The sequence below is a fragment of the Pygocentrus nattereri genome, chromosome 15, assembly GCF_015220715.1.
Source record: "Pygocentrus nattereri isolate fPygNat1 chromosome 15, fPygNat1.pri, whole genome shotgun sequence".
In the NCBI taxonomy this organism is placed as follows: Eukaryota; Metazoa; Chordata; class Actinopteri; order Characiformes; family Serrasalmidae; genus Pygocentrus; species Pygocentrus nattereri.
The window spans coordinates 6,197,905-6,258,852 of NC_051225.1; the positions used below are offsets into that span (position 1 = coordinate 6,197,905).

Below are 60,948 nucleotides of genomic sequence, written 5' to 3' on the forward strand. Positions count from 1 at the left end.
TGTGCAGGATCAAAAATGCAGGATTCTGATGTTCATGAGTAGCCCAGGCAGTGGTCACACCGTTTGACTGAGATTCGTTTATTCACAGCTTTGAAAATCTTTCTCTGAATTTAGTAAAACAGCACGTTTCTTTCTTTCTTTCTTTCTTTCTTTCTTTCTTTCTTTCTTTCTTTCTTCCTTTCTTTCTCTGAATTTAGTAAAACAGCACGTTTCTTTCTTTCTTTCTTTCTTTCTTTCTTTCTTCCTTTCTTTCTCTGAATTTAGTAAAACAGCACGTTTCTTTCTTTCTTTCTTTCTTTCTTTCTTTCTTTCTTCCTTTCTTTCTCTGAATTTAGTAAAACAGCACGTTTCTTTCTTTCTTTCTTTCTTTCTTTCTTCCTTTCTTTCTCTGAATTTAGTAAAACAGCACATGTTTCTTCTTTCTTTCTTTCTTTCTTTCTTTCTTTCTTCCTTTCTCTGAATTTAGTAAAACAGCACGTTTCTTTCTTTCTTTCTTTCTTTCTTTCTTTCTTTCTTTCTTTCTTTCTTCCTTTCTCTGAATTTAGTAAAACAGCACATTTCTTTTTTCTTTCTTTCTTTTTCTTTCTTTCTTTCTTTCTTTCTTTCTCTGAATTTAGTAAAACAGCACGTTTCTTTCTTTCTTTCTTTCTTTCTTTCTTTCTTCCTTTCTCTGAATTTAGTAAAACAGCACATTTCTTTTTTCTTTCTTTCTTTCTTTCTTTCTTTCTTTCTTTCTTTCTTTCTTTCTTTCTTTCTTCCTTTCTTTCTCTCTTCCTTTCTTTCTCTGACGGTAGTAAAACATCACTGCATGTTTCCTTTCTTTCTTTCTTTCTTTCTTTCTCTGAATTTAGTAAAACATCACTGCATGTTTTTTTCTTTCTTTCTTTCTTTCTTTCTTTCTTTCTTTCTTTCTCTGACGGTAGTAAAACATCACTGCATGTTTCTTTTATCTTTCATTCTTTCTTTCTTTCTCTGATGGTAGTAAAACAGCACTGCATGTTTCTTTTTTCTTTCTTTCTTTCTTTCATTCTTTCTTTCTTTCTCTGATGGTAGTAAAACAGCACTGCATGTTTCTTTTTTCTTTCTTTCTTTCTTTCATTCTTTCTTTCTCTGATGGTAGTAAAACAGCACTGCATGTTTCTTTTATCTTTCATTCTTTCTTTCTTTCTCTGATGGTAGTAAAACAGCACTGCATGTTTCTTTTTTCTTTCTTTCTTTCTTTCTTTCTTTCTTTCTTTCTCTGATGGTAGTAAGACAGCACTGCATGTTATTGAAGTTCTACACACTAAAGCTTTTTTTTTATCAAACCAAGTAACAGGCTCTTCACTGAGTTGGACTAAATCAGGCGAGTCTGTCCTCTAAAGCTCTCGCCCTCCTTCAGCATCAGTAGGCTGTTGTAGCTCTAAACTCAGAAGAGTATAAAATGAAATGTTGTGAGGCCAAGAGGAACGATTCCATACAGATAATCCCATTAGAGGATTTGGAGCAGCAACGATCAAAAACCCCCACTTCAAAGAAAAAGAACTGGCGGGTCTGTATGATCAGCTTCAGGCTCTGTTAGCTCAGACTGAGTGTCCGTTTGGGTCGGTACTGTACGCTGGATTTGTGTGATCAGGTCGTTTTCTGATGGGTACTGCAGTCATTCTGTTTTAGTTCCAGTCCAAAGAACAAAAAAGCATTTAGCACTTTATACAGATGGAAAATGACCCTTTTTGTGTGACATAACTGTGATGGTTATTGTCCAGTACATGTTACGAAGCTGCTAAAACATATTTCATTGTTTTTTGTTTTTTTTTTGTTTTTTTTTAATATGTTTGAGACTGAAGACATTAAATGTTACGTATATATCTGTGTGTATATATGTAAAAATATATAAATAATAAAGAAATCCAATCTTGAACTATGTATAGCAATAAGTACTGTGAAGTCATCTGACCATTATTATAGACGGCAAACATAAATTCCATAAAACATTACACAGTATTATCAAGTACTGCTGTACAAATGCAGAAGCATTAAATATACACTGCTCAAAAAAATAAAGGGAACACTTAAACAACACAATATAACTCCAAGTAAATCAAACTTCTGTGAAATCAAACTGTCCACTTAGGAAGCAACACTGACTGACAATCAATTTCACAGCTGTTGTATAAATGGAACAGACAACAGGTGGAAATTACTGGCAATTAGCAAGACACACTCAGTAAAGGAGTGGTTCTGCAGGTGGGGACCACAGACCACTTCTCAGTACCTTTCTGCTTTCTGGCTGATGTTCTGGTCACTTTTGAATGTTGGTGGTGCTTTCACACTCGTGGTAGCATGAGACGGACTCTACAACCCACACAAGTGGCTCAGGTAGTGCAGCTCATCCAGGATGGCACATCAATGCGAGCTGTGGCAAGAAGGTTTGCTGTGTCTGTCAGCGTAGTGTCCAGAGCCTGGAGGCGCTACCAGGAGACAGGCCAGCACACCAGGAGACGTGGAGGAGGCCATAGGAGGGCAACAACCCAGCAGCAGGACCGCTACCTCCGCCTTTGTGCAAGGAGGAACAGGAGGAGCACTGCCAGAGCCCTGCAAAATGACCTCCAGCAGGCCACAAATGTGCATGTGTCTGCACAAACGATTAGAAACCGACTCCATGAGGATGGTATGAGGGCCCAACGTCCACAGATGGGGGATGTGCTCACAGCCCAACACCATGCAGGATTGGCAAATTCGCCACTGGCGCCCTGAGCTCTTCACAGATGAAAGCAGGTTTACACTGAGCACATGTGACAGACGTGTCAGAGTCTGGAGATGCAGTGGAGAGCGATCTGCTGCCTGCAACATCCTTCAGGTTTGGCAGTGGGTCAGTAATGGTGTGGGGTGGCATTTCTTTGGAGGGCCGCACAGAACTCCATGTGCTCGCCAGAGGTAGCCTGACTGCCATTAGGTACCGAGATGAGATCCTCAGACCCCTTGTAAGACCATATTTGGTCTGGGTTGGCCCTGGGTTCCTCCTAATGCAGGACAATGCTAGACCTCATGTGGCTGGAGTGTGTCAGCAGTTCCTGCAAGATGAAGGCATTGAAGCTATGGACTGGCCCGTCTGTTCCCCAGACCTGAATCCGATTGAGCACATCTGGGACATCATGTCTCGCTCCATCCACCAACGTCACGTTGCACCACAGACTGTCCAGGAGTTGGCGGATGCTTTAGCCCAGGTCTGGGAGGAGATCCCTCAGAAGACCATCTGCCACCTCATCAGGAGCACGCCCAGGCGTTGTAGGGAGGTCATACAGGCACGTGGAGGCCACACACAATACTGAGCCTCATTTTGACTTGTTTTAAGGACATTACATCAAAGTTGGATCAGCCTGTCGTGTGTTTTTCCACTTTAATTTTGTGTGTGACTCCAAATCCAGGCCTCCACTGGTTAATAAGTTTGATTTCCATTGATGATTTTTGTGTGATTTTGTTGTCAGCACTTTAAACTTTGTACAGAACAAAGTCTTCAATGAGAATATTTCATTCATTCAGATCTAGGATGTGTTATTTGAGTGTTCCCTTTATTTCTTTGAGCAGTGTATGTAAAATCAGTGTCAACATGAAACGAAAAATGAACAGATCCAATAAGAATCTTATGGAATATGTATTTTAGTTGGACTTGAATCATATTTGTAACTCTTTTCTTTTACAGTTGAAACATGTGCCTGTGCCAGTAAAATGCTGCCCAAACCAACAGCTCAAACTTGTCCAAACCTGCAGCCTCAGGAGGTTATTTACCTGTGAAGTTGACCTATTAAGTAATAGCTGTATGTCATGATGACCCTCACAAGGGCACTATCTCGAGATACTGAGAGCAAACTAGAGAGAATCTAGTAAGTTAATGAGAATCTGCAGTTAATGCAGTTTCATAAGGTTACATTAGGGGACTTTGAGAGTTTATCTCCGGTGTTTTCATAATGCGATGATGCAATTTCCTGACCCCTTTCCTTTTTTTTAGTTTTTTAGTTTTCATATTTCATCACTCTAATTCTGCATTTACAGTCAACATGGAAGCTCATCCAGTCATACACAAAAGTTTGGGCACACCTGGTCAAATAACTGGTTTTGTTGACTAAACAAATGAACGTGTCCTCACACACGCTTACACACACTTCTGCACATTTTAATACACAATTACTGTTTACTTGCTAAATTGAACATGTTTTACTGGAGGACAAACAAAAATGTGGGTGTGCAGAAGTTATGGCACATTAAACTCAGCAAGTAAATAAGAAGTGTGCACTATAAATGATATATTTTTTCCATATTTTTCCTTGTAGAAAACATTGTCACAAAATGAACAAAACTTCAGTGGATGTTCAAACTTTTGCACACAACTGTATACAGCGATGCACTGAATTTATTTCATTCATATGTGTGAATCTTTTCCACATCAGTAAAACATACTGCAAAACGTTGTTTAGATACTACATCAAGACAAGTTTCACTTTACTTATTTTTGGCTATAATTCTGAGGTTATATATTTTATTCATGGTAATTCGAGTAAAGTTAGTTTTTTAGTTATTACTTTTCAGTGCACTTACTGTGGCCCTAAGTAATGGGATATTTTGAACCTTTAACCACTGGTGAACTTTAATGGAGTAATTGTTTTACTCTTCAAAAGTGCATGAAAATATAGCTGCAGGTTGGCTGTGCTGCTAGTATTTGCTGCCAACTTCTGGGAACCATTGAGAGGCTCCATGATCCAGCATAGCTGGGGGAAAATGGTCCATTGGAGTGAATGAAGCTGACGCTACTCTCTCTCTCTACACGGCTCTGTTTTGGTCACGTCTTCTAACACACCACCCTTGGTCAGTCGTACACATGTCCTTCATGCAAATATAAATGGGAAATCCTGTAAATAATCTGTTAAATAGAAGAATAATAGCCATGTAAACACCTGTATCCGATTACATTCCCTATCGGATGTGCATGACCCCATGTGCCTGAGCATCTTTAAAAATGTCCAAACGCAAATGTAAATTCCTACGGAGCCCCGCTGGTGACATCCTGTATAAATAAAAATAATGCGTGGCCATGCCTTATTAACGCGTGGGAACGAGATCCTAATGCATGGCCACGACTTAGTAAGGCATGAGAATGAGATCACAGCTTATTAAGTTGTGGCTACGATAGGTGGGAAGCTTTTGATGGAGAATGTGTTGTAGTTGGTTCTATATAAAGCATTTTTGAAAAGAGTTCTAGATAGCACCGAAAAGCATTCTTCTATTTTAACAAGCTTTTATTGTTAAAATAGTGGAACCCTTTTTGGTGCTATAAAGAACCCTTTTCAAAAAGGTTCTATGTAAAACCATCTATAGCACATTCTTGAAGAACCATCTCACCATGCAAAGAACCCTTTAATCATGCAAAGTATCAATGTTAAGTGTGTGACTGTTTATGTATTAAAGTTCATAACATGGTAACATAGGTGCATGTTTATGGACACATCTTTAACCGACCCCCTGGATACACATTCCCACGGTGCCAATTGCTTGAACCCCCACACCAACACCTCGCCACCCCCCACCATAGCCGGGGCCACCCCAACCTTCCACCCACTGTATCTGTCTGCACCGCACTGCCATCCCACCCCCAGGGTCTTCTTTTTTGACAGCCAAAATGTGTTAATAGTTAAACTCAGAGCTCCAGCACTAAACTAAATGAGCAAAATATGGACTCCAAACATGTTTTGGCTGATCAACTACATCTGGGTAAAAAGTGGAATTACATTTTTGAGTGTAGTACAAATGTCCAACTGCTTCTTGGAGCCACTTTTGAGATAAGAAGTTAAACAGCAACAAGTAATTTTGAAACGTTATGTAAAATAAAGATCTTTTTGTTTGTTTATTTGTTTATTTTGTAAAGGAATTTCCCAACTGACACCAACATGTTGCAAGTTCTGTAGGAAGAACATCCAGGAACAACTGAAACTTAACTGGCAGCTCAGTTTTTTCCCTTAGCGGTCACTTCCATGCTGCTGGTCATCATTCTTATGAGAATAAGACTGGCCATGGCGTCTCAGTAGGAATGTCAAATGTAATCTGTACTGCAGCAATGAGTTGTTGGGGAAACAGTAAAAAGCTGGAAGAAAAACAAGCCTCAAATTAGCTGTGGAGTTCAAACAGCTTACTGAGGACAAATGATGTGAAGCACACTGATGGGGGACTTCACGTGAACTCAGATGATGTTTAGACAGGTGTGTGTAAAACTCCGAGCTGTTAGTCCACTCAAGCCGAGGATTCTGTGCAGACCTGCAAAACGCTGATTTTGTACATCTTTGAGTGAAGACTCGACCATGACATTTGGCGAGGGACAGTGGTATTTGACCTGTCCTGCTCTGAGCTAACCCGCCGATGTCTCGTCACTCTCCAGGGTGTGTCCAAACAGACAGACGGTGCCGGCCATCACTGCTGAGATGGTGAGAATGGCCAGCAGAATCACCCACCAGTGAGCCTGCCGAAGACAGAAAATACAACACAGATGTATGACGACCGAATAAGAATCACTTTTAATTAAAGGCGTATAAATGCATTAATAATATTCAACAACGTATGTACTTATTTTTAGCCAAGATACAATTCTCTGGCTTTTTTCCAAGATTAAAATCATGTATTGTCTCCTTGTCTGTGTTCCACTACTGTGTACACAGTTCATTCAATGAAGGTTGTGTAATTTGTATATTTTTAAAATTTAGATCACATCAAAATAATCAAATCATTATGAAAATGTACCTCTACATTGTAAATAAAGGCATATGCAAAAGTTTGAACACCCCAGTCAATAATGTGTTGGTTTTCCAAGTGAAAATAAGTTAGCACCCTCTACAGAGAACACAGATTTTTCAACAATTTCAGACAATTTCACAGACATTTTGTTAATATTTGGAATATCTGGAGTTCGGTTGTTGCTTTGGGTTGTGCTATATTTTCACTGTTGTTATCAACACCATAGTTCCACCAGTGCACCAGTGGGTTTCTTCACCTGTAGCTGTGTACAGTTCAGTATTGACAGCCAAATGGTAATCTTCAGCTTTACAAATATGCATTATTGTCGATATATAAAAGCACACTGTGTTTATAATCCCAGTTGCTGTGATGTTCATGCTTTAAAATTACAGTATTTTATAGTAATACAACTAAATCTGCTGGCATTTTACTGTAAATACAGGCTGCTTCAAAGAGATTAATCTGATTTTAGAATGATTTATTTCACTTATAAATTGCAGTAAATTGTAAATGGTTTAAATGAGCATACAGTTCTACAAGTGCTCAATGTGAACCTCCTCCAGCTGTACGGACAACATAAACACCATAGTCAAATTCATCCCATACTCGATGGAGCATGTCGGGTCTCGATGCACTCACGGCTCTTTCCGTGCGATTTCGGAGATCATGCTGTGTTGTGTAACCAACGCCGAACACTCTGAGCTGTTGCAGCTTCACTGCTGACAAAAATCACGCTGCACAGTTATGATGAATTCGCTCTTATTGAAGTGGAGAATGCAAAACGCTTTCTGCTCAGGGGTCTCATCTCCTCTCAGACTGAAGGGAGCCACCCTCCAGTGACACTCAGAAACTATTTTCCCTCTTTTTCAATTGGATTGTGATTGGTTCCTGGGCGCCTCACGGTTGTAAAAATATGGCACTTTGAGATCGGACGAAACTTTTTTGAGTCACCCTGTATTACTGTCACTATTTTTGCAGTGTTAAGAAACTGTTTGAATTGATTTGTTGGCAGGTCACAAGTTTAGCCCACAAGTTTGACTTTACTTTAAAATGTTTGGAAAACCAACTTTTTCCGTTTTCAATCAGCAAATTCATTTTGAGCATAGTCTGCAAATTGACTTTAACTTCAGGTTAGGATCAAACAGTAAGTAATATCTGCCCATTCACTTATGTTACACTTCTCGTCTGCAAACTTAAATTCTTTCTGTGCAATTTTAGATGTGACAAAGTTCTCGCAATCCCCACTACCACCCCATCTCCTCCCTGTTCCTCAGTCTCATGTTAGTCCTACCACTGTTCCAAGGGGGGTCACGCCTTCTAGCCCCAGATATAAGCCGCTTAGGAGTTCCCCTGCCTGAAACTTTGTAGTAAATTATACTATTACCACAATGTTCTGGCAAGTGTAACCAAACCAAATAGGGACGACTACCTTCTGACATAAATGGGGTGTGAAGGAAGTTTGTATTTTGTAACAGTGCCCAGAATTACGCATTATTGACTACTGAAATTTATACAGTCACATCTGAACTGAAATCCATTCAGTCCTGTTGCAGCTGTTTTCAAACCCCACCTCGGTCAAAACTACAGAGCAAGAGGCAGCACATACTTTCATATCTGGTTGCATTCCTCTTGACTGGGCAATTAAACCTGGAACAACACTGAAGGCCGTACTTTCAAAAAACACACAAACAAACCATCATCCAGTCTGCCAAGTCATCAAATTCATCCAAATGCAGGAAGGAGTTTTTCAGCCTGGCGATTGGGCCATCTGCGTCCAGCAGGCGACACGTTTGGAAGTGGTCGCAGTAGCCCTGGTTTTTAGAGCAGGGGCTTCCTGGAACCAAGGCCACCTGCTTTCCTTTAAATTGCGTCAAAAGAACGGAAGAGGTTGTGCTTGCACAGGTTTTGGGGTTACCTGATCACAAAAAACATAATTATCAGTGACAAGATACATAAACAATATTATTAACTTTTTTATTGGCATGTCAAAACCATGTAGCTACATTTTTTCAGGTTTTTGTGAAGAAAGTTCTTATGACGATACATATTACCCCATACCAAACAAACATGTTCTCAATATAATGCTACTAAATAGCCATAGTTACATTTATACCCTGTATGGAGGGCTGTGCAACAGATAGAGACCACCTTTTACATTATTTATTCATTTCCAGTCAAAACGGCCACTAAATTATTTATTTTTCAGTGTCAGAAAGAAGCAAAAAAACACATGTTGAACAAAAACAACCAAAACAACCAAATATATTTGTCAGTGACTGCATTATAGCCTCCAGTCTTTGCATTTCCAACACATTCACGTTGTGATATTGCAGTCTGGACTCTACAGTGGCCAGTCCATTTTTTGAGAACAACAGCAGTATCAACATCTTGACAGATCCAGAGCCTTTCAGACTCATAGTGCTGAACTGTCTTCTCACAACTGAAGGACGGCTGTAGATTTTCTCAGATCTGAAGCAGCTTGATTTTCTTCTTCCTCTCAAAGATGAAAGCTTTAAGCACTGGGGACTGTTTAGTTGGTCTACTTTAACTGGAAATTGAATAAATGTAGGGTGGTCTCTGGGTCCTGCATACTGTATGTGTCTAGTTTAAAACTAACCATGTGAGCAGTCTGTAAAACCAAATGTGGTTCAGTTCTTTTATAGAGCATTGGTTTCAATACCAGTGGTGATACAATAAACAGCTGTTTACAAGACTTGTTTTGCTTGGATCTGTTGTGGTGCGGTTACCCTTCTGCTGGCAGCACATGTGGCATTTTTCCTTCTTGTTCTCTCCTGGACAGTCGCATTGCTCCAGGTCATGTATCACACAGAGTGACCGGGCACATTCCTGCTCCAGAGGAAAAAAAACAAGTTCAACTTGCAGAATTCTTAGTATTTCACTCTCAAACTGACCGAATGAGTCTGCAATCACCACGACCAGCTTAACTACAGCTCTGCCGTGAGTGCTCTAAATGGTTCCATGCTTTAGCTTTAATCCCCATCCTTATTTCTCAGACTGTATGACCCCCTGAAGAGCCATAGTTTGACATTCACATTCTCTTAGAGGACCATTTGTCTCGTGCAGACATTATTTATTGTTGCTCTTGGCACTACATTTTATTAAAACCAGGACATTTCAGAATATGTTTCACACTCTAGAAAACGTTCACAAGTGTTTAGAGATGGTATAGAGATGCTTCTGGACAGACCCCATTGAGACAAACACGTGTGCCTTGTCTGCAGATTGTCATGTTTGGCTTTGCGGTGGGCCTAGGACAGGAAGCAGAGGACCCCGTGCATGCACTCATCATCCGGCATTCTGAGTCTTTCTCACAGGTCAGCCCAGCGTTCTTAAAGACGCAACCAGAGGTGCAGCACAGACCCTGACTAGGACTGAGATATAAAACCAAGAGTTAGAATAAGTCAGCATGTTCTAACACTGACCAAATGTGGCTGAAGAGGTGGACAGTTACAAAGAGAACGTATGGCTACTTTATTTGAAACATACAGAGCTACATCCTGTATAAATAAAAATGATGCATGGCCACGCCGTATTAACACGTGGGAACAAGATCCTAATGTGTGGCCATGATTTAGTAAGGCATGGGAACAGGATAATTAAGTAGTGGCCACAACTTAGTAAGATGTAAAAACAAGATTGCTTGTATTAACACGTGGGAATGAGATCCTAATATGTGACTATGACCTAATTAGCTCATTTCCCACGACTTACCTACAGAGCCCTACTACATCTCATATAAATAAAAATAATGCATGGCCATGCCGTACTAACACGTGGAAACAAGATCTAATGTGTGGCCATGACTTAGTAATGAGTAGGTACGAGATAATTAAGCAGTGGCCACGACTTAGTAAGGCACAAAAAAGAGATCATTTAGCTGTGACCACAGCTTAATAAGGCAGGATTTCGTTCACATGCCTTACTAAGTCAGGGCCGCTCATTCCCACACCTTACATAAAGAGCTCCGCTACACCCCACATAAATAAAAATAATGCATGGCCAGGCCTTATTATCATGTGGAAATGACATCCTAATGTGTGGTCAACATAATTAAAGGTGTGGGAACAACATAATTAAGTACTGGCTACAACTTAGCAAATGTGTGGGAATTAAATAATTAAGCCTTGACCACAGCTTAATAAGACATGATCTTTTTTTCACATCTTACTAAGTTGTGGCCACAACTTAATTATGCCATTAAATTATCCCATGCCTTACCTAGAGAGTCCCGCTACATCCCATATAAATTAAAATAATCCGTGGACATGCTGTAGTAAGGCATGGGAATAAGAACCTCATGTGTGGCCACGACTTAGTAAGGTGTGGGAACGAGATAATTAAGTATGGCCATAACTTAGTAAGATGTGAAAACAAGGTTGTTTTCCGTAGAAACCCCTAGCCTGTAGTTCCACCTTTCAGGTGTCCATTTAAAAAAAACTATAGCTCATTGGTTTATGCATAATATACATTAATTGGCCTCGGACCTTTGTCAAGGGTCAGTTTCTGACAGAGCTGCTGTTTGCTGGATATTTTTGGGTGGTAGTTAACCTGGCTGTGTCACTGAAGCATGTAAAATAACAACTAACAACTATGTCAGCATCATTGCTGTGCTGAGAATGGACCAGCCAAAGTAAATCAACAGCAGTCCTGTGGTCAGAAACTGACCAGTGATGGACTACAGTTTGTAATTGTACTCCTACCCTCGCTGGCCACTTTACTAGGTCTACACATCTTATAGGTGCACTTTGTATATTTACAGTTAGAGACTGTAGTCCATCATTTCCTCTGAATAATCTACCCTGTTCATCACAACCCCTACAGGACCACCACAGAGGTGACGGATAACAGCACAGCAGTGGCGCTGACACGGTTGTGGGTGTTGTGGTAGTATGAGTGGATTAGATGCAGCAGTGCTGCTAGAGATACATCCCAAATAATGGCTCTGTGGTGGTCCTGTGGGGGGGGGGGGGCTGAACATTGATGAACAGGGTAAATTATGCAGAGACGCAGAAGGACTAGAGTCTGTAATTGTAGAACCACAAAGTGCACCGGATAAAACGGAAAATGAGTGTAGATAAAAGGTGGGTATACCTAATGAAGCGGAAGTAGGAATTGCTAATGAAAGCAGTGATAAATAAAAGCTAAATGTGGTAAAGATAATACGGAAACCGGGGCTAACCTGCACTGCACGCTGGGCTTCAGCCGACACTGAGAGCCTGCTGGCCCCCTTGAACTGTAACAGCATGGATCGCTTTCATTATGGCCCACATCACATTCCTCTCCTTTCTCCAAAATCTGGTTTCCACAGATGGGCTGATCACTGACTGTTGAGACACAACACACACAGCATGTTCATGTGGCCTATTCTGGACTATACTTAGTCAAACAATTGTTTGTGAAGATTAAAAAGAAAGAAACTCCTAGAGTCTGATAAACAAAGTGAGACATGTACAGGTAAAACAGGAAAAGGCAGAGGTTGGTAACAAGTACCGTTCACTCATAAGATACATCAACTTAACCCCTTTTCACAGCTGTTTTGGAGGCCCTGTGTCCTTTAATATGAATGTGGATGATGAAGAAAACCAGAAGCAAACTGAATTTTGAGATTGTTTGATCTAAAAGCTGCATGGCTGCGTTTGTGGAGAGCTCTGAATAGTTTTTACAGCAGTTGGTTCTCACTCCTTCCCTTTTACCCCTCATTGCTCACTGGCAGCTCAACATAGCGACACATTTCAGACACTGAGAGCCAACAGTTCATCTGATAACAGAGTTATGGGGAGAAACATTTCAATTGGTTATATTAATTAAAAAGTATCCAAATTAATCAGACACTGAGAGCCAACAGTTCATCTGATAACAGAGTTATGGGGAGAAACATTTCAATTGGTTATATTAATTAAAAGGTGTCCAAATTAATTTCCATTCGGCCAGTAGATAAGCTACCAGGTAACCCGCAGAAAAAGGCTTTGTAAAGTTTTGATGGATTTGCACTTGTCCTGGTACTTTCAAATGATTTGACCTATACTCAGCATACATCAATCAGCTGTAACATCAAGACAACCTCCTTGTTTCTGCACTCATTGTCCATTTTATAAGCTCTACTTTGTAGTTCTACAGTTACAGACTGTAGTCCATCTGTTTCTCTGCATACGTGGTTTGCCCTGTTCTTCAATGATCACCACAGAGCAGGTACTATTTGGGTGGTGGGTCATTCCCAGCACTGCAGAGACACTGATCCACTGGTACGAGTGGATCAGACGCAGCAGATGCTGCTGGAGTTTTTAAACACCTCACTGTCACTGCTGGACTGAGAAAAATATCCAACCTGCAGCGTCCTGTGAGCGCTGATGAAGGATTAGACCAACACAAACCGTGCAGCAGCAGACGAGCTGTCGTCTCAGACTTTACATCTACAAGGTAGGAATGTCTAATAAAGTGGACAGTGAGTGGACACAGTGTTTAAAAACTCCAGCAGTGTCTGATCCACTCGTACCAGCGCAACACACACTAACACACAACCACCATGTTAGTGTCACTGCAGTGCTGAGAATGATTCACCACCCAAATAACACCTGTTCTGTGGTGGTCCAATGTGGGTCCTGACCATTGACGAACAGGACAAAAGGAGGCTAACAAAGTATGCAGAGAAACAGATGGACTACAGTCCGTAATTGTAGAACTACAAAGTGCACCTATCTGGTAAGTGGAGCAGTGGTTTTAATGTAATGGCTGATCAGTATATCTGTGAGAAAAGTCATTACTTTTTTCTTAGTTCCAGTGTAGTCCTTCACATCTAACTGCCAAGTCCTTTTTGTGTTTAATTTAATTGGGTTCCATTGGAGCAGCTTCTGGGCTGCTTTGCTGTTGTTGACTTTGGAGTTTATATTCATTTTAGGCTAAAAAGATACCAAGAAGAAGAATAATGGAGCCTCAGAGTGCTCAGAGTACTAAGAAGTACATAATAAGTATAAATAAGACGACTTAGACCCGATACACTTCTACTCAGCTGATTTTGTTAGGCACCCCTCAATGAGCTGAACCAATAACAAGGCTTAAAAGTAGTTATGGGATACTCTTTAAATGCAATTTATATATTGTTTATTTATTACTTTCCGAGATGAATGCATCATTAATTCATTGATATACATCAGAAAAGTTTCAACATCAAGCCATAACAACCATGTTTATTAACTGGAAGTGTCTCTTACCTTTATATAGGTCAGCATGTAGCATTTTATTTAGGCCATAATTTCCTTGCATGACAGTTTTGATGGTGATATGAAGTCTATTAGACATGGAGGAGTCAGGTTCGCTGGATGTTCTCTTTTGGATGGCCAAGGCAGGTTTTGAACACATCCAGTCTCTTTCCACTAATTCAGTACATTTTTACTCAAATCATGACAGAAGTGTCCCAAAACTGCCCTTGAGCACTTACCATATGTTAGATTACAGCTATCAGTGAAGTGTCTGTCACTACAGCTTGACCCGTCTTACCAACAAAGCATTTGTCCTTCTTGATCTTCAGCAAGCGGCTAATGTGGCGGAGGCTGCAAGGCGAGAACCGATCACTGTTCTCCTGGACCTTGTCTGCAGCATGTGGGAACATCAGGAATCTTCCTTTCCCTTCAGTGATTTCCAGGCCTCCACAGTCCGAGCCCTCATCGTGCTGACACGTCAAACAAAACACATAACAGAAAGCAGAGATGGACAGTGTCAACTTTCAGGGGTTCATGCTGTATTACCGCTCAGATTTCTATACGTCGTATGCTGGTGTAAAGGCATGAGGCTTCTGATCACAGGCCTAATAGCTCCATACATGAAAAAGGCAGCTGTGCAGCTGTTGTGGGTAACAGAATGTAATGTGCCTTCTGGGTTTTTTAACCTTTAGAAATGAGGGAAAGACTGTTTGTTATTGGCCATAAAAAAGACTGAAACGGACTGTTATTGAGCATAAAAGAAAGCACTACCTCCAGGGTTTACTGAATGTTTATGGCAGTTTAAATGAACTAAAAGCTTTGGCGCAGAGCGGCAGATTGAAAAGGTCCATTCCAACCAGTCAGAATCGATGCGTGTCGTGTCTCTGATGTTGGCTGAGTCCGGCAAGCAGGCAGATACCTTTCAAGTCAGGCATGCCCTGCAGCATGTGATGTCTGTTTTTTCTTCAATTAGCCCAATTATGTCTGCAGTTTGTTCATGCCTGCTAGACAAAAACATCTCAAAGAGCTGACCAATTGCATTACTCACCATCACCATCACAAGTCCCAGATACACTGAGACTCTTCATAGGCACAGTTATATGCTCTACAGGGAAACCACTTAAAGACTAACTACATCCCACAACTTTCAGCTAACTCAATCCCTGGCTCAACTTTGAAAAATGCTCAAAAGTGGGAGGGGTGCATTGAGAGGGGCACTGCGGTGATGTACAGGTATGGAGGTGGGGCTGGGAGCTGAGCTGGTGGGCTGAGCTGCTGTGTTTTTGTAGCTAACATTACGGACTAGAAATACATGGAGAATGATATAATAAAACAGCAATTTTGCGATTGAGACGTCTTACAAGGTTCACGATTGGTGTTGGTGTTTCTAATCAGCCAGTGTGTTTTGAGCGTCACTAGTATGAGCCACTGACTCAAGCGGCCAAAGAGTTAAAGTAGTACCAGAATATGATTAATAGCGAGCAGAAGAGCTATCAGAAAGGTAGAACATTCTCTAAAACCGTTATAGCGAATTATCTGTTCAGCAGGTCTATATTCGATATAACCCGAGTCCTGATTTCTTAGATGTACTGAATTCCGAATGAATAAAGTGACTGTTACCTAGTCAGTGTCCCTAAATCCTTACACGTTGCAAGCTGCTCATGGCACTTATCGGCAGCTATATGGAGACTTGCAAGAATCCTCACTTAATCAGTCTTTCAGGTTGCCTAATCTTACGTTGAGCATTATGAATACATGTGCTAATCATAACAACTTTGTGAGGTGGTGCTGGAGATATTTAGTTTGGCATATGAGTGTGTCTCCTCACTCTAGGCTCCTATGCGTTCACATTTTTCAGCACAGCACAGGCAGGGTGTCATTTTTCTAATGTTGAATTCAGCAGATAAACAGTAACAGTGCATTAAAGTGTGCTGTCAGTAGAGAAACTTTTGCAAAAGACTGACATATGACAACTGACATAAACCTGGCATAACTGGACATAAAATATCAAAAATGTGGAGGACAGGGGCAGTCAAGGACCAGGAGCAAAGAGTAAGGAATCCTGAAGTTCTGTTAACTTCACAAAACTGGCTTTTGTAGGTGTCATGTAGCTTTAGAGAAAGCATAATTTATCTATGTAATATATATATTAATTATGTTAGAATTATCCATCCATCCATCCATCCATCCATCCATCCATCATCATCCGCTTATCCGAGTCCAGGTCTCGGGGGCAGCAGCCTAAGCAAAGAGGCCCAGACCTCCCTCTCTCCCGCCACCTCCTCCAGCTCTTCCGGAGGGATACCGAGGCGTTCCCAAGACACTTGAGAGATATAATCCCTCCAACGTGTCCTGGGTCCTTTCCGGGGTCTCCTCCCCATCTGACATGTCTGGAACACCTCCTTAGGGAGGCATCCAGAGGCCATCAAGGGAGAGTCCGGCGACCCTGCGGAGAAAGCTCATTTCAGCCACTTGTATCCGCGATATAATTATATGTTATAATTATAATTTACCTATCATGTTTTTTTTCTTGTAGGTGCTGCAGAAAATCATTTCATTCTGCTTTGTGTGACTCATCACATGGACTGTATACAGAGCCCTCAGTATCAGGCACAGGGAACTGGGCTATGGACCAACATGTCATTAATCACAGGTGAACTGAATCCTCTGATCCGCTCCACTACCTCCAAACTAAGGCTGAAAACAATGAGTTATGCTGCCCAACTAGTGCCAAAAGTAACGTAATTTATATTCAGACAGAGACAGCGGGACTAGAACAGATCTGCCAAAGAACGCTAAGGAAGAATCTGCAGCTGAGGAAGCATAAGCAGCATGGCTGCCTCCGGCACAGATACAGTAGAAGGTGGTGGAGGGAAAAGATCACACCTGTTCATTAATTCAGATCTGCCCGAGAGTGTAACTGTAAATAAAGACATCTATTGTGTCACTGGCAAAAGGCAACTGACACCAGCTTAGGTTAAAACACTCAACACACAAGGGATGCTTTTCAGTGGTCTTTGAATAAGAGAGTGGTTCTATATGGAACCACTTAAAGCTTATACAAGCTTAAAAGTTGAGAACAAAAGTCAAATTAAACAGAAACTGGGCAAACGTAAGAAAACATGAAAACCTGACATGGAACACGACTTGGGTGGAGACTGGAGCTAGGAAAAGGCAAAGAAGACAAAACACAGAATGAGGCGGAGCTATGATGTACTATATTCTAATTATGTTACAGCCTACATAAAACTATGATAGTCAACCACTTATTATCATAAAAAGAATGAATCGAGTACAATATCCTTCAAAAATGAGTATTGAATTTATTGGTATGGAAAACATTAATAATACCCATTCCTGGAGTAACCTATCCAGTATATTTTGGTGTTTAGATGTTTTAGTGATTAGGGTTTGGCTCTAGAGCTTTAATTAGACCTAAATTTCTGTTTCAAACACCAACACAACTCAAGAACTTTGTCTGATTCAGACCTGGCCCAATTCAAACCACATAAACGAGTTTTCAGAGCTACTCAAGCCACCAAAATTTTGTCCGAACTTGACCCAAGCACTAATCAAGTCCAGAATTGACCCAAGCTCAACAAAATACTGTCCGAAACTGACTGTTCTCACCAAAAGTGATTTTATGTTTAATCATAGTGCCAGTTAAATGGCAGTGTAGCAACAGTAATAGCCATCATTAGATCACACACACATGCACATTATCTAAGCCACGTATCCTCCTGGGTCATGAGCTTACTGGAGTTTATCCCAGAGATCACTGAATGGAAAACTGGAAACACCCTGGACAGGTCACCAGTCCATTACAGGGCAGATATGCAGACATATACATTCACACACACAGTCACACCTAGGGGTGATTTCGCGTATCCAGTTGGCCTGACTGCATGTCTTTGGACTGTGGGAGAAAACCGGAGCACCCAGAGAAAACCCACGCAGGACAGGGGAGAACATACAAACTCCACGCAGGAAGGACCTCAGTCGCCCGGCTGGGCAATTGAATCCAGGCCCTTCTTGCTGTGCGGTGACAATCATGGGCAAATAAAGTAAAACATAAATAAACAGAAATAGAAATAAAATTATTTTATAATATCATCCCAAACAGCAAGTCTGGATAAACCTTCAATAATAAACTATGTGGTGCTGACAGAATGTCAGCCTTCACTTCTTTAATCCTAAATCATCTTTCTGTACATGTAAAAAATATGACATATAACATATGTAACATATAACATAACATATCGTTGCTGTCGGAAGAAAACCTTGTATGTCCATTTTTGGCATTTTTCAGTTTTTGACATAATTTGAAAGTCTCTGTTTCTCTTTACATTGTTTGTAAATTTTATGATGAATGGCCTAAAAGAAATGACCCAAAATGACATGGGAAAAATTCTGGTTCCATTGACTTACACTGAAAGTGAAGTATGTTTTTTCCTTCTCCTGTAAAGTTACTATTTAGGAGATACAAGGTTTTCTTCCGACAGTAGCGATATACAACATACAGAAAAGACATTCTTGGCCAAACACAATAATGAAAAGACTCTTTTGACGGCACCCATGTGTATTTCTAGACCGATTTGCGTTTTTCCATGCATTCGTGTTTTTTGAGTGTGGACCTTGGTGCTAAATTCTGACAACAGCATGAGTGAGTGAACCCAGCACGCCAGGAGAGAATGAAATGAGGAGGAACACTGATGTGAGGGAAATGCAGAGGAAATCTGTGAGAAGCTGATTTTGAGAACCTGGACGTGAGATTTGAGCCCAACCTGAGCCCAACATTTTGAGAAAGGGTGTCTAAACCCAGCATAAGCAGTCGGGTCCTGACAGGTTCCGACAAATATTTAAAGCTCCTTTAGGAACCGCTGTGTACAGCGAGGAACTCTGATCATCTCACTAAAGTCAAAAAGCAAGGTCTAACATTAATTAGCTCAATTAGCTAAGTTAATTAATATCACATTGAATTATGTTTAATAAATTGATAAAGCCAAAAATCATGATCATGATTAATATATATATATATATATATATATATATATATATATATATTATAATATATAAAATATATAAAAATATATAAAATACATAATATAAATAACCGTGCAACCCCACAGTTGGGACCCAGAATCACTCTGTTGTTGGGTTATACAACACTATGCTTTCCTCTGGTGTTGGGCCATATTCATTATTCATTTTCATAAAAAATAACCATTTAGGAACCTTTTTTAATGGTGTAACATTCGTTTGCTGTGTTTATGATAGGTCTTCTCAAGAAGAGCTAACGTAAAAGAAGAGCTAACGTGAAGAAAAACTATTAATAATAGATGTTGCTAAATGGTTCTTGGCTTGGACATACGGTTCCATGGAAAGCCTTTAATTGCTACCACACAAGCAAGGTACCTTTAATTGCTACCACACAAGTAACTACTGCGTAAGGAACCCTGAAGTTCTGTTTATCTTCTGCTTTGATGGTGAGAAGACTCAAGACTCACAGGAGCCCCCAGGCTGTGGCCAAGTTCATGAGCAAAGGTCAGATGGACGAATTTGGGCGGGAGGTAGAAGCCATAGTTCTTCAGAGTGATCAGACCAGTGTTGAGGCTGGACATACGGCCGTCTTTCAGAAGCAGGTTTTTGGAGCAGATTCCTCCCCAGTCATCTGAACAGAGGAGAGAGGGTGAAGGAGAAGAAAGTGACATTAACGGAGTCTATTTAAAATACTAAATAAAATTAGACTCAAAATATATACATACATAAATAAATATGCAACCACATGCAAAGTATTTCAGCCTACATAGAAAAGGCAATTATACTGTGAACTTAATGAGAATAAAGTGCCCCCAGTGCTGACAGTCCATGACTGAGGTGTCCTTGAGCAAGACACCTAACCCCCAATTGCTCCCCGGGCGCCGTGGATAGGGCTGCCCACCGCTCCGGGCAAGTGTGTGCTCACTGCCCCTTATTGTTTGTGTATTCATTAGTGTGTATGTGGTGTTTCACTTCATGGATGGGTTAATTGTGGAGGTGGAATTTCCCCGTTTGTGGGATTAAAAAAGCATCACTTACTAAAAAAAAAAGCATCACTTACTTAAAAATGAAAATCAGAATTAACTTTGTACCTTGTTAGCTCATGTGCCTGGTCATATTAATTAACATTAATCATATCATATCAGTTAAAAGACAAAATTCTCGTTTTCATATTATCTTAATCTAAAAAGTGATTTTTGATTATGACACTGCACCAGTGGCTGGGATATTAGGTTTCACATAATAATATCACGTTTCACCTCCCTCTCCCACCCCAACCATCTTCAAAAGACAACACTCAGCTTGGCTCCTAAGTGGAGTAACTAAGTGTTGGCTTTCTCATCAGGAGATTGCAGGTTCAATCTTCAGAGATGCTACAGCTAATTATTGCCAGGAGACCAGAAGTTCTTTCGCTGGATGCGTCGGATGGTCTTCCCTCTCCCCACATCACTCATCTTGAGGGTAACTAACTTGGATGTCCGTGAGCTAACGTAACAAATTAGCCACTAGTGTTCTCCTCCAAGCGTGTTGAGCTGTTCAATGATGTTGCATAAACTGCAGTTTGAAAGGGTGCAGGTGCTTCACAGGTCTTGGAGGACGCACGTGCTGGCCTTCATCCTAGGGTTGCATTTAGCTGGGTATTTAGTGATGCTAACAGGCTACAATAATACACAGGCTTTGAGTTTAAATCTCTACTGAAGGTCAAGATCCAAACTGTAATGTTCAAAATAAAGCATTTGTAACTCGAATGTCTGTTGTGAGCCTCAAATGCCTGCCTTTCATGTAGGGGAGCTGTTGTTGAATGCAAATTAACCACCATTAGCTTGATGCTAACATGACATTGAAATCCCCAGCTGAAACTGAAACTTAGCTGAAGCATTATCATACTGTTGGAAAAAATGGGTAAAGAAGGGTAAAGCTTACTAAACAAATCCCAAGCTTTCTCCACTAAACATTACAGTGTATTGACCTGTTTGGTGGGCACATTCTTGTGATTAAGCGAGTTTGCAGTGGACATTAGCATACAAAATTAATGCCCGTAAAAGGTCTTCTGATACGGACACAGAATTATATTTAATTAAAATACAATAAAAGAGCACAATATGTCTCCTCCCTGCTAAAAACAGCACAGACCATCATGACAGGTGACCAGCAAAACCAGCATATCACTGTTGTCAGAAGAAAGCCTTGTATGTCCAAAATGGTAACTCTACAGCAGAAGGAAAAAACCTACTTTACTTTTAAATTAAGTCAATGGAACCAAACTTTTTTCCAAATCAGTTTAGGTAATTTCTTTTAACCCACTCATCATGAATTTACACTCAATGTAAAGGTTCTTCCGACAACAGTCATATTTTGTGCTTTGGATGTTGGATTGCTGGTCAGCAGCAATGGAAGTTGATATGCTGGGGTGACCAACTAAACCACAACCAGATCAGCACTAGACCTGCAGAACTCAACATAGGCCAACATAAAATGCGTTCTGGTGGTGGTTGGTTAGTGTAGTGGGCAACACCTCTGCCTTGTAGACTGGGTAACAGGTACCCCACCTGGGTAATCACCCTACGCTATACCAATAAGAGTCCTTGGGCAAGACTCCTAACACCACCTTTGCCTACCTGTGTAAAATGATCAAACTGTAAGTCATTTGAGCGTCAGCCAAATGCTCTAAATGTAAATGGTCTGTGCTGGATTTTCAGCAGGACTGTTTCTGCTCTATTAACAACACTAGGACTGACAAATGTTTGTCAGGCGGAAAAGTGGGCAAAATCCTAAATAAATCCAGTTTTCAAAAAGAAAAGCCCAGCTAGCTCACATCCTGGTGGCACCCATCCACTTGTACCGTCTCTTTACTGCATCCTATTAATTTCAGTGGAGAGTTCTGCTGCATTGGATGCTGCAAAAAATTCAGCAGCTCCTCTTAATGTGAATGAGTGCAGCAGCTGCATTGTGTTTAGCCAACCAAACAAAAGCAGACTGATCTTCAGCACAAACGGCAAATTCAATAATAATAGAAGAGCAAATTGATCTTTTTCTGATTCCATTATAATGAATCCATGATAGGCACTATAGGCACTAGGATCTCTAGGGCTACCTGTTTAGGCAGCTAGTTTGCCAGTAAAACTGACTGTTAGCTTTCTTACTGGGCAACTGATGTTTTCTTAAAATTATGAACGCATAAAAAGCATAAGTCTGTACTTTAGATTGACTTTAAGCCTTTCTACAATAGCAAACAGTGTATTGGAATGTTTAGTAAACCAGATCTATTTAATAAAGTTTCTTCATTTCGATAACAACAAAGAAACTCCCACCAATGGCAATGAACGTTCTACACTCTCTGAAAAACGGTACTAAACTGTCTCTGGGGCAGTGCTCCTGTTGTCACTGGGTTGGTTTCCTCAAGGGTACGTCCCAGTTCCTTTAGTCAGGCAACATAACTGAACCATAATCCACTGAAATGATGTTTTCTAAGTAAACTGTACTGACTCCACAGACCCCACCTCGAGCACGGGCTTCTATTCTACTGTTCTGTTTCAAAACATTCGGTTATGAAAAGGTACAAATACCAACTTTTCACCTGGAAAAAAAAATTAAGGTTAACAACTGGGCCTTAAAACCACTGCTGCACCTTTGAGGGAACATTACATTTACATTTTTTGTACCTTGATGAACGACAAACGTATCTGCACAGAACCTTTATTTCTAACAGTGTACAATACTTGGAATTTGTCATAGTGTGGAAAGAAAATGCATTATAATTTCATATTCATGTTGACTTGTTGAGTAAATAACTTCACCAGTCACCTTCAATTATGTTTAATGAATTGACGAAGCCAAAAATCACAGTCATGACTAAAATGTGGCTCACTCTGCAGGCCTGAAGCACTCGCTGTTGGCTCACACAGCACTGCACTCTCCTCTGGAGGAGTCTGGCCTCTTTCTCTCAGACGTTCCTGGGGCGCTGATCTGCTGACAGGCCTGGAGGACTCAGGGCTCTCTGCCATAATTCTGAGGGAGAAACAGCTCCAGAGGAACTGCTTTCTTCTCTCTTAAGAGCTCCACTACATTTCAGCGTTTCAGCCGTATATAAAGCCAGCCAGCGACACACTACTGATCGCAAACAGATGGGCTTCTTCACATAGTACCATGTGCTGATGTCATCCCTCCCCAGAGTCTGTTTCTTTGGATTGTGTGGGGGTCTCTCATGTAACTGCTTCCAGAGCTCTCTATGACTTGTCTGTTATAGATGGAGACACAGTTGTTGAGGAGGACTGAGAGTCTGGCTCAGAGTTACGACCAGACTCGGGGGTGTCAGGAAGAACAACAGGTCAGGGATGCCCCAAGCATGATAGAAGCAGTTTTGGTTATGTTTACACAAAAGAGTATAGACTATATGTATTAGATTAAAATTCTGCTTGAAACCCTGAAACCCCATATGCAAGCCAAGCACTGTTTAGGAGACTTTTTAAGGGTTTAACATTCATTTGTGGAGAAAGAAGAAAAACCGATATAAGGAACAAGCAAAAACACAACATGGAACAAATGAAACATCCTTAATAACTACTGTCCCTAAATGGTGCTTGGCTGGGAGATATGGTTCCACGGAAAGCATTTAATTGGTACAGAACCTTTACATTACGTGGAGGTTCTTCACACTCACACATCTCGTTTACAACAATGGTTCCTGAAAAGAAGCATTTAAAACGTTTAGAAGGTTCTTCTATGGCATGGTCCCAAAAAGAATAGATGTGTCTGTTAAAGTATTAGAAACTGTTAACTTATAAACTCTGATCAACCTTAGAAACTCTAACTAAATGTTGGCAGGTGCAGCTGTAAGGAGCCCTGCTGGTGACATCCTGTATAAATAAAAATAATGCTTGCTTATTAACGTGTGGGAACAAGATCCTAATGCGTGGCCATGACTTAATAAGGCATGGGAATGAGATGATTAATGCGTGGCCACGCATTATTTTTATTTATACAGGATGTCACCAGCGGGGCTCCATACAGCTGAGACATAGAGTCAAATGCTAAAGTTTGGGCACCCCTGGTCAAATAATGCTTCACTGAGATGGAAAAAGATTAACACATCCTCTACAGAGAACACACTTCTGCACATCTCCATCTCCACTGTGTATTTATTGAAGTTAACATATTAGAAAAGAAAAGAAAAAAAACCCCACAAAATGTGGCCTGTGCAAAAGTTACAGCACATTTTATATTCTATGCTTAATGTTTTCCAATGTATGAAACTAAATAAATTGAAATTGTGCTAAAAAATGCCATATTAAATTTACTGTAGAGGATGTGTTGACTTACTTTCACTTAGAAAAACAACAAAACGTGTCATTTGGCCAGAGAGTGTACAAACTTTTGCATACAACTCCGTAGCAGTAGAGTCAGTGCTCTTGCAGTATTGCAGCAGGTCCATTACGCAGAGTATTTTGCTTCAGTGCAGAGGTGCATATTAGCCATGGACATGGACACCCTGATTTAGGGAGACTGCAAGATCAGAAAAGCTCTTGAGGTCATTCTATCTGTTTTACTGTATTTGACGACTAAATGACTTATCTATTCTGTAGGAGGCTCTTTCGGAACAAAACCTCATACCTCCAAAATGGTAACTTTACAGGAGAAGGAAAAAACATACACTACTTTCAATGTAAGCCAATGGAACCAGACTTTTGTCCAAATTATTTTTGCCCATTCCTCTTGGTCTGTCCTTCATGAAATTTAAACACATTGTAAAGGACAACATGTATTTTCAAATTATGTCAAAAACTGAAAATCAACCAAAATGGAGATACAAGGTTTTGTTCCAACAACAGCATATATATATATATATATGTATGTGTGTGTGTGTGTGTGTGTGTGTGTGTATGAATTATATACTCTAACGTGGAGCGATGTTGAGGCGGACGCATGTGTGGAAACAAGCGAGATTTATTATGGGCAAATCCAAAATCTGGGTCAAGACAGTCCAGGATCACAGAGCCAACACAAACAGATCGGGGTGCAGACATGATAAACAACACAGAACCTCAAAGTAGAACCAAACACGAGAATACAATACATACATCCAACAAGCAGCACATCTAACATCAAAGACCAACAAACACAAGGGGCAAACACAGGGCTTAAATACAAAAGGATAACGAGAGACAGGCGGAAAACAGGTGGAACGAATCAGGGGCGGAGTCAGAAAACAAGGGGGCCGGACTGTGAATAGATCAAAGCACATGACAGGACTAAAAGGAAAACAAAATCACATGAGGAGACTGGGAGGGGCCAGTATACATATACACAGATAAATCACCTTATCAGCAACTTTATTACAAATTAACAACTCTATAATGCTGTCTGAGAGGATGGGATGGGTGGTCATCAGGTTCTCCCAGATGATCGGATGATGCACAACTCCCAATAGTGAGAGAGCAAACAGTGGACTGGCTGGGGGATCCTGAGAACCCCTTACCACCAAAAAGTATAAAATTCATTTTATTAAGTAAACGTCTTCTTGGAACTACATTGGCCCATTTTTTTTGTTTATAAAAGTATACCAGATCTTCTTGAGAGTGTCATGTACAGCAGACATCATTAGAATTCACTACTTCAGATTCAAAATATGCAGCATCTAAATAATGGCTGAGCATATTATCCCACTGATGAGATCAAAATATTTGAAAAACTGTTTAAAAACTCTTGACAAAAGAGTTACATGTGTACATTTGGAAAAACTGTCAGAATGCACACCAAATCCTTTCTGCATGATTTATACATCAATAAACATTTCCTTATAGTCACTTATGATCTGGCTGATGACTTTAATAATGAGGTTATTTATATTAAAAAGCAAGGCAATACTTTTTAAAAGAGGCCATAAAGTAAAAGGTGCTGGATGCAAAATGTCTGATTTATTGGTCCCGACACTTCTAAGCTAAGCTAAGAGGGAATCCTGAGCTGGATGGAAGTTTGACTTTAGGACTACGTGTGTATGCCAATGTTAACTGATTAAAAAAATGCTGTTTTTTCATTGTAATATAGTGCATTTTATAATTCAGCATCTCCTGGGGTCTCAAACATTTTGCTAGATACACTGAAATATATTAATGTTTATTTGTAAAGTTTAACATGTTGGGAAAACAAAACATGCCAAAAGTTTTGTTTTGAGTTTTTTTCCCCCAATATGTTAACTTCAGCAAATAAACACTAACTGTGCATTAAAATGTGCATCCGTGTGTTCTCTGTAGAAGATGTGTTGACATATTTTCAGATAATCAAAAAAAATGTCATTTGACCAGGGTGCCAAAACATTTGCATGCAACTGTACATGTGGTTGGTTAGTGTAGTGGTTAACACCTCTGCCTTCTACGCTGTAGACTGGGGTTCAATCCCCAACCTGGGTAAACACCCTACACTATACCAATAAGAGTCCTTGGGCAAGACTCCTAACACCACCTTCACCTACTTGTGTAAAATGATTAAATTGTAAGTCGCTCTGGATAAGAGCGTCAGCTGAATGCCGTAAATTTACATGTGCAGTTGTTAAAAACGAGGCTTACCTATCTAAACCCCCACTGGTGATCCCCCCTCACCCATAGGACTGTCCTGCGGTCATGCGATTTTGTAACAGTTGCCTGATCAGACAGCATGGGCAGCGTGTGAATGTGCTACTGTGCTAATGCTTTTCCTGGAAAGACCATTGTTGCTGAATCTATTCCTTTAGTCCCGTGAGAGTGACCCTTGCTCGCGCCCACTCCACTGAGCCAGAACCCACATGAATGAGAAGAATGATCTCTTTCCTTTACACAATCACGACCTCCACACATTCACAGAAAAAGCTCTTCACAGAAATCAGAGCTAAACTGCTAAAGAATGGAAGCAATAGGAGCACGAATGGGCAGCTCTATTCTGTATCTATACCACTGTTTGCTTTATCCATTCAAATGAATTTGAAACTAAATAGAACTTCAGCTGAATAAAGTTTGGCAAATATTGATGGGCACACTTTTCCCATTACCCTCAAACAGCTAACGCAGCTAATAAGTAATGGAAGCTTACACGTCCTTCAGTTAACACTGCAAATTACACGCCCTCACACCCTCAGACTCAAACTGTGTGGAGTTGATCACAAATAGTCTAGCTTATGTGGTTTCTAACACAATATGCTGTGCTGTTATCTATAAACATGGACAGATGTATGGACAAAAGCAGACTTAAGAGCGTAGGCCTGTTGACCAGTCAGGGATGTTGGCCACATGAACCCAGAGGGTGAAAATAGCTAATGCTGTGACAGTTGATGTATTAAGTCTAAACTTGCATGCACAGAAGTTTGCATGTGTGCAGTGTACATCTGACTAAACTTGCATAAAAATCTGGGTAAACGTGCTGCGTTAAGGCTGGAGAGGAAGAAGCACCATTTAGGGTGGAACACTGGCAATTGAGAAGCCGACTTCAGCTTTATAACAAATCAAACGCTAAGAGACATTTTACAAGAAACTATTCTACTTTCGATTAAATGTTTCCTGCTGGAGATGTGAGAAAAGCAGCTGAGCTGCTTTATAGCTGAGCTAAAGCTTAAAGCAGAGCAAAGCAAGTCTGCATTCTCATTAAAAAAAAACAAAAAAACCAGAAAACCACTCGTTTAAATAAGTAGATATGTAGATATGGCGCGTGCATTGCCCTGTTGGCAAAAGTAACACCATTTTATTATCTTCAACATAGAGCCTTCTGTCTTTTCTATCACTGTATAAAATAAGCTTGAGGATTCCTTTTCTTGCCCTGCGATGGACTGGCGACCTGTCCAGGGTGTATCCTGCCTTCCGCCCGAAGACTGCTGGGATAGGCTCCAGCATCCCCCCGCGACCCTGACAGAGAAGCGGCTTAGGAAATGGATGGATGGATGGATGGATGGATTCCTTTTCTTGTTGCACAGCTTTTTCGAGTGGGCACTTGAGTTAATTTAGATCAGAAAGTGCTTGCGGATTTCTTTGATCAGAGTGATGATAAAGCATGTGCGACTTATATTCCTATTCCTGTGTTTCCCTGTTCAAAATAGTAGTTTGTAACCCAAACTGAATAAACGTCTCTGAATTTTGTGTTAGATCACATTATTTAGGTAACAAATAAATTGCAATATTTACAGAATAGATTAAGTAAGTCACTTTGAGTTGGTCTAAAGCAAGTATATGATGTTTAATGCATGCAGTTTATGCATGCACAGTGTTGACTGTAGAAGATACAGTTCCCATTACTTATTAGCTACTTTAGCCTCATAGCGCCAATGCAAAACTTAAGGAGAACATGTTTTGAATGATTGACCACGTCTGAGTGAACTGCATAAATTCTTTGTTGCTTTTTATGTTGTTTTCTGGTGTGTACAATAGAACAGCCCACAGACTGTTTGAGGGTTTTAGGCAGTTTACTTTCCCCACATGTAGGTTCTGTTTGCTCTGTTTTTCTCTGGGCTTGGGCAGAGTCAATTTTGGCACGCGCCACACGGGCCACCAATCCAACACAACATTCAGCTGTTCTCAGTGGGAGTAAAGAGCTATAGGTGTCATATCGTGACGGCTTCGCTGAAGCCTAATGACACTGTATTAACAGCATGGACACATAAATAAAGTTTGTGGCATGCCAATGGTGTCAGGCTGAGAGTATGACGTGCTACTACACAGCTGTTTTTCTTTCAATCATACTACATAATGCTGCTTTTGTGCCAACAAAACAATACCAAAATAGTCTGAATACAATCATGTGGACTAGGAATTAGGCCTTCGGGACTTTTCAAGGGTATAGCCACAGCGTGAGGGCAGAAATAACAAACAATGCAACCTTCCGGCATTTTCCTCTAAGGGCATGCTGGGATCAAACCTATGAGACTCCAGTTGTATGAGTCACTAACATGCTTTATGATGTAAACTGTATATTACATATTAACATAAACAATGAACTTTGCACCCGCTGGGAGATGCAATGCAAACTAGGCAGGCTTATTTAGGCTCGTATCCCAGCCATGCTATGCGGTGTCCATGTTGAGGCATCCTTAAAAATGCGACTGGCTTTATTATAAAGGAACGATAGCGGCCGCTAGAAATATAGCACAGTCTATTCCTAATGAGGGCAAAACAAGATATGTCAGTTTTCGTGTGCATCACTGGCCTGCGCTAGTTTTTATAACCACTTACCCAAAAATGATCACTGACTCCTGCAAATCTTGAATGCTGCCTTCAACTAAATTAACCAAAAAACTACACATTTTGAAAAAGAAAGTGCATTGTGTAAGGGGCTCTACTACAAAAACATCCGCTTACTCACAATGAGCTTGTTTTTCACAGCGTGCCAGTTAGCTAGTTAGCCTGAGTGCCAAGAATTCCCACCAAGCCCCCTAGCCCAGTTTGCTGTGCCCTTGAGAGTAAGGCATAAACAAACCATGCTGCATCTAACATAGCTTGATGAGTGAGGGGCTATTGTTAAGGTGAATGGCTATTATGCACAGAGGGACAGTTTGTGTTTACAGTCCAGTCGCAGGCCCAGATTAGTCTAGATTATCCAACCATGACACAACATCTTAGCATTTCGCTAAACTCTCCAGTCTTTCACAAGCTCTGGTTTGTTTATGATTCTTAAGGCTGTGATCACATGTTTGGTCATTCAACCAGTTTGGAAAGTCATTGCAAAGTCACTGGAAGCAAATCAGCTCATTAACCCTTTCGACCCCCCTATATGGGTCAACAATTAAATTAAAGAGCTTGAGATACTTGACCCAACGAGAACTCATCACTCGTGTCCAGTTTGTCGAGTTTGGATGTTGTGTCTCAAATATGTGTGTCTCATGTTCTTCACAAATTTCAGTTTAGTGCAGCCAAAATGATGTTTGGTATTTGGCCAAAAATATATATGGAGCATTCTTAAACTGTGGTCCAACAGCAAAACATAAACTATTAAAAAACAATGATTTAGACCTTAGATATTTACAAGGATTATGTTATGATCTATTTAAACCCAAGGCATTGAGATCTTCATTTTTATTGTTTGACATCATTTGAAAATGCCTGTGGCTCTTTACATTGTGTCTAAATGGCATGATGATTGGACCAATAGAAAAGGCCCAAAATCACTTGAAAAGAAGTCTGGTTCTATTGATTTATATTAAAAGTAAAGTATGTTTTTTCCATCTCCTGTAAAGTTACCGTTTTGGAGATAATGGTTTTGTTCTGACAGGAGAGATACACAAAATCATCATTTACAGGCTACTTTCTACTGATAGGTGGCTGTCCCAAATTCTAACCCCTAAATTTACATTTTTGATTTTAGTCAAAAGTACCAGTCAGTTAAAAGTCTAAAATGGGATTTGAACACTGACTTTGAACCAGTTCGGTAGAATGATCTATATGTATGTTAAATATTACCTGTGTATTATGTCCAATGTAAAAAAACAGAGTTTTAGGATTAAACAAGAGACTGCTAACATCTCACTATATCAGCACAGCATGAGAACAGCACATTATGGAGGCATTATCCTGACTAAAACCTTTGGCATGTGGTTTGAAAGCTCTGCTTGTTTAATACAATTGATAAAGCAGAATTCAAGCTTAATTTTGGACTGATGATGATTTATTATATGGGCTGTTTCAAGTTCATTTCAGACAGAATTTTTTAGAGTCGGGGTCAGTTTTGGACTCAAAACTTCGCAGATCAGGACGGTTCAGGTTGGGACTTATATTGCAATACTGTGTGTCTGGCTCTGACAGAAAATTCTTGGGCTGTATTTCAGTTTGGAACAAAATAACAGGCTCAATTAAAGCATAACATAATATACAGCACCCATATTAGTTTCACAGTAGTCACTGCACAGCATTCAGTCTTAAGATTAATATCTGAAAAATAAACATTCCAAAGGGATTGAATGTTGATTTAAATGAATTGCTGCTGAAAACCTTTTCAAATCTTTTTTTTTTTTCAGTTTCACTTTGAAAACGTAAACAGTTTTTAACATCATGTGAACATTTCATATCAACTAGACCAAAAGGAAATTTCCAAAATGACTTGGAACAAAATTGCATTACATTAACACACATTAACGTTGAAAAGGCTTTTTTACTTCTTCTCAAAAGTCATAATTTTGCAGATACAAACTTTTGCTAAAACAGTAATAATATTTGTGTGTTTTTGAGTGAAATGAAGTCTCTAAATGTCAGTCTTTTACCACGGTGGCTAATCCAAAGTGAGGAATGTGGTCATTCCTTATTCCTGGCGGCTAAGACGGTGGGGGGGGGCTGGGTAGAGGATCAGGCTTCATGCCTCTCTCGTCACATGTCACTATGTTTGAAGGCTCACACCCCTCTTCTCAGCCAATCGTAGCAGACTTGGCTGACGATGTGGTCACCACACCAAGTATTACATTGAGCACCAAAACACAACCACCACAAAACAGCCAGCTTTGTGACCAGCAGTGTGAGATCTCAGTTAAGACACTGTAACAAAAGAAAAAGAGCAGTAGGCAAAATCTGTGCTATTGAAGGCTTTAGGGGTGGGCTATATAACAATTATATTACATTAAGCATTTCTGTGGAAAGAACTGAAGCACTGTACGTTTCACTAAAGAGATGTTTTAAAGAAATGTTTGTTGTCAAGAGGTTGTGAGTTCGAATCCCAGTAGTTCTACATAACGCATCCAGATTATTCCTCATTCCTTACTCATAGTTTCACTGCATTTTTTAACTGTGCTCTACTGTTTTCCTGGTGCATTTTTCTGTGCAAACTTATCAAACAGCAGAAAAATAAAATCTCACCACATATATCTTCAAATATCATGACATTTCTACTATCTTGAGCACCCCTACATTAAGCACAATGCAATAGACAGACTGGAGAATGTGTAGATGCCCCAATATACGGAAGAACTAATTTAAAAGGATGAATGGATGGATAAAGAGAGGAACGGAAAGGCTTTTCTGATTCACAAAGGCTTGACCGCTTAATGGTCAGGTGGTAAAAGGAAAAAGAGATGAAGTCAGGTCCTGGCACACTGTTAATGAGGAATGCAGCTGTCATTGTTATGGTCAGAGGAATGTTAATTGTTAGGTCACACTGGAGAGCGAGGACCAGTGAAGGGCTGCAAAAAAGAACGAGGAATAATGTAGTGGATCTCAATGAAAACTCACAAGGGGCATTGTTAGCAGACCCACACCCACTAATGATCTAATCACCATGCATCTACACAGACCAAACAAAGACAAAGCCAAAAGGCTTTGTATTGAGCATCAAGTTCTTTGCATGAGTTGAATACATGTTATGTAAGTTCAGGAGACTTGTTTCTCAGAATTTCACATCATCTGCTACCTTTTTTCCAAGTAAGTGCCTCAAAAAACATCCCACCTCAACAGTCTCCACCAACTCGGAGATGGAATTTTTGGAGGACTAATGTTATCAGCGTGTGCAGCTTCAATATGATGTCTCATCCAGGACATCCACTGACAAAGGGCACATTCCAGAAACGTTACAGCGCTGAACGCGTTTGACGAGCAGCAAAGGTGGCGACACATTTATAGTATGTGTTTCCCACAATTAGTGCCAGTTCACATAAGGCCTAGCAGGATATGGTCTAAATTTAGATGGGAAAGATTAAAATAAACTCCGGTTTATTTCACGCAACCATGCAAAACTGCTGAACTGTTTTCCAAACTGGAAGAAAATTCATGCATATTAGATCCCCGAAAATGAGAAACATACAGATTTTCTGGAGCATTGCAGAGGTTAATCAGAAATTCTGTGTTTTTCCATTTACTGTTTTACTCATTTCTTTATATTGTGTTTATCAGTGAAATATAGAACATTATTACACTGTAAAGGCACAATTCAGTTTAATGAGACACAACTCTTCTTGTCCAGGAAAAGTCTGAAAGCAAAAATTCCTTTTTCATTAAACATGGGGCCTCCAAAATGGAATTTTAGTAATAAATCTCACTTGAAATTATGGTGTAGCTTCAAATATTATATGCAGAATTTAATCATTCATAAAGTAATAAAAGTAACCTATCAGGCTCTAGATCAGTTGGTATGGAGTGACCCTGATGATGTCAGTATACTGATTTAGAAAGCCAGGCAAGTCTTATCAGTCTCCATATTCTCTAAATGAAAAATGTTCAATAATCTTCTGACTTCTAGTCTAACTATGTAAATGTTCCCTTAAAGGTACAGCAGTGGTTTTGACGCCCAATTGTGAGCCTTAAATAAGTTTCACCAGGTGAAAAGTTCTTATTTGTACCTTTTCATAACCGAATGTTTTAAAACACAATAAAATAAAAAAAAAACCTGGAGGCGAGGCAGGGTGTGTGGAGTCAGTACAACTTAGAAAATATAATTTCAGCGGATTATAATTCAGTTATATTCCCTGATTAAAGATACTGAGACGTACCCTTGAGGGAACCACCCCAGTAACAGTTTCATGCCTTTATTTCTGACAGTGTAAAGAGTACTATGTGGTTCCTATCTATGGCCATTTGGCCTTATAATGAGTTAACTTACTGCCAAGCAGCCCTGACTCCTTACAAGCTGAATGTACTGAGTTGCATTCTACTGGCACTTTGTCACAACTGCAACTATGTACAACTATGTAAAAATAAATAGTCAAAAATTACTTCCCATGTTCACTAATATACGTTACATTTATCAATACGAATGGAAAACCATGACTGTATCTATCAGGATTTGACTGGATTGAGAAAAGCAGGCATTCAGAAACAACCAGAAAAGCAGTCTGTAGTCAGTCTTGGAGGACTCAGTCATAGAGGACTGTATTCCTCCTGCAACACTCTGTTTAAAAAAACATAAGGACCACAGTGATGTGGTACATAGTTAAGTTCACTGGAACGCTTTGAGGTCTTACCTGCCTTTCCCTCCCAAGCCAGTCCCAGAACTCCATTAAAGTCACGGTTGGTCAGTAGGTAGGACAGGCAGTAGTTGCCCCAGTTTGTCTCTGAATAAAGACTCAGCAGCTTCTCAGGGCCAATGTAAGTCTCCTGCAGGGGGTCACTCGGGTCCTCTTCGGGGGCAAACTGAAAAAGAACAAAATGAGGAACTTGTTGTTACTCATGGACCTTTTGATCAGTGGTTTTTACAGGAAAAACAACAGATTGTGTTTGTTTTTGTAAAATGTTGTCTAAAAGGCAAAACAAAATAATCTTACACTCATCGATTTCACCTTGAAGTTGATCAGATCAATCCCATCAAAGTCTGCCTTGTCGTAAATATTGTTTACAGCTTTCATATAAGAGGCAACCTGAAAATACGGTAGAGTTGGTCATATAGTTAGATAGATAGATAGATAGATAGATAGATAGATAGATAGATAGATAGATAGATAGATAGATAGATAGATAGATAGATAGATTTCCAAAAGTATTCAGTCACTCATCCAAATCATTGAATTCAGGTGTTCCAATCATTTCCATGGCCATAGGTGTATAAAACCGAGCCCCTAGGCCTGCAGACTGCTCTAGACTCTCAGGAGCTCAGTGAATTCCAGCATGGTACCATGATAGGACACCACCTGTGGAATCCAGTCATGAAATTTCCTCACTACTAAATATTCCACAGTCAATTGTCAGTGGTATTGTAACAAAATGGAAGCGATTGGGAACGACAGCAACTCAGCCACGAAATGGTCGGCCACGTAAAATGACAGAGCGGGGTCAGCGGACGCTGAGGCGCATAGTGCGCAGAGGTCGCCAACTTTCTGCAGAGTCAATCGCTACAGACCTCCAAACTTCATGTGGCCATCAAATTAGCTGAAGAACAGCATAGAGAGCTTAATGGAATGGGTTTCCATGGCCGAGCTGCTGCATCCAAGCCTTACATCACAAAGCGCAATGCAAAGTGTCAAATGGTGTCAGTGGTGTAAAGCGCCTCCACTGGTCTCTAGAGCAGTTGGAGACGTGTTCTCTGGAGTGAAAAATGCTTCTCCATCTGGCAATCCGATTGATGAGTCTGGGTTTGGCAGTTGCCAGGATAACGGTACTTGTCTGACTGCATTGGTGGAGGGGGGATTATGGTGCGGGGTTGTTTTTCAGGAGTTGGGCTCGGCCCCTTAGTTCCAGTGAAAGGAACTCTTAATGCTTCAGCACCAAGAGATTTTGGACAATTTCATGCTCCCAACTTTGTGGGAACAGTTTGGGGACGGCCCCTTCCTGTTCCAAAATGACTGCAATGGGCGGCACGGTGGCGTGGTGGGTAGCGCTATCGCCTCACAGCAAGGAGGGCCTGGGTTCGATTCCCCGGCTGGGCGACCGGGGTCCTCTCTGTGTGGAGTTTGCATGTTCTCCCCGTGTCTGCGTGAGTTTCCTCTGCGTGAGGTTCTCCGGTTTCCTCCCACAGTCCTAAAGACATGCAGTCAGGCCAATTGTGTAAAATGATCAAATGTCAGCCAAATGCCGTTAATGTAATGTAATGACTGCGCACCAGTGCACAAAGCAAGGTCCATATAGACATGGATGAGCGAGTTTGGTGTGGGAAAACTTAACTGGCCTGCACAGAGTCCTGACCTCAACTCGATAGAACAGCTTTGGGATGAATTAGAGCAGAGACCCAAGCCAGGCCTTCTCATCCAACATCAGTGTCTGACCTCACAAATGTGTTTCTAGAAGAATGCTCAAAAATTCCCATAAACACTTTCCTAAACCTTGTGGAGAGCCTTCCCAGAAGAGTTGAAGCAGTTATAGCTGCAAAGGGTGTGCCGACATTATATTAAACGATATAGATTAAGAATGGGACCTCATGGGGCTCCCGAGTGGTGCCACCGTCTAAGCGTTGGCTCCATCATCAGGAGATCACAAGTTCAATCCCTGGTGATTGAACTCAGCTGTCCGTAACCGGGAGTCCAAGAGAGCACAATTGGCCTCACTCTCGGGGTGGGTAGGACGGCCCCCTTCTCCTCCCATCACTCAACGCAATACTAGTCATTGCTGACGTAGCAGATCTGGCGGTTGGCATTTTCCTCCGAGCGCGTTCGGCTGTCCCATGATGTTGCGTGAGTGGCAGTTTGAAAAGAAGCAGTGGCTGGTTTCACAGGTCTCAGAGGAAGCCTGTGCTGCCTTCACCCTTCTAGCATTGGTAGTACTGTGTGATTGGGGAAGTCCTAAGTAGCGGGTGGAATTGGAAATGACTAAATTGGGGAGAAAACCGGGTATTTAAAAAAAGAAGAAGAAGAAGAATGGGATCTCACTCAATTTCATAGGTGTGTGAAGGGAGATGAGCGAATACTTTTGGCAGTATAGTGTAGATGCATAAATAGAAGTAAAGATATATAATAAATTGTTCTAAAGCAATCATAAAATATAATGTGCATTACCAGGATAAGTAAACTTGTAAAAAAGATTTATAATTTATATGTATGGATGTATAAACAAATAAATAATATTTTCATACATTTTAGTAAGAAAAAATTGTGCATCTAAAGAATCTTCAGTGTTGCCAACAGCATACAATGCATCTAAAAGACTAATAGGTCCAAGCCTAGAACAACTAATAGTAAGTTAAATATCAAATACTTCCTTATTCCTTACTCCCATTATGCACATTAATCACCTCAAAGAACAAACCACAGTAAGAACTTTGCAGACTTCTAAGTTCAGGAAGATCCATGCATGCTTACTTCATCAAATTATTAATGGAAAATAATCTACTAGAGGATTTAACTCTTGGAAAACTGCTAAATGATGCATGCCATGTATAGCATGGCAGCCTGGCATTGCAAGTCCAGCATGCACTAGTGTAGTGAAAATGGGCTAAAGGTCATAAAGTGAGAAGATATCAAACAGGAGATGAGAGTAGAGGACATCTTGAGCTTATAAGAATCAGAAGGTGACCTTCTAACATTTCAACAATAAACTTCAGGAGGTATGGACTTCATACAGAAGCCATTCTTTTGAAATAAATGTTCAAACACCACTTAAATATGTATTTATCCCCAAATAATGAGGCATAACACTTGGTTTCGACCAAACTGTAAAATGAAATAACTAAATACTGACTGGGGTTGCTGTAAAGTGTTCCAGTCCTGCTGTCCTTTGGGGTTTTTGTCAGGGATACAGAGTTTGATGGATATTCCTGGTTCATTTCACTGTCAAAAGAGCATGTCCCAATACTCCCCAAAGAAAAGGCAGCATCTCGGGAATCAAGTTTCCAGACAGAGCCTCTGACTAGGATGACTTCCAAAATAGTGGGCAGCAGTCAGGCTACCAAATAGCAGACAAATGATCAGTGCTGGCCTGGACATTGCAAGCATGTTAGCACATAGTGATGAGAGATGGCAGCAGTTGCAGGCACCACTGGAGCACGCAACCACACCACATGGGGTGATTTTTCGTCATGGTGTGAATTCTGGGCACCTGTTCTGTTCCCCGTTCCACAAACACTCTGCACTCATCCTACTCCAATTACTACTAGACAAGTGACCAGCTGGACAACCTTCACACCACATAAGATCTTTACTTGTGGATGGTGGATGGACTGATTATGCTTAACATTAACTCCTCAGGGCAGTCATGGGCTGGAGGTTAGGGAACCAGCCTCGTGACTGGAAGGTCACCGGTTCAATCCCCAGAGCTGACAGCACACATGACTGAGGTGTCCTTGAGCAAGACACCTAACCCCCAACTGCTCCCCAGGTGCTGCAGAATGGGCTGCCCACCGCTCCGGGCAAGTGTGCTCACTGCCCCCTACTGTGTGTGTGCTCACTAGTGTGTATGTGGTGTTTCACTTCACGGATGGGTTAAATGTCGAGGTGAAATTTCCCAATTGTGGGACGAATGAGGGTCTCTTAATGACCAGAAGGCATGCAGGCACATTATTTGCTCATCGAGGCACAATGTAAATGTAAATAATCAAAGGTACAATAATGTTTTTTAAGGTCCAGCTGTGAACCTTAAATAAGCTTTTCCTCAGCTTACCTTCTCTTCAAGAGACTCACTTTCAGTTTTCTAAACAAATATTTTTCCACAACTCCAAAGTTCAGTCTTAGAAGTTGGTTACATTTCTGGCTTTTCACCATCCAATAATCATTCAGTGGAGTTGAGGTCTTGACTTGGCGGTCAGTCTATTGTTCAGCTTCTTTGATTTATTTGTCCATCTTCTTTTCTCAGTGAGGTTCTTCTTGACAGCTACACATCCTTTCAGACCCACAGCCGTCTTCTCACAGTGGAAGGATGGACAGAAACACCTGTGGATGTTTTCAGATCTGAAGCAGCTTGATTTTCTCCTTTCTCTCAAAGAAGAAAGCTTTTAGTGCTGTTTATCTGATGGAGACAGTTTTGGTGGTCTACCAGGTCTTGCACATTTGCTAGGAGTCCCATGTTCTGTGTAGCGTTTAATCATTTTTGAGCTAAAGTTTTGAAGCTCCTGGTTTTTTTTTTTACTTTCCTCTTCTTTACGCAAGTAGATTATCTATCCATCCATCCATCCTCCACCGCTTATCCAAGTCTGGGTCATGGGGGCAGCAGCCTAAGCAAAGAGGCCCAGGCCTCCCTCTCCTGCGCCACCTCCTCCAGCTCTTCCGGGGGGATGCTGAGGCGTTCCCAAGACAGTCGAGAGATATAATCCCTCCAATGTGTCCTGGGTCTTCCCTGGGGTCTCCTGGTCTCAGATTTACAGGCGCTGATTTTCATCCCAGCCGCTTCACACAGGCTGGTCCTGGCCTGAAGACGCCGTGCAGACATGAAATCCTGAGGCCACCATACTGGACACCCTCCGCCACTTTGCTGTTCCGAGAAATTCTGTCCATGAAAGTTGTGAACAGAATCGGTGACAACGGACAACCCTGGCAGAGTCCAACCCTGACTGGAAACAAGTCCGACTTACTGCCGGCTATATGAACCAAGCTCCTGCTCTGTTTGTACAGGCACTGAATGGCCCTTAACAATGAGCCCCTCAGGGCTCTCTCGGTATGCGGTCAAAGCTTTGTCAGATGTGGGAGTTGAAGATCTTTCTGGTAGGTTCCTCTGCCAGATGTTCCCAACAAACCCTCACAACTCAATTGGGTCTGCCAGGTCTGTCTGGTATTTTCCCCCGCCATCTAATCCAACTCACCACTAGGTGGTGATCGGTTGACAGCTCCACTCCTCTCTTCACCCAGGTGTCCAAAACACACAGTCACAAATCCAATGACACAACTACGAAGTCGATCAACGAACTGCGGCCTAAGGTGTCCTGATGCCATGTGCACTTATGCACACCTTTGTGTTCGGACATGGTGTTTGTTATGGACAGACTGTGGCGAGCACAGAACTCCAATAACAAAACACCACTCAGGTTCAGATCGGGGAGGCCGTTCCTCCCAATCACCCCCTTCCAGGTCTCACTGTCATTGCCCACGTGAGCGTTGAAGTCACCCAGCAAGACAGTGGAGTACCCCCAGGGGGCACTTTCCAGTACCCCCTCCAGGGTCTCCAAGAAGGTACTCTGTCGGTGCATAAGCACAGAAAACAGTCAGAGCACGTTCCCCGACCCAAAGGCGCAGGGAAATAACCCTCTCCTCCATCTGAGAAAACCCCAACATACAGGCGCTATGAGTAAGCCTAACCCAATCCACAATGCACCAGACCCCCATAAGCACCTCTCCCATGGGTGGTGAGTCTGTGGGAGAGTGGTCCCATGTAGCTCTTTTGGGCTGAGCCCGGCAGGGACGCATGGGTAAAGGCCCGGCCACCAGGCGCTCGCCGAGGAGCCCCTCCCCCAGGCCTGGCTCCAGGGTGAGGCCCCAGTAACCCTAATCCAGGCGAGGGAAGCTGGGTCCTGATGTTGTTGTTCATGTGGGGTTTTTGGATCGCCCTTTGTCTGGCCCATCACCTAGGACCTGACAACATAGCTCCTAGGATCATGTAGGTACGCAAACCTCTCCACCACGGTAAGGTGGTGATCCAAGGAGAGGGTGGATTATCTAATCTTCTAATTTTTTTTTTTCTGAGTGGATTATCTAATCTTCTCAAAAATATAGTGACATTTGGAAGGTAAATCAAATAAAATAAAATTATAAAAACATTGTATTAACAGAACAAGGCCAAAAAATTATATATAAGCAAAAGTAGTACTGTTGTATTTCATAGTGTGCAGTTGAAACAGACATATGGGGAAAAACAACATGCCCTACTGTATTGTAGTGTACAGTAGAGTGACTGGTTGGAGTCAATCAATGAATTGAAAGATATGGCTGGAATCGCGTAAATAATACATGGAAACGGATATAAAAACCGGAAACCATTCCCAAACAGGGGTTCGGTAACTTCATAGACTGTGAAGGGAACCACCGGGACAGAAAGTGACATTCCGGGACACCATGGGACGCTTGAGGCCTTATCTTCAACAAACAAACGTTGCATAATGTCCTATTTTGTGTGAGGTAGTTTCAAGAGAACTGTGCGTTCCCAGCATCACAAGGTAAGGTAAATTATTTGGCACAGCCTACACCTTCTCCACCCACAGGACCCTCCAAACTGACCTCAACTGACCAGTCCTTCTATATGGTCAAAAGAGATTTTGCTGTAGTATGAACTAAATCACAACATGTACATTTCGCAATAACTGGAAAAGGTATTAAGCTTGCCGCTCTGAGGTCACATCTTCAATCATTCAAGGCTGTTTATGGGTTGAATGAACTTTGCATATTGATTTCTGGACCACCTGGGCAACAACAGCCTCCACACTACCAAACCGCTGGTAAAAAAAATGGTCAGCATGGAGATGTAGAAGGCAGCTGGTTTTGGACTGGTCCACTGTCCTCTTTGACCTGGACACTGGTTCTTCCTGTTGGTCAAAAAAAAATGAGAAACAGAGCTTGAGGGGTTAAAGAAAAACACATCTGTTTAGACAATATTGAGAAACAACTACCAATTGTGAAATGATGTGTTACCACAAATATGTGCTTAAAAATATAACAGGTTTTCCGATGAGACTTTCCAATTGTCCAGAACTAATTACAGCATGGCAAAAACCCAGACCAAGCCAACAAACAATAGGCCTAGAAGATCGGTGAGATAGCAGACCCCAACTCTTTCAGCCAACAGCTGCTGCTAGAGTCATCACTCAACACAAGACAGCAAAATAAGCAGCTATTTTATTTACACTTCACTAATATATTCATCAACAATACTGAACAACATCTACAATACATCACATACTTAATGGACGCATAGTCTTGCTCTTGTCTTATTATTTTCTGATTTTCTGATTACTAAATGGTTCACTTGTGATGTTTGTGTGGTTTATATATCAAAATAGTCATAATTAATTTTGATACGATAATTTTCCAACCTCTCTTCATGCCTTCGATTTAAGCAGGTTTTGGTGCTGTGTCTTTAAGACTGATGTATCACTGCTGTCGAGCCAAAAATCTTGTATCTTCTCAATTTTTAGTTTTTGACATAAATTGAAAATGCATGTTGCTCTTTACATCGTGTGTGAATTTCATAATGATTGGACCAAAAGAAACAGCCCAAAATTACTTGTAAAGAGGTCTGGTTCCATTGACTTACATTAAAAGTAAAGAATGATTTATCTTTCTCCTGTAAAGTTAATATTTTGGAGATTTCGGTGGCTTTGTTCTCATAGCAATGATATGTAAATGTCTGCTGTGTGCTGTATCGTGGCTTGTTGAAAAAGCAGTCTAGGCTGAAAAACTCCTTATAACTTCAACTTGAACGGTTGGAGCTCACCTGCTGTCAGCTGAACAGTTGGATACATGTAGATGCATTGTGAAAGGTTTTTTACTGGGTCTAATGACATCACAAAACTAAAAAATCCAAAACAGTCTGTCTTGGTAGCTTCCGTTCCCTATGTGGACCTCACGGAGTGGGCAGGGAATGGTTCGTTTCAAAACTTTACATACTACATCAAACTTTTATTTCAAAGAAGCCAGGAATATTTAGTTGTTCATGCTACGGTCCCTCTAATATGTTAATCCTCCTGAATCTTTTATTGTATATATGCCAAGCAACCCTCTTCTTATATTTTGTTTAATAATTTCATTCAAAGAAACAGACCGTTTGTGCTGCAAGTGCACATTCTACACTTTCAGTCCATGTTAGTTTGAATCTGAATTTGATGAAAAGTTGGTGTACGCTTTTATTTTACAGAAAAAAATTTATATTTACCTTCTTCTTGATATTTTTGGCCTTGAAACACAAGCGAAAAAGGCATTCAGATTGAACTTGTCGATATAGATCAGGGTGTCATACTCAACCACTAAAAGGGGCAAATTAAAAACCTCTACAAACCTGTAGGGCCAGAGAAGGTGCATTTTTATTTGACTGTAAAAAACATTTTGTGCTTCAACCTGAGCTATAAATAGGCTCCAGTACACAACATTATGCGCATTATAATAGGCTACATTACATAACATACATTAGGCAGCAGTGCATGCTGGTGATTGTAGTGCAGCGCATTGTGAATTGGGCTAAAATGAACAGAAAATGAAATTACTCTCACAGGCCATGTAGGATACATATAGAATAAATGTAAATAGACTTCACTATGTAACTAACTATGTAATTGACTATGTCGTTAAGACCTGATATTTTGATAAATTTGATTCGATACAATACAGCGATGTCTCAATATGGTAATGTTTGCATTTTCAGGTTCTTAAAGCATGATGTAAGTATTGTATTTCATTAAACAAAAGCTGTAGTGACCCAGCCACAAACCTACACATAAGCCATGAGATATAATGCTATAATACGCTATGATACAATTCGATATGATACGACACAATGTTTTGTCGCCTGCCTATAAATGACATATAAATATCTGTGTAATGTATATTAAACGTAAAACTCTTCTCGACTGAAGTCATTTCCTGATTTCAGAATGATTTCCTGATGCGGTCAGATTAACCCTGTATTTATAGCTAAGAGTACACCCAGGAAGGGAGTGGAGTCACAGGACTGGAACAGAGTAACTGGACTGGTCTGGACAGACTGAGCCAAGACAAATGGGAGGAAGTGGAGGTGATGTCACGTCTGACCTGTCTGAGGCTTTGGATGAGGCTCTGAAGCCGGGCTGACCCGCAGAAACCAGCACGGCCGACGCCTCCCAGGAGAGACTCATCTGCACACAAACATATACAAAGTACACAAGCGTCATCTCCACTGGCACCACGTTTTAAAAACCGGATACTTGTTGCCACCAATTTCAAAGTTAGCAAGAGGATGCAGGACAGGTCACTAATTAGGAGCAGACCCACTCTTCCTGCTGAGCTGTTGTAAAGAAACTGTTGTAAGAAAGTTCTTAACAAAGGCGAAACCGAACATTATAAAGTGTTTGATCTGCATTTCTGCATGACAGAGTGACCACAAGGAAACACAGTCCACAGCTCCACTCTCTTTAAGACTGGATCAGTCTAGCAGAACAAAAAGAAACACACTCAAGGTTGTGTTAAAGTGTTCTCCTTGACCTCTGGTTCATTTCAGTGTTAAAATCCTTCGCAAATGCTTTCTCAACTGGATACCAGAAGCCCTGAGGGACGCTGGCAGAGGTCTTTTGACTGCGGAAGAAGGGTTTCAGAACTGGGCAGACGCTGAGGGGTTCCATGCTCCAGACTGGCCTTAAATCCTCGAAGAACATAACTGCAGTCTTTTTATGAACTCTACCCCAGGCTTAAAAGTTGAACCAAAAACAGAGCAAAAATATCTCAGAAAGTGAAGAAAATACAGCCAACTCTTTCATCTTGCTCTTGTTCTGTTCATGTTTTAGAGATGTATGATATCATATTGTGAACACAAATGCAAAATAGACAATAATACTCAGTGTGTGAGACAAAGCTGTACTGCTTCACTGCAAAGCGAGGAAAAGCTGTGTTTAAAACTCTTTTTCCAGAATACACTTTTTAGCTAGTGAAAGTTTCTTTGTGGTACAAGTTGGGAATGTTTATTTATTTATTTCCTGTGTGCATGGTCGCATAAATAAATAAACAAATAAACAAATAAATGACATTTAACTTTACAAAAAGTGTGTCTTCACATCATTTTTACATAAGCATGCATTTGAAATCTCACTGCTTTGCATCGTGTAGCCCACTAGCTTGTTGTTTATGTCTTGCCTCCAAACTAATTTCTGCCTGTTTTAGAGCTCCCTCAGTAGAGCTATGCACTTTCGTTCTTCAGTAAAGTTGGAAGATGTTTGGAAGATGTTTTGATGGAAATGTGCATGATTTACAAAATTAGAAGAGAGCTGGATTTGAGATTTTGTAGGAGAGCTTCAAATCAACATTCATAAAAGTGTTTTTATTGTGTTTAAAGACTGGGCATCTTTACATGCAGTCAATAATCCAATTAGAATATAATCTGATTTCTGCAGTTATATGATTTTTCAAAGGGGCATGTAAACAGCACACTCTGATTTCTTAGATCAGAGTCTTCTTCTTCTTCTTTCGGCTGCTCCCTTTAGGGGTCGCCACAGCGGATCATCTGCCCTCATCTTGCCCTATCCACTGCCTCCTCTACTTTCACACCAACCATCTCCATGTCCACCTTTACTACATCCATAAACCTTCTCTGAGGTCTACCTCTTCTCCTTCTACCCGGCAGCTCCATCTCCAACATTCTTTGCCCAATATATCCACTATTCCTCCTCAACACACATCCAAACCATCTCAACCTGGCCTCTCTGGCTTTATCTCCAAACTGCTCCACCTTCACTGTCCCTCTGATCTGCTCATTTCTAATCTTGTCCATCCTTGTCACTCCCAACGAAAATCTCAGCATCTTCATCTCCGCCACCTCCAGCTCAGCCTCCTGTCTTTTAGACAGAGCCACAGTCTCCAAACCAAACATCATAGCAGGACGCACTACTGTCTTGTAAACCTTCCCTTTCACTCTTGCTGCTATCCTTCTGTCACACATCAGCCCTGACACCCGTCTCCACCCACTCCATCCTGCCTGCACCCTCTTCTACACCTCTTTTCTACACTGTCCATTGCTTTGGATGGTTGACCCAAGATATTTGAAGTCATCCACCTTTACGACCTCTACTCCTTGCATCTTCACCTTTCCACCTGCCTCCCTCTCATTCACACACATGTATTCCGTCTAGATTTCTTAGATCAGAGTAAGGTCTTGAAATCCTGTTAAAAAAAAAAATCTGATAAAGAGGCTGGTTATCAGATTTCTCAGTGCATGTGAACTCTTACTCTGATTTCTTTCTTATTTCTCATTCTGTGTGAAACAGACCACGGTACCAGAAATGAACAAGCAGTGTTGCCGGGAAATGGAAGCAAAACACTTTTGGAGCGACGCTGAAACCGACTACATGCTTGATGAAATGAAGGATTTAAATATCTCATCTTCTAGATGAAGAATGTTCATTTTTTTTCAGTTAAAGTGGCGCAATATTAAAAATAAAAAGCCACTGCATAGCATTTAAGTTTTACATTGCGTTTACGTCGCGTCTTCTTCTGTGAGTTTATTGGCTGGTTGCAAAGCAGAAATCTGATTACTGTCTGAATCATGTAGACATGGAATTTCCCCATTATCTGATTACTCAAGAGCATGTAAACGAATTGATCAGATTACTGACAAAATCGGATTTTCTGCAGTTATGAGATCGTTAAGTGCATGTTAACATGTTAATATGCACTCACTGTCTGCTTTATCTTAGTACAACCATCTTTGTGGAGAGGTTTTCACAGCAGGGGGTCCTCAAACCTCTCCTTTCAGCCCACATTGCTCACTAGCAGCTCAACACAGAGTCACAGCATTTCACACACAGAGAACCAACAGTGTCCTAGTTAATCTTACCACATTATGAAGTTATGAAGAAAATCACTTCATATGATTTTATTAAACAAAAATATCAGAGCTAACTTCCATTCCAACAGCAGTACCACAAGGAGGGCTGCAGAAACACATTGCAAAAGTTATTGATGTCTTGGTTAAGAAGAATAGAGTTGGAAGAACATAGGCTTCATTCATGAGCATGCCCACTCACTTCTCACTGCAATCCATGCATGGATTTGTTGAATTCTATCATCAGCCAATGATTTAACCCCTTTAAACAGCCGGGGCCCAAAGGCAGGCCCAGTTTTATTACACATGTCTTTAATACAAGAAAAAGCTCAGCCACCTTGCATTGAAGTCCCTGTAGTTGCTGAATAATAAGCCTTAGTATGTAGTAAGCCTGGGCTTTTAAGGGGTTAATTTAGGACTGTCACGCATTCAGCGGACACGAGTCTGGACTCCATTTCCCAGGAGTCACAGGAGACTCACATGATTGATTGCCAAGCACAGTGCTCCTATCAGCATTCACAATCCCCAGACTACTAACACTCATCACCTGTGGACTAGATCATATGATCATACTTGGTAGTATTTAAGCCTGGGCTTAGAATAGGATCATTGTATCACTGTGATCTCCTGATCGGTTTGTTGATGTTTGCTGCCTTGTGTTTTTCAACCTTTGCTTTGTCTTCACGTTACTTGAGTTTTTGCCTTGTCCTTTTTGTACTGTCGCCTCTCTTGTTGGATCAGTGTTTTCACTACTTGGACTGTGTATTGACTGCAATTCTGGTTTTCCCTCTGGCAAAGATTAAACCCGACCTATTTTCAGATCTGCATTTGCCTGAAATCTGTTTCCAAGTAACAAGGACTGATTAGATAAACTAGATGTTGGATGGTTACTGTAAATGCTAGACTCCCTCGAGGAGAGTTTTGGAAATATTTAGGCTATCAAATTCACTTCAAATCAGAATGTGTTGTTTATTGGTATTTTTTCTAATGTTTCTGAACAAATAAATGCTTTCTGCTAGATAAATGACTTTACATGTAATTTCCTTTAGCACTGTGTATGTGCTTACCATAACATGCAGATCAGTTCCAGTTCCTAATCTGCACCAGCTCAATACTAACAATCAAAGTGCTTAGCAGTGGACCAAGCATGAAAGATCTGCCTATAAGCTAGGAACACCAATTACCAAGCAAACAACAGGCAACAAACTGCACCACAATTGTCTCTACCCCCCCCCCACACAAGATGCACATCAAAAATTTTGACGAAATCCTTGTCTAAGAGAAAAAAGTCTAAGAGAAAAGTGTTGCATGTGTCGCCAAGAACACCCACAGTGAAGTACAAAGGTGGGGGAATGGTACTGGGTCATTGCACGTCACTGAAGGAAACATGAATGGAGTGATGCATCAAGAGATATTAGAGGAGAATTTAATCTCAACAGCCAAGAGATGGGAGAAGATGGATGTTTCAACATGACAACAACCCCAAACATGCAGCCAAAGGAACTCAAGAAAAAAGGTGTAGGTGCTTGCATGTCCTGGCTAATCTCCTGATTTGAATCCCATTGAAAAAAATAAGGAGGATCTTCATAACCTTGAGGGATTAGAGATGATTTGCCAAAAGGAGCAGGACAAAAAAAGGCACCACTGGAGCACGCAACCACACCACATGGGGTGATTTTTCGTCATGGTGTGAATTTTGGGCACCTGTTCTGTTCCCCGTTCCACAAACACTCTGCACTCATCCTACTCCAATTACTACTAGACAAGTGACCAGCTGGACAACCTTCACACCACATAAGATATTTACTTGTGGATGGTGGATGGACTGATTATGCTTAACATTAACTCCTCGGGGCAGTCATGGGCTGGAGGTTAGGGAACCAGCCTCGTGACTGGAAGGTTGCCAGTTCGATCCCCAGAGCTGACAGGACATGACTGAGGTGTCCTTGAGCAAGACACCTAACCCCCAACTGCTCCCTTCCGCTGCGGATTGGGCTGCCCACCGCTCTGGGCAAGTGTGCTCACTGCCCCCTTGTGTGTGTGTGTGCTCACTAGAGTGTATGTGGTGTTTCACTTCACGGATGGGTTAAATGCGGGGGTGAAATTTCCCCATTGTGGGACTAATAAGGGTCTCTTAATGAGTATATTTTCATGCATTTAGGTTGAAAAGCGTGTCAGGTTCAATCAACATAGAACCATATGAAATTGATTTTGCTTTGAACTAATTTCCCAGATTTAGTATTTCTTACAACTAGCCTTAGTAAAGACAATGACTCTATATATGACTATGAACATGCAAAGAACAATTTCATCATAAAAACGATTCTTTGCATGGTGAAATGGTTCTTCACACTGACGTAGAACGTGGTTCTATACAGAATCTTTTTTATATGTTCTTCTACCGTTTTAAAAAGGTTCTACATAGAACCATATACATTCTGCATCAGCCTGAAGAATTGAATCATGAAAATTGTTCTTTGAGTGTCCATGGTTCTATATAGAAGCACTGTCTTTACTAAAAACCCTTGGAGAAGCATCTTTTTTAGGCTGCATGAAAATATTAGTAATCTTGGTCATGTAAGAGCATAAAAAGTGTTCAGAGTGCTGTAGGTTGGGTTACGTGCTGTAGGTTGGGTTACATAAAATTTTCCTAATGCATTGCAGCAGTCAGATGGTTCTTCTCTATAGCAATGTGGTTAAAGATAAATGGCACAAAAGGCCTCAAGTTGGCAGAAGTGCAATGTCATGATGTTCCTTTTGCAGCAGACAGTTTATAGAGATGGGCAGTTTCACTGGGTCACACCATCCTGGCCTACAGCAGTGAGCCAATAGGAATGCCACCATCGTAACTGATAGGTGTAACAGTTTACTCACAATAATCTGAGCAAGCCAGCCTCGTGAAGCTGGTCCTGGACCTGTGACATGCATGTGAGTTGGACGAGGGTTAAAGACGGCCATTGACCCATTCATAAAATTACTTCCAGACTGTGGATTAAAGCTGCATTCGCTTTTCTTCCAAGTACTCGTGCATGTGGAGACCGAGGCAAACAATCAAAGTTTGGCTTGACTAATCTCTACACAGTCTGCACAGGCCAGCAGCGGAAATTAAAAGCAACCATGTGCTTATTTCCTTTAAAAAACTAACGGTTAGTAAGGAACACTATAAAATTCAAAGGATTTGAGTGCATTGTTCTGGTGAAAGTTGCACCTAAACACATCAAAGCTGTTATGATCCCATTTGAACAGCTGAGAGGTGAGAAATCTGATTTGATATTAGACCCAGCTTCCATCAAACGCACACATTTTACTGGCCCTTCATTCATCCATTGAGCATTATGTAGTTCAATGTAATACCACACAAACTCACAGGCGCTGAGCGTTCATGAGCAGTTAGACAAGATGTGGCAGAAACAAGAGCTGACTTACTGTCCTGTGATGCAAGGAGAAGAAGAAACATACACTATATGTCCAAATGTTTCCAGCATTTTTTCTGGAATGAAGGATATTAACCCTCTATTGCATGATGTTACCTCAGGGCAACAAACTCATTTTTCTCACTTTACAGTAACGTTATACATATTTAAAGACAGTGATAGGGTTAACAACAAAGGGAGTTTCAGTAAGTCAATAAAAAGCATGTACTTCGTCATACTGTCTCTTAATGGGCACATTTAAACCTCATTTTAAACATTCAATATAATTTTTTTGTTGTTATGACAATTTGCAGCAATGTTTGTTGCCTAGAAGCAACAGTGGAATGGATTTAGCCAGTCACAAGCCAGGTCTCGCCACTTCAGGGAACACAGCTCTATATCATTTCCCAGCATACTCCAAAAGGACCACTGCACACATTATTATTATTTTCTAGATGCCAGAATATTGCTGTAAGGGTCTGATTGCAGCCACGGGAGAATTAAGGTCAGGTATTGATGTTGGATGATTAGTTCTGCCACTCTGACTCATCAATAGGTTTTTCAATGGAGATCTATCCAGAGAATGCAGTTCCACTGCTCCACAGTCTGATTCTGGGGGGCTTTTTACCCCATGGTGCCTCATGTGCAGCCTAAGTATCAGAATTCACTAATTAGAAGGGCTGTCTGGATAGTTTTGGACATGTAGGGCAAGAAACAATAAGGAAATATGGTATTTTGTGGAAGAATGCAAAAAAAAATGTATGAACAGAAGAGAAAACTAATTACAATAGATGGCTAGCACCACTAACAAATTAGAGAGCAGTTTCTTGTAGAGTGGTGAGTGAAGCAACAAGCCTGACTCATGGTTGTAAATTCTTATCATTACTGCAGTTGTTTAGTCAGCTGGAAGAGGCCAAGCTGTACTTGAGCGACACTCCCATTTCACATAATATTGGAGAATGGACTTCTGGTGCTCACCCTTCAGAGATATTCTAGTCATTTCTATGTAATAAAAAGTCATTTTTATGTACAAGCCCATTTCCAAAAAAGTTGGGATGCTGTGCAAAATATAATGATGTGCAAATCATTCAAACCCTACATTTAATTGAAAATAGTACAAAGACAACATATCGAATGTTGAAATTGAGAAATTCTATTATTTTTGGAAAAATATTTGGCATTTTGAATTTGATGCCAACAACACATTCCAAAGTTGGGACGGGAGCAACAAAAAGCTAGTAAAGTTATGTATTGCTAAAAAAAAAACATCTGGTGGTTGATTAACAACAGGTCAGTAACATAATTGGGCATAAAAGAGCATCTCAGAGAGGCTGCGTCTTTCGGAAGTAAAGAAGTAAAGTCATCACACTGTGAAGACTGCACAATCAAATAGTGCAACAATTCAAGAATAACGTTTCTCAACATAAAATAGCAAAGAACTTCTACTTTTCATCATCTACAGAACATTAAAAGATTCAGAGCATCTGGAGAAATCTCTGTATGCAAGGGACAAGACCAAAAACTAATACTGGCTGGCTGTGATCTTGGGGTCCTCAGACGGCACTGCATTAAAACAGACATGATTCTGTATTGGAAATCACTGCATGGGCTCAGGAACACTTCTGAAAATCACTGACTGTGAACACAGTTCGACGCTGCATCCATAAATGCAAGTTAAAACTCTAAAACACAAAGAAAAAGCCATATATAAACACGACCCAGAAATGCTGCCACCTTCTCTGGGCGGACGAATCAACATTTGAAATTCTTTTCAAGACTGTGGCCTCCAGGCTAAAAACCACTCAGCTTGTTATCAGTTCAAAAGCAAGTATTCATTACATTTACGGCATTTAGCAGACGCTCTTATCCAGAGCGACTTACAATTTGATCATTTTACACAGGTAGGCCAAGGTGGTGTTAGGAGTCTTGCCCAAGGACTCTTATTGGTATAGTGTAGCGTGCTTACCCAGGTGGGGATTGAATCCCAGTCTACAGCGTAGAAGGCAGAGGTGTTAACCACTACACTAACCAACCAAGTATTCATGATGGTATGGGGGGGACATAAGTACACATGGCATGAATGACTTACACATCTGTGAAGGCACCATTAATGCTGAATGATCTATACATGTTTTGGCAACATATGCTGCCATCCAGACTACATCTTTTTCAGTGAAGGCCTTGCTTTTTTCAAACCACATTCTGCACATATTATAACAGCAAGGCTCTGTATTAAAGAGTCCAGATGCTAAACTGACCTTCCTGCAGTCTAGATCGGTCACCCACTGAGAACATTTGGTGCATTAAGAAATGAAAAATATGACAAAGGAGAGCCTGAACTGTTGAGCAGCTGAAATCCTATCTTTAGCAAGAATGGGAAAACATTTCACTTTCAAAACTATAGTAATTGGCCTCTTCGGTTCCCAAATGCTTACAGAGTGCTGTTAAAAGAAGAGGTGATGAAATACAGTGGTAAACAGGCCCCTGTCCCAACTTTTTTGAACATGTTGTTGGCATCAAAATTGGCATATATATTTTTTTAAAGAACAACGAAACTTCAACATTTGATATTTTGTCTTTGTAGTATTTTCCTTTATAAATATGTGTTTAAACTATCAGGAATATTAATGTGGGTTGGTGTTAGTGCTAAGATACTACAAGAATCCCATAGGAGTGCTAGCTAGGATGATGTCCTGGCTTTAATGGTCATGGTTCACTACTGTAGCTCAGGAGCTTTCATCTATACGCAGTCTGTGATTATGGGCAATGTCGTTTTAGATCAGATTTTGATACATCAATCCACCATTCCCCAACAAATACTACCCAAACTCTGGGTTGATGTGTCATGTTTGTGTGTGATGGTTGAAAGTGTCTAAAACAGTTGACCTGTGAGGACAGTTAATTTGGCCCACTAGAAAGTCACCCTAACCCTACCACTCACCCAATGACATCACAGGTTTTTCACAATCACCGTATCACTCTGCTAAGCAACTCAAGCAAAATGAACGTTTTTACTTCTTATTTTGCCACAAACAGAAAATGGATACTTTTAGAATCACATTTGACTGCCAGCCGATTTGGTCAACAAGCTGCTTGTTAAGGAACTATAATTTGGTGGAAGGAACTGCGAACATCCAAACATATTAAACGCCGTGTTCGTTGCCCAGTTTATTAATTTCTTACTAAGAAACTCTTAACTTTTAACTGTTGTAAAAAAGCAATAGAACACTCGAGGTGGTGTGTTATCGTGAATAACATCAGGGTGTGATAACACATTCCCTGCTTTACAATGTTCTCTCCCATTTACGCCATTTTAGCACGGTCTCTTCTATTTACACTTTTCTAGAATGTTCTTCCCAATCATATTAATCTAGAGCATTTCTAGACCAATTGTACAACCTAGAAAAGTACAAAATGTTAGCCCCCATTCACACTCAATTAGCTTGTTAGTTTTCCCGCTCAAACAATGTAAATCATTTTGGCTCGGTGTCCACTGGGCTTCAGACTGTCATGATTATTGCTTGTTTTTCTTGGCCACTTTGAGCACTAAGCCTAGATGGAAACAGCAGGATCACTTTCAAACAAATAAAGCAATGTAGAATGCTGTGAACCAGGAGGAGCGTGGCAAGCAGCGGGCGGTAGAAATATTTTTAGAGTTTGCGTCCATCCTTGACGGGAATTTGGCGCAGGCCGTGAATGCGCTGATTGGGCATTTCCATGAGGCAGTCAAGTGTGAAACCTAATCGAATCCCAGCAGCAGCTGGGCCATCCAGCTCTGGTCCTTCTAGATAGAACAGAACCCAGCGTTTTCTACCCAGGTTTTTTTTTGTTTTGGCAGGCAATTCAGTTCAAGGACATACGTAGATAGCAGCATCATGTGTTTCCAATATCCTCATTCACTGTGGAGGACAAAGAATGGTGCTAGTTATGAGGTGGAGAGGGTTAGACTGGTAAATCCAAGGCTTTTAAGGGCTGAGATTTGTCATAAAAGCTAATAATGTAGAAATACATTCAATTAGATTTACTTTTAATCCAGGTTTTTGTCCAACAAGTTTAATAGTTTAATTTAAAACTTTAATTTAAACCCATTTAAGACTTACTACTTGTTGGTGCAACCCAGCCTAGGAAAGCGAGCTATATATATATATATATATTTATACAGCCATTCTTTTCAGATATGATACAGTCCTTTATGTAGCACCTTAAAACAATGTACACCAAAAAATTGGTGCAAAAGCAAACAAGATTTGATGACCAGAGGTAGATAATATGGGCTTAATCAGGAGCTCTTCACTGTTAGCAAAGGTTCTTTGGCTTGTAACAATAGTGGAACCCTTTTTGTAGAACCCCTTTCAAAAATGTTCTATATAGAACCATCTACAGCACATTCTCCATCAATCTGAACAACCACTTCACAATGCAAAGAACCCTTTTATCATGAAAAGGGTTCTCTGAGTGTTTATGGTACTACATAGAGCCATTTTCTTTACTAAAGAACCCTTGAAGAACCATCTTTTTTAAGAGTGTAGGTAATAAAAGGCTTTTCAAGGGTTCTTTAGTAAAAACAATGGTTCTAGATAGAGCAGCTTAAATTGCATCATAAACTGTTTTTTCAGATTGATATTGAATAGGTTGTATATGGTTCTACACGGGAACATTTTCAAAATGGTCCTATATAGCACCAAAAAGTGTTCTTCTACTGATATGATGTCAGGCCCGTAACAAAAGAAGACCCCTTTTTGGTACTACATAGAAGCCTTTTAAAAAAAAAAAAAAGTTCTGTATAGAACCATAAACACATTCTTTATCAAGTTGAAGAACCATTTCGCTATGCAAAGAACCATTTAAGCACGCAAGTGATTCTTTAAGTGTTCATGGTTCTACATAGAACCACTGCCTTTACTAAAGAACCCTTGCGGAAGAGTCTCTTTTAAGAGTGTATGAATAAGTAACATGGGTTCTGTAAACATGGGAAATGCCCCAGGGTAACCTTCACGGCTGTGTGGTGGTGTGACTGCGATCACATGACCGTCTGTGGGAGCACACATACACACTCACACATGTACACACTCACCTCTCAGATTGTTTACCTTCACTGTTTACCTTCAGCTATACAGTCATATAGCCCACAGTGTATCTTCTGCTGTTTGAGTCACGGGGGGCCGAGATAAACACAGACACGCGAGCACCAAAACATACACGTTTTTATACAATCTAAGGACGTGGTGTCATCTGTCCCCATAAATGCAGTGTTACATATATTTAAGGACCTATATTATAATGGTAAAACCCACGTGTTTCTTATATACAACCCCAATTCCAATGAAGTTGGGACGTTGTGTAAAACATAAATGAAAACAGAATACGATGATTTGCAAATCCTTTTCAACTTATATTCAATTGAATACACTACAAAGACAAGATATTTAATGTTCAAACGGATAAATTTTATTGTTTTTTGCAAATATTCACTCATTTTGAATTTGATGCCTGCAACACGTTCCAAAGAAGTTGGGACAGGGGCGTGTTTACCACTGTGTTACATCACCTTTCCTTTTAACAACACTCAATAAGCGTTTGGGAACTGAGGACACTAATTGTTGAAGCTTTGTAGGTGGAATTCTTTCCCATTCTTGCTTGAGGTACAACTTCAGTTGCTCAGCAGTCCGGGGTCTCCATTGTTGTATTTTGCGCTTCATAATGCGCCACACATTTTCAATGGGAGACAGGTCTGGACTGCAGGCAGGCCAGTCTAGTACCCGCGCTCTTTTACTACGAAGCCACGCTGTTGTAACACGTGCATAATGTGGCTGGCATTGTCTTGCTGACCACAGGACACTTTTCCACTTTGCATCAGTCCATCTCAGATGAGCTCGGGCCCAGAGAAGCCGGCGGCGTTTCTGGGTGTTGTTGATATACGGCTTCGCTTTGCATGGCAGAGTTTTAACTTGCACTTGTAGATGGAGCGACGAACTGTGTTCACTGACAGTGGTTTTCTGAAGTGTTCCTGAGCCCATGTGGGAATATCCGTTACAGAATGATGTCGGTTTTTAATGCAGTGCTGCCTGAGGGATCGAAGGTCACGGGCATTCAATGTTGGTTTTCTGCCTTGCCGCTTACTTGCAGAGATTTCTCCAGATTCTCTGATCTTTTGATGATATTATGGACTGTAGATGATGAATTCCTTCAATTCCTTGCAATTGCACGTAAGAAACGTTGTTCTTAAACTGTTGGACTATTTGCTCACGCAGTTGTTCACAAAGTGGTGAACCTCGCCCGTCCTTGCTTGTGAACGACTGAGCCTTTCAGGGATGCTCCCTTTATACCCAATCATGACACTCACCTGTTTCCAATTAACCTGTTCACCTGAGGAAAGTTCCAAACAGGTGTTTTTTGAGCATTCCTCAACTTTCCCAGTGTTTTGTTGCCCCTGTCCCAACTTCTTTAGAATGTGTTGCAGGCATCAAATTCAAAATGAGTGAATATTTGCAAAAAAAAATGATGTTTATCTATTTGAACATTAAATATCTTGTCGTTGTAGTGTATTCAATTGAATGTAGGTTGAAAAGGATTTGCAAATCATCGTATTCTGTTTTTATTTATGTTTTACACAACGTCCCAACTTCATTGGAATTGGGGTTGTATGCATACATACACACACACACACACACACACACATATACATACACACACACACACACACACACACACATATATATATATATATATATATATATATATAGTATTGTGCAAAACTTTTAGGCATCTAAGCAAATTTTTAACAATTTACCTCAGCAGTGAGTTTATCACAATATACATTAGAATAAAGTCGTATTCATAATTCAAATAAACAGAAAAACAATAAAAAGTAACAAGAATTTCTTGAGTCCATATTTTTCCTTGACTCCTTCACAGGCGCCACTACATATACATAACTACATATAATACTGTAATACTGGGCTTCCTTGAGGAGAGGCTTGGAAATTGTTAAACAAACACACAAACACACTAACATCCAGAAAATCACTATATATATATATACTCTATACATTTTGTTTATTCAAATATTTACACTTTTCTCAGCAAATAAGCACAAACTACACAAATAAATAGATTTTGAAAATGTGTCTTGCAGTAATTGTGCATTAAAATGTGTAGAAGTGTGTTAATATTCTCTCCAGTGTTCCCTGTAGAGAAAATGTTTCTTCTTTCGCTGGTCAGCACTTTGTACACTTTGCTCTTTGTTTCATGAATTCCTTGTTTCATAAAACGATGAAAAAGTATTCACAAAAATTCCCTCTAGGCTATGAAAACATCTGACCCGCTTGCTCTGAACAGATTTCAATTTATTTATTGCTTGTGCAGGAATTTGTTTTGCCCTCTTCTCTCAGTTCTCATAACATTCCAGCAGTGTGACCATGTGTGTATAAAAATCTCTGTTTCTCCAGTGTTTAAGAGTGAAGAAATAAATGCTCATCACTCACCGACATCTTCCTCGTGATAGATGATGGAGTGATGATCCGACTGTTTGTTGGTGTATTTCTGCACAGATTCAACATAGAAGGTGCCATTGGAGGTTTGGATGGAACCTTCAAACTGGCCATCAAGGATGGAACCCTGGCATGAAGAGTTGCTCTCATCTAAGAGATGGAACAGAACAGGGTTTAGCTTCATACTGAAATCATAAATCAATCAGTTTCAAATAAATAATAATGACTAGCAAATACAACTGACTTGTTTAAGAAATGTTATGGCGATATTAAATTGTGAAAGATGTGTGTGTGTTCTTCGTGGCAGACTTTCAACAAGGTGTTGGAAATGTTCCTCAGAGATTTTGGTTGGTTATTTGAGTTCCTGTTGCCTTTCTATCATCTGGAACCAGTCTGCCCATTCTCCTCTGACCTCTCACATCAACAAGGCATTTTCGTCCACACAACTGACCGCTCACTGGATATTTCCTCTTTTTCGGACCGTTCTCTGTAAACCCTAGAGATGGTTGTGTGTGAAAATCCCAGTAGATCAGCAGTTTCTGAAATACTCAGACCAGCCCGTCTGGCACCAACAACCACGCCACGTTCAAAGTCCCTTGAATCCCCTTTCTTCCCCGTTCTGATGCTCGGTCTGCACTTCAGCAAGCAGCCTTGACCACCTCTACATGCCTAAAGGCAGTGAATTGTGGCCACGTGATTGACTGATTAGCTAATTGTGTTAACATTATTGTACCTAATAAAGTGCCCGGTGAGTGTACTTCACAATGGCTTTGATTGCATTTGAACTCTTTTATAGTAGGATGTTATCCACTATGCTGTCAGTATCCCATGTCATAAACGATCAAATAAATCTATCACTTTGTGGATTTGGTTAATAATTTGATTGATTTCTGAATCTTGGCATACTGAGTCTACTGCTGTTTCATGAATGAATGCTTGACACATATTTAGCTAGTTCTGTATTGAGTTCTAAGTTTGCACAGTAGCAGATTTAACACGATAACAGACTCTGTCAGACTCTATGATCATTCCTAATGAGTCTACAGATACCCAGGGTCACACATTAATACAATCGACTTTTACATGTTCTCTTCAGAGTACACAAATAGAAATAAAAATAAAAAGAGTACACAAAACCCGCCCATTATCTAAGTTGCTATCATATATGCCAAGGGCAGTAGCATTATAGCTAGCTAATGTTACTTTGGCAAACTATTTACAAAAAGGTACTTCTAAAAATAACAGTCAACACATGAAAATACGGCTCATATTCAGGTGTGCTAGTGGTCATGTACTTCCGCATGATGACTTTATCCTCACCAGAATAAGTTAAATATTACTAAATAACACAGCAAGTTAGGCATAACCTGAGCTCAAATGAACATATAGTACTCACGGCTGTGTTACTGTACCTGTTACAGGAAAAGCTTTTGTTGTTTTTGTCTGACCTTGTTTAATTCAGTGTATAGTGTGTATCTGCTGATTGTCTCAAGTGATACTTGTGCATGTGCAATTCAAAAAAGGATGTCTGTCAGTCAGTCAGTCAGTCAGTGACTCAGTAAGAGCCCTACAATATTTAGCTATGAAGTTAGTCATGTTATGGCATTACTCAGCTACTAAACAATCTTATGATAAGACAACATGATAGTTACAGTATCGTATCATTATAAATGAGCATCAAGACAGAATTATGTCTGTTGATCTTGTAACTTCATAAGTTCTCATTCATTGTAAATAGAGTGGGAATTTTATCTTTACCTTCCAGCACTCCTGAGTAAATGTGAGAGAGATCTCCTGTCCACGACTCATTTCCAGAGTGGACCTTGAAATCATCTGTAAATCCACCATAGTCTTGCTTAAGCCGTAAGTGGAAAGCCCTGTAAAAGCAGCGCTTGATTTTTTATTACCAAATCAACAGTAGTTTGATCTTATAGAACACTTCATTGTCTGAAGAGTGTGATGGAAAAGCACCTGTGAAAAGCCTCAAAGTCCAACTGCAACTCCTGCTTTTGGGGCTGGAGATGCCGTTTCACTCTCTGGTGCTGCTGTAGTACGGCATTTTTGTCATAGGAGAGGCACTCGTAGTACTTTAAGAACTTCCAAATGTCCTCCAGATCCTCTAGAATAGTTGGAAAAAATAGTTTGTTTTGAGCATCTGACAATGTGTAGAAACTCTGGAAACGCTGAATAAAAAATCATCCCAGCATCTTTCTAAATGTAGCGTGTTTGGGTTATTCCAGCTTCTTGGTTGCAGTAAATATTGTTACATAATGCAATATACAGCTGTATGCAAAAGTTTGGGCACCTCTAGTCAAAGTTAATGCATAATTACTTTTTGCAAAGTCACATTTTCAATTTTGTTTCATTTTGTCCCCAATGTGTTAAACAAATAAATAGAAATTGTGCAGAAATGCTTAACAATTAAATTTAAGATGCACCACTTGCTGACACAGGAGTTCAAATAGCTTGTATAATCTTCATAGAACCACGAGTGATGGTACAAGGGAGCGGGAGATTGACAGGTGGATTGGTGCTGGGTCAGCAGTGATGCGGGCTCTTTACCGGTCTGTTGTGGTAAAGAAAGAGCTGAGCCATAAGGCAAGATTTACTGGTCGATCTACGCATATGGTCTGAGCACTAACAGGCTGACCTCCCACTTCTTTAACCTCTGCAGCAATGCTGGCAGCACTCATGCATCTATTTTTTGAAGCCAGCCTCTGGATGACGCTGAGCACGTGGACCAAACTTCTTTGGTCGACCCTGGCGAGGCCTGTTCGGAGTGGAACATGTCCTGGAAAAGCGCTGTATGACCTTGGCCACCATGCTATAGCTCAGTTTCAGGGTGTTAGCACTCGATTTACCGGTCGATCTATGTTCCCACCCTCACCTATGGTCATGAGCTTTGGGTAATGACCAAAAGAATGAGATTGCGAATACAAGCGGCCGAAATGAGTTTCCTCCGCAGGGTGTCTAGGCTCTCCCTTAGAGATAGGGTGAGAAGTTTGGTCATCCGGGAGGGACTCAAAGTAGAGCCGCTGCTTCTCCACGTCGAGAGGAGCCAGTTGAGGTGGTTCGGGCATCTGGTTAGGATGCCTCCTGGACGCCTCCCTCGTGAGGTGTCACAGGCAAGTCCACCAGGGAGGAGACCCCGGGGAAGACCCAGGACACGCTGACATGACTATATTGCCCAGCTGGCCTGGGAGCACCTCGGAATCCTCCCCGGAGAGCTAGTGGAAGTGGCTGGGGAAAGGGGGGTCTGGGCCTCATTGCTTAGGATGCTGCCCCCGCAACCCGAACCCCGGAGAAGCGGAAGATGACGGATGGATGGATGGAATCTTCATAGAACAGCACAGACCAAAAAATAGGGTGTTTTGGAGCAACTGCATATGAGCCTAAGGTTACCATGGCCAGGAGCAAGTGTGTGTAGAGGGCAATGTGCTGTGGAACAGTATTGCATTCATTGGAGTGATGGAGCTTCATCCAATACCTTTGGGATGAGTTCGGGTGCCAGTACTAATCATCCAACATCAGTATTCAACCTCAATAATGCGTTCACTGAATGCTAAACGTCATCAAATCCTCACAGCAATGTTCCAACATCTACTGTAAAGCCTTCCCAAAAGACTAGAGGCTGGTACTGCAGCAATATAGTGATACAAACACACTAGAAACACTGGATGTATTGTTTTAGTCCTTACTGCATACAGAGAACAATGCATAAACTAGAGTAGGCCAAATACACGTTACCCTGTGAAAGGCATGTTCAGGCAGGTCTTCTTACGCTAGCTGCTCCAGTTTCAGTAGAGGCCAAAAGACGACCTCCAGGTTTTCCTCCTAAACACCCTGTCCCACTGCCAACAGACCCTAAAACCAAAATCATGTGTGGAATGTGTGGAAGAAGATCAATGATCTTACCTGCGCAGTGGCCCTTTATCATCAGGCAAATCATCAGAGCTTCCAGAGCCTTGGCTGCCATGTTGACTGTCTTACTTGTGAATGCTATAGAAAGGAATGCATCTATCTTCCCAAGCCTCCTGAACCACACACAGGCATATTCAGACATGCTGATGTGCTGCAGGAGATGGTGGGACGGTCTTATTAAGGGTTCCAGAACAACACATTTTGACTTTTCATCATTATTGCTCTTCATATAAGCAAATATATCCAACCGTCAAACAGAAGGAACTTTCAAAAGTTAATTCAGGACCCCAATTATTTTATCTTTATTTCTGCCCTTGCAACTAGGATAGAATTT

At 40.8% G+C, this 60,948-nt stretch overlaps 1 protein-coding gene across 1 annotated transcript; it reads right to left on the reverse strand.

Moving 5' to 3' along the window:
* Positions 1-5,854: 5,854 nt before the first annotated feature.
* si:ch1073-396h14.1 (disintegrin and metalloproteinase domain-containing protein 10) lies at positions 5,855-60,691 on the reverse strand. Its single transcript, XM_037545085.1, has 15 exons — positions 60,609-60,691; positions 58,665-58,812; positions 58,452-58,570; positions 56,688-56,843; positions 43,033-43,115; positions 40,692-40,814; positions 34,207-34,299; positions 33,907-34,075; positions 19,484-19,647; positions 14,275-14,446; positions 11,960-12,104; positions 9,968-10,151; positions 9,507-9,606; positions 8,454-8,674; positions 5,855-6,487 (listed from the first exon to the last, which is right to left on the reverse strand). The coding sequence occupies exons 1-15, from the start codon at positions 60,667-60,669 to the stop codon at positions 6,377-6,379; spliced, it is 2,049 nt and encodes a 682-aa protein (XP_037400982.1). The 5' UTR covers positions 60,670-60,691; the 3' UTR covers positions 5,855-6,376.
* Between the last annotated feature and the right edge of the window lie 257 nt (positions 60,692-60,948).

Coding starts and splice junctions, on each gene's coding strand:
- si:ch1073-396h14.1 (XM_037545085.1), bottom strand. CDS start 60,669: ATGGCAGCCAAGGCTCTGGAAGCTCTGATGATTTGCCTGATGATAAAG. Junction 58,571..58,664: donor GACTTTGAGGCTTTTCACAG/GTGCTTTTCCAT, acceptor CTGCTTTTACAG/GGCTTTCCACTTACGGCTTA. Junction 19,648..33,906: donor GGCTTGGGAGGGAAAGGCAG/GTAAGACCTCAA, acceptor TCCTCTGTTCAG/ATGACTGGGGAGGAATCTGC.